Below are 72,089 nucleotides of genomic sequence, written 5' to 3' on the forward strand. Positions count from 1 at the left end.
TAGATGGGCCAGGTGTTTGTGTCGGCCACTAGGGTCGCTTAGCTTAGTCATCCAGCGACCTCGGTGCAAATTTTAGGACTAAAAATAATATTGTGAGGTGTGAGGTATTCAGAATAGACTGAAAATGAGTGGAAATTATGGTTTTTGAGGTTAATAATAATATGGGATCAAAATGACCCCCAAATTCTATGATTTAAGCTGTTTTTTAGGGTTTTTTGAAAAAAACACCCGAATCTAAAACACACCCGAATCCGACAAAAAAAATTCGGTGAGGTTTTGCCAAAACGCGGTCGAACCCAAAACACGGCCGCGGAACCGAACCCAAAACCAAAACACAAAACCCGAAAAATTTCAGGCGCTCATCACTAGTATATATAGATATACATGGTCACTGTTCAAAGTTTTTTGGAGCTTCACTGCAGGAACTGATAGCATCTTCAGAAGGCGTTAGCTCTCTGAGCCCTGCTCCTTTCCACTGGAAGGAGGTTCTGCATGTGAAGAGGGACCCGTTTGGAGCTCTTCACTTCCACTAGCCCTAGCTGTGCTCCAGCATTTAAGCGTTTGGCACTACAAATTGCTGGCAGAGGTGTGAGTGTTAGGGTTCACAGGACAGCTGCTCTCTGGAGCTGTTATACCACAGCTGGAGCAATGCTGCATCTCTATAGGATTTGTGTCAGCCGCTGCAACTCGTGGTGAGCTAAAGACATAAATTATGTGGTGAAATCAGATCAGGGGCGTTTCAACAGAGGAGCAGAGATTTTTTTATATATATATATATATATATAGGTAAGCAAAGTCGACGGCACTCCCAAGTTCCCTAAGTAAATGTAGCAATGGTTTAAATGCCGGTGCCCTCCCTGAGGTATACAGTGCACCTGTACCCTGATGTATAGAATGTGGTTGCGGGCGGCACTCTCGGCGTAAATGAAGACAGACACGTAAGTCTTTTAAGTCATCAACGTTTCAATGTCCAGAGTGACGAAAATGTCACTCTGGACATTGAAACGTTGATGACTTAAAAGACTTACGTATCTGTCTTCATTTACGCCGAGAGTGCCGCCCGCAACCACATTCTATATATATATATATATATATATATATATATATACACACACACACACACACACACACACACACACACATATATGTATATATACATACACAATTATATATATGTTATTTATGGAGAGTGCCGTACCTGCTGCTGTATAAGTGGAGACGCACTGGCTGTGCTTTCTCCGGTAAAGGCAACCCTATCCATTCATCTATTTTACTACTGCATGGGCTTTTCCTACCTGTCTTCTTTGAGGACATTTTATTGAGCATTTGCACACAGTGTTCTGGAGTATAGCTGAGCAGCACAAGGACAGAAACACGGCGTGGCATCATCAGCGCTGTGATCAGCGGCCCGGGCTCATCTCCTTCCAGTGACGTGTGGTGTAGTGGCCGGCGACTGTGATACGCTGGGAACGGGATGCAGTGTGAGCGGCCTGGCCACCAGCGCTTCTTTCTTTGTGGGATCCAGGAGCCTGAGGTGCAGTGCTTTGGAGACATCAGGACCGGGACTGTGTGCAGCTGTTCTGACAGCCTTGGGTGCGCTGTGGGGGAGACATTCGTGGCACAGCGGCTGAGCATCTCCAGCAGCTAAGTACTGTGCAGGGACTCGATCAGCACCTATTCAGGTAATTGCACTTTCAGGAGTTTGAACTTAAGGAGTGTGCCTTTTGTGGGCACTTGGGGACTAGTGACTTTGATATTCTATCATGGCAGAACCCAGTGAACCATGGAGCCATTTGAACTTTCCGGTAGGGGACATTTACTCATACTCGGAAGCGGAGGCGGAGGCCATCCTTTGCAGTAAAGGGATGCGGGACGAAGCGGAGTCTCTTGCCCCTAACATTGTATTTAGAGACTTATTGAATTTAAAGAAAAAGGAAATTGATTTTCACTTACATAGTCTTACTCTCAGTGATTACTTTAAGTCTAAGAAAATACCTAGAGGTTTTTGTGTTCGTAACTGTCCGACCATCGGCAGACAGGACGCCCAGTTCTGCCGCCGATGGATCGCTATTCTTAATAAATGTTCTCTCGATCTAATTCTCTTGGTTATAGAGCAATCAACCAAGGAATTAGAGTCGATTAGAAGCAAAATTACAACCTTTGAGAATGTTAATGCGCCTATTCTTTTAGCTGATAAAGATTGTGATTGGATGCTTAAGATTCAGCAGCAAGTAGCACAATATAAGAAAGATTTGATGGATTTTAAGAGACAGAAATTGTCAAAAGTTGAAAATGATTATGAACGTCACACTGTGTACCGCTGGCTGTCTGGGCATAGAGAGAATGGGAATAGGCGGCAGTTTAGCTGCAGACCGCGGAAATTTTTTTCAAGATTTGATACAGATTCCTCGCAGGATACGAACAGTGAGTCTGAAAAGTTTAATCAGGCTACTGTCCCTTTAGGGGCCGCTACAAAAGCAATCACAGATGTAAGAAACGTAGATACACTAGGAGAGGGGGCCAGTGTGTGACAGGCAAAAGGCGAGTAGGCAGACCACCGAATGCAAGAAAGAAATAATTTGTAATTTGTCATCCTATGAGTTGTCTGATGCAGAAATTAGTTTATTGAATAAAGGTTTGTCATTTGTTCCTACAGTTCCTTTCAACCAGTTCCAGTGAAATATTGAAAAACATGCACTTCAACGTAAAATTAAATTAAAAGAATATTTTGGTACTGATAAATTGATTGATAAATCTGACAGTATTCCACAGAAACTGCAACAGTTTTGCAAAAAGTCTGCTTTTGAACCTTTGTCCAATAACGCCAGTCTAAAAACCTTCATGCGTTTACTTGATCAGGATGTATCTAAAGGGTTGAGTAGTAATGGTAGTTTTCATCCTAATTTAACCTTGCCTGAGAGAAAAGCATTAGAATCATTATCTAATAACTCTAACCTTATTATCAGACAGGCTGATAAGGGTGGGGCTATAGTCTTGCAGGACTTTCAGGATTATAATAACGAAGTCCTACGCCAACTATCGGTCTCTGAGGTGTATGTGAAACTACAGGCCAATCCAACGGCCACGTGTAAAAAGAAACTCTTAGAATGTTTGGAATGTGCAGTAACAGTGGGTTTAATTTCTGAGGAATTAATTGAGATCTTAGTACCTAAATTTCCGTTGGTGCCAATATTCTACCTATTGCCCAAAATTCATAAGGGATTGAAATCACCACCGGGCCGACCCATTGTGTCGGCCAGGGGTTCACTGTTACAACCCTTGGCTATATTCTTAGATTCACTGTTGCAGCCTTTATTAATGGACGAAAAAAGCTTTTTGTTAGACACTACTACCTTCCTGAATAGGCTGCGATCTGTTACTACGATTCCCTTAGATGGTTGGTTGGCAACCATAGATGTAGTTAGCCTTTATACGTCCATCCCCCACGAGTTGGGTTTGGCTGCTGTCAAACGGTTTTTGATGAAGAAAAATGTATTTGAAATGAGTAAGATTGAGGTGATTGTTATGCTATTAGAACTTATCCTTACCAACAATCTCTTCCTCTATGGCAAGCAATTCTACCTACAAACCCAAGGCTGTGCGATGGGTTCTTCGGTAGCACCGACATATGCCAACATCGTGATGTTTGCCATAGAGGAAGAGGCTTTTTATAGCAATGCTGCATTTAGACTTAATGCAGTGTTGTTTAATCGCTACATAGATGATCTATTTGTTCTCTGGAGGGGTGATGTGAATGAACTCACGTCTCTCATTGAACAGTATAATTTGGGTACTGGACCCATCAAATTTACCTTCACTGTAAGCCAAACAGAAATTAGTTTTTTAGACGTTAAGATTAATTACAGTGAGGGTAAATTAATTACCTCTGTCTTCTCCAAGCCCACTGACCGTAATCAACTACTGCACGCTCAAAGCTGTCATCCGGCCTCTTTGAAAAGAGGCTTGCCCTATGCACAGATGATCCGAATACGTAGGGTTAATAGTGATGCAGCAACTGCTGACAGACAAATTGATAGTCTGATCACAAAATTGTTGGCCAGGGGTTATGCAAAGGAATTACTGATGTCAGCCAAAACTAAAGTGATGTTGTTGAACAGGGAGGATCTTCTGCGGAAAAAAACACCACTAGTAGAACATCAGACAAGGTTCCCCTGGGTGAATCAATTCAATAAACAATCTGATATAATCACTAGGGTAGCCAAAAAACACTGGCCTAATATTGAAACAGACAAACAATTACAACTGTCAGGTTCAAGATTGATGCCATGTTATTCACGTGGCAGAAATCTTGAAGATTATTTGATGAAAACTGACATCTCTAAAATTAGATCTGGTGTGAATTTGACTACAGAAACTAACTTTCTTAGTTCACATAAAAGAGTTGGCTGTATTAGATGTGCCTGTGTAACGTGTCAGTTTTTACTGGCAGGAGATTTCTTCTATCATCCACATACGGGTAAAAAAATCATGATTAAATTTCTGCTAACATGTAATTCCACCCATGTAGTTTATCAAATCTTTTGCCCTTGTGGGCTCAGTTACATTGGGAAGACTGAAAGAAAATTTAAAGAGCGTATGACAGGGCATCGATCGGCCATTAGGAATGCATTGGAAGCAGGGACAAGTGAACAGCCTGTTGCGAGGCATTTTGCGATATGTAGACATCCTCTTAATAGCATTCACTATAGGATGATTGACCAGGTCCATTTTGATATTAGGGGTGGTGACAGGGCCACGAAATTATTACAACTTGAGGCCAGATGGATCGCTAGGCTGGATGTAATACATCCTAGGGGTTTAAATGAACAGATTTCTTTTGCTTGCTTTCTAAAATAAGGATATTAGTGCAAAGTAGCAATTGAATTGCATGCACAGTATTAATGAACTGTTATAACTGTGTGTATATTTTGTTGGACACATAGTTTCCTTTTTGCAGCTAGATGTCTGTTTCATTGCAATTTTGTAATATTGTAACTTTATCACACTCTCTGTCCTGTGTAGCTTTGATGCTGTCAGAGTGCTGGCTGCTAGTTTCTCCAGCTCAGTGTGTGCTTAATAATTTTTAATTAATTTACAAGGTGTGAGACACCTGTAAGGGGGTGGGGATGGCACATGAGGGGTATAAAGGTATGTGTTGTATGCTTTTCTGTTAATAAAGCCGGACGACAGTGGCACAGACCACTGAAACGTTGCTGTTACATCTTGTGTGAGGTGTGAAACTTCATTTATTTCACTGTGAGTGCCACGTCTGTATGCTGTGAATCGTCTTGTTCACGGAGGCACCGGTGGTTTGAACTGTTATTTATGGAGAATGCCGTACCTGCTGCTGTATATATATATATATATATATATATATACATACACACACACACACACACACACACACACACATATATATGTGTGTGTGTGTGTGTGTGTGTGTGTGTGTGTGTGTGTGTGTGTGTGTGTGTGTGTGTGTGTGTGTATATATATGTAACAGTAGAAGAATTGGCGCCCAGGGGTCGTATCAACACCCAATAATTAATAGGACCCTTATAGGATTTCACAAATTTAACTGATCAAACATTAGAACATAATGATAACATATTTCTTCATAAAATGTATTATAAAAACACAATGACAGATTCAATGTCCATAATCGCACAGAAATAGTGTAGTGAGTTTCTCCCACAATTGACACAATTCAGTTGCTGCACTGAGGAGAAATGTAGGTGAATCTCTACAGTCTCCTCCTTCTCCTTATTGTAGATTCGGAGGTAGCGTCATAAATAGAGATAAACCAACGCGTTTCGTCTTGTTCCAAGACTTCATCAGGAGTAAATCTACAATCGTGGGACATTTTACTCATACAACATCTTTAGAAACTCTAATTAAAAGGAGGAACATATCAAAAAGAAATGTGCAAAACATAGCATAACAGAGCAAAGAAAAAAAGGGGAAAAAAGGGGAAGAGGAAGACATCAGAAAATACTATGATTTCTTCATAAAACATACCTCAATTGATTGGTAAGTATTGTCAAATGAATAAATAAAACAATGAAAAAAATCGTCCTTGAATGCTTGAAAAAGACCCAATACACCACTGGGACTTATGATGCGTAGTCTGTCAAGCCTAATTGGAAAATATTTAATTGAATTACATTAAATACATACGTCATTAACTTGATAATGTTACACACTTCATGATGACCAATTAATACGTCTGAGTGATATAACACGTACCTTGTAGGTCAAATACTTGAGTGTGATACTCAGATACTCAGGTATGGGAGAAATTCATATGGGTATGGAACCTGGCAAATTCATTAATTGATGTTAATTGATATTAATGTTAGTCGGTGGGACCTCACCCACAACACATATTTAAACCATACTTAGGGCTAAGGGGTAGTCTCATAATAAAAATAATCTCCATAGATATAATTAGGAGAAATGTATAAAACACCAATAAAAGGTAGATAACCATGACTTTGTCATATACCACTTTTCACGCCAAAAAATAAACATGTATACATCTATAAATCAAGTTATGATGTTAGAAGTTAGGTTGCTAATAAATAATTATTAAATAATTATAAACATTATAGTCTATGATACATTACCAAGTAATACAGAGACAAATAGATAAATGGGGCCATATTCAAAATGGTGCCATAATCAAAAATGCTATGTGTGCAATAAATATTTAAAATCCTTACCCTCCAGTGAAACAGTGGTGGTAGCCCAGTATCTGTGTTATGGAACTCTGAACCAGGATCCACACTTAAATAGGTGGAAAGTGATGACATCACTTCCCTTGTTAGTGTGGTTGGTGCAATAAAACGAAATAAAAATCTCCTAAATGGTAAACTTTATTAGTCTTATACTACTCTAAACAAAAAATCCTATTGGCTAAAAAAACAATAAATTAACAAATACCTTATAAAAATAATTATACATTGGGAATAACCCCTGATTGATATAGTGTCCCATAATGCTCTTCTATACCATATGTTACTACGTGATTGAGAGGTGTTTGATTGATGGTGTTGAACATCCAATAGAGGGAGTGCGGGTGGGATAAACACCTTCCATCCTAATGTGGAGTGAATACTATAACCTGAAAATACCATAGGGAACATAACATTAAAGCTCTGCGCAGCTACAAACGTGTTGTAGTGGTAACACAATCCCCTCACACGTGTCCGATCGTGACTGATCCACCGCTCTCGTCCCCTGCATGTCTCATAACATGTCGCTGGAACGAAACCATTTGCGTTCCAGTGCCATGATGGCTTGCGCTCCACGGGGCCGGCGGTGTATTTCCCACCACGTGACTAAACCACATGATCGTTGGACATGTGATCAGAGGTGGCCAATGGCTATTATGGACCAGGTAACGTTGGAAACCAAACGGCCTGCGCAACTGTGTAATCAGTATAGAACCTATGGGGATGCAATTACTAGTTTACAAATAATGCTCACCCTTTTTTTAAAAAAATGAACAGATTTATAAGACAATATAGAAATAAATATGTTACAAAAAACTGTTAATAAATTATATTTATATTACTTATATGGTCTGTATAATAGCGCCATCTGTATTTCACTTATGGAAATGCGGCTAGTGGTACGATACATTCCATACATGCATCTTGATGTTATAATATTATAATTGGTAATGAACTGAATTCATTATGAGGTGAACACAAACTAAAAGGGATACCTATCTATCCCAAGCGTCAACATCAAAAGGTGTATCTACCTTAAATCAATGATGTGTTATAGCCAATATTGGAACTAGACATTGGCTGTGCAGGCAGATACCTCAAAGAATAGGACACCATCAAGAAATAGTCCCCATTTGCACACAATACACACAAAGTATTAATTGTTACAGGCATCCTAAAATATGGTGGAAAAATCCCATTCCATATACAATTGCTAAAGACCAAGGCTACGAAAATTGGCATGACCCCCCCCCCCCCCCCAACCGCCTCCGCCCAAGTTTTAAAAAAGGGAGGTATAAACTAGTTACAATCTACAGACACTATGGAAATGTAACCAAAAAAGGTTTCTAACGCATGAGACATGTCAAAGAATGGCATGACCCCCCCACCTTAGTGCAAACAGGGAGGTCGGAAGCTGATAAATTCTACCAACACTATAGGAAATCCACCATATCAATGCTCTCATTTAACCCACTCGGGATGAGAGTATTTATATAGTATAAATCCAAAAGGATTCCCTTTTAGCTAAATTTAAATCCCTGTCTCCTCCTCTCTTATCCTCTAATACATGTTCTATGACAGTGAAAGTAAGGCCTTCAACATCCGAATTATGTTTCTCTAGGAAATGTCGGGGGGGGGGGGGGGGGGGGGATGGCTGTGGTTCTGAACCTTATTTTTGATGTTACGCAGGTGTTCCTGTATTCTTATTTTCAGACACCTCTTTGTCTTACCAATATAAGATAACTTGCAACCACAATCAATCTTATAAATATCATAGTTGGTATTACACGTAACAATGGTCTTCAACTTGAAGATTCTCTTGTTATCATCTCTCCAACAGAATCCTTTCCTATCCACGAACCGGCAACAGTTGCATTTGTTACAAGGAAAAAGCCCCGATCTCTTCATTAGAGGATGTTCATTTGGAGTATCGTCATTGTGGTTACCAATCTGGAGTTGACTGGGAACAAGTATACTCTTGAGGTTCTTGGACTTCCTAAAGACAATATTGGGTCTATCTGATAAATGGGGTCCCAATATTGGGTCTTTAAGGAGAAGGTGCCAATGTTGATTCATAATGCATTTTATCTTCACATTTTCTTGGTTATACTGCGTGATGAATTGTCTCTCAATTCAGTATCTTTCCTTAGTGTTTCCTTTTATTTCCAATAGACTATTTCTGTCAATTTCTGATGCTCAGACTTGGTCTTTTCGTAAATCCACCTCTCTGTAACCTCTGTCGATGAATTGTTCTACCAAAATGGACGATTGTTCCCAATCTTCCATGTTGCTACAGTTCTTTCTGATTCGTACGAATTGAGAATACGGCACCGTAGTTTTCCACCTGGAGAGGTGGCAGCTATTGGAGGGTATGAAACTGTTGGCATCGGTTTCTTTAAAGAAAGTTCTCGTGCTGAGAGTACCATCAACATCAATGCTCAAAAGGACATCCAAATAATCGATAACAGATGGATGTTGTTTATATGTAAATTTCAGACTATAGAGATTAGTTTGGATTTTAGAAATGAAACTTGCCAAGATCTCGACCTCACCATCCCAGATGAAGATCAGGTTGTCGATGTATCTCTTATAGAATTTAATGTTGGTACACCTATAGTCTCCGTCAACGTAGATGGTCTCACTCTCCCAACTGTCTATATAAATATTGGAATACGATGGGGCAAACTTGGTCCCTATCGCTGTGCCTTGTTTCTGTAGATAATGTTTTTCTTCAAACTCGAAATAGTTGTGGTTTAGAATAAACTCGATACTTTCCAATAGAAAGTCTCTCTCATCCTTACTGACATTAACATCCGTAAGTAGAATTTTGCTAACTGCTTCTCATCCCTTGGTATGGAGGATGGAGGTGCATAGGGCCTGGACATCAAACGTTACCCATCTGGATGTGGGCTGCCACTAAAACTCTTTGAGAATTCTTAGAAGACTAGTTGAATTCTTCAAATATGAAAGCTGCTTCTCAACATACGGCTGAAGTTTCAAATCCAGAAAATGCGACAAATTTGATGTTAGGGAATCAACCCCTGCCACTATCGGTCTTCCAGGGGGCAGAGTTACACCTTTATGTACTTTGGGCAGATGGTAGAACACAGGAATCCTAGGTTTTTTATTATACAAATAATCAAACTCCTCCTTGCATATAACTCCTTTACTTCTGGCACCATTCAATACAATGTGGAACTCTTCTCCAAACTTTTCTGTTGGATTTCCTTCTAACTGTTCGTAAGTTGTTGTGTCACTAATTTGACTCATGGCTTCTTTTATATATGCAGTTCTTTCCTGGATTACTACAGCTCCTCCCTTATCCACCGTTTTGATAACCATTTCATCATCTTTCTTGAGTTGTTTGATAAGTTGTCTTTCCTGTGGAGTGAGGTTGCCACAATATCTGTCGTCTTGGATTTTTAGCTTCCTGAAATCTTCTTTAATGGAGTCAAAAAAGAAATCAATGTGATTACCTCTGGACTCAACGGGATAATACCTAGATGATGGTGTCACTAAGGGTTTATTCTTAGGTTCATGGTTCAATTTAGGTATGGGATTTTTCAAACAATGTCTCTTCAAAGTTAGACTTCGTATGTATTTATTTAGATCTACAAATAAATTAAATTTGTCTACATGTTGATTGGGAGCGAATTTTAGACCTTTATTTACTACCGAAATCTGTGAGGATGATAATTCCTTTTCAGTAAGGTTGATGATGCTTGACTTAGTGGTTCTTGTAGGAAGTTGATCGCTCTTCGTTTTTTGTTGGGCGATCTTTCTTCCACCCCTTGTCCCTCTTCTCCTGGGTGCAGCTGTCTTTTCACTCCTTGGGGGGAATCCAAACGAGTATAAAGATGTTCCTGTTCTTGGAGATGCGGTAAACCTGCTCTCTTTCTTTCCACTAAAAAAGTCCTTCTAATGGGGGAACTTGGTTGTTCGTATCGGTTATGTTGTATATACCTTGACGTTTCCCTACTGGGGAATATAGGGATTGATAGGAAGGTTTTCTTCCGTATCTACATCTGGGAGACTTGTTGGAACTTTTTCTCATACCATCGTCACCCCATTGTCTTGAACGATAGATGGAAGCATATTCCCGTCTGGGGTGAAACACTTCATTGTCATAATCATCTACTTCTCTTCTCCATCCACCCTGGTCTTGATGCCGTCTCTGATCCGGTTTGATACTACCATTATTACTCCAATCATGTATTTTTCCACTGTTGTAATCAAGTTTGTCTATGTATGTATATATATATATATATATATACCAGGTGTGTTGGAAAATCCAACAGAGGGCACTCACCAGTCCATAAGAGTATAAAGGTTTATTGATACATTATAATCACCAATAGTGTGTCGACGTTTAGGTACCATCATTTAAACACAGGAGACAGCTGTGAACGCTGCGCCACGCGTCCGGAGCTACCGGAAATACGTCATCCGTATCACGCGTTACCATGGCTACAGAATTGAATCCATACGCGTCACCGGTAACCATGGTCGCGCGGTGCACATTTTAGTGATGTGCTAACCGCGCATTAAAGCGTGTCATACTAGTTATTCGTAGCCAGGGTAACCACTTACAACTAAAGATTACAAAGCCTGGAAGTGCTAAAAAGACGTATAAGTCTAGATTGCGCAGCGTTCACAGCTGTCTCCTGTGTTTAAATGATGGTACCTATTTCGGTGATATGTATTTTGATTCTTGCTTGCTCTGTGAGTCCAGGATGTTATATTATATACATAACGGGGGGTTCTTGAATCACACTGCAGGTATTCTATTTGGGTTGATTACATTGTTGATTGATATTTGATGGGCTATATAAGGGGACCCGGCAGGCAGTGTCAGTATGTGTGTAATTGGCATGCTGTTTTGATGTCTCCATTGATTGTCCTGAGAAAGGCCCTAGGGGCCGAAACGTCGACACACTATTGGTGATTATAATGTATCAATAAACCTTTATACTCTTATGGACTGGTGAGTGCCCTCTGTTGGATTTTCCAACACACCTGGTATATGTGAAACCCTTTTGGGGTTATCATGAGCAGCACCCCATGGTGACGATTTTTTGGACGTGAGTGCGGACATTTCTATGGATATATATATATATATATATATATATATATATATATATATATATATATAGGAATAATGAAGGAAAGCGCCTGGGTAAAACTAATAGAACACGAAGGTAGGAAGGATTTTCTTTTTAGAAACCTTTTATACAACACACCTCATCAATGGAATGAGTGGCAGCTATAGTACAGTGTGTGGATAAAGATAAAAAATGAAGTATATAAAAGCGCCTAATAGTGTTGGTGAAAAAGTATGTGCATTCAGGTGTAATAAGTTATAACAATAAGTAACAACTTAGCTTCGAATAATTTCAGGCTGATGACTCTTAGAGGCAGGACATGTGGAGAAAAAATGAAAGCAACATACTGTGTACTGTTTTTTTAAAATAAACCAATAATTTTTACAGCAGCTCAAGAATTAGGAATTTTTGCTCATTCCAATAATTTTCAAGAGAGCGAGTTAAAAAACAAGCAACAACAATTTTAATAAACAAAATCCTACCACAGATGCAGGTAACCAACATACAAAAGTCTATATAAAAACAATTCATATATCCGTAAATGCAGGTAGCGCACGTACAAGATTGAGAAATAAAAGCGGCTTATCTGTCCACATGAAGAGAGTCCAGAGAGTGGGCAGCAACTCTCTGTTTTACAAATGCAAGTAGCAGACGTACACGGATATAATTAAAATAGGCAGTTCATCTGTGCTTAAGTATAGGTAGCACACGTACAGGATTGAAAAATCAAAATAGCTTATCTGTCCATATGTGGGGAGTCCAAGGGGAAAGTAGACAAGGCAACCCTATCCTATGCCACTTATTTGAAGGTTCAGCTATCTTTTGCCTAAGGAAGCAGATCTGCACGTGCACTTTTGACTGAGACACTTTTTTGACACTATTTGCACTTGGTTTTTATGTGGATTACAGCACTTTAATTGCACTATGTCTAGCCCCAGGGTGGAAAGCGACAGGGGCTGCAGAGGTATGCAGGCTGACCTCCTGGAATTGTACAGTTTCATGGATGATGATGCGGACCGTCTCCTGTTTAAAGAGCGCTGGGCAGGTCATGAAAAGACCGGGTCCAGTGAAGACATCTATCATAAGCTTTTAAAACTAAAGCGCAGGGAGATTGACTACCTCTTACATGGCATATCTTTGTCTGAATACTACAGGGAGAAGTTAGTCCCGAGAGGATTTAGGGTGCGCAATGTGCCGACCATCGGCCGATTTAATCCAGACTTTTGTAAGAAATGGATCGGCATTCTCAATAAGTGTAGTATGGACTTGATGTTGCTGGTAATCGAGGAGTCGGGCAGGGAGCTCACTATAACACGTGAAAGGATAGCTGTGTTTGAAAGTGAACACTCTCAGACATTACAGGAGGATACAAGCCATGATTGGCTCACAAAGTTGAAAGCTCAATGTGAAAATTACCGTCGGGACCTGGTGAAATTCAAACGAAATAAAGTCGCTATAGTCAAGGAGGATTATGACTCGAATAAGGTCTATAGATGGCTCATGAGCAGTACGCCAGGGGAGCATAGACTATATAGCGCCAGGGCCAAAAACAGCTGGCGGAGAAGGAGAGACCAACAGCGAAATACCTCTGTCACCTCCAACAGCGACTATGAGTCTACCCATCTGGAATCTGAGGGCCCGTCTCCGGTATCTAGGGTCCCTTTGGGGCCCCCCAAGGAGACCGCATCCGGCCAGGAGAAAGAAAAAGGCCGTCGAGGGCGCCCACCCGCAGGGGCGGGCAGAACACAAGGAACCAGAGGAGCCTCCACAAAGAGAAGTTGCTGATCTACAACCTCTCCAATAGAACCCTTACTGAGGATGAATGTGGGGTTCTTGGAAAGGGTCTGTCCTTTGTCCCTACCAACCACCATAATGAGTTAAGGTGGAAGGTAGATCTGCACAAATTTGCACGCAAGCTTAGACTTAGAGAATTCTACCAGGATCATCAAGCCACATCGGATGTTCCACACATGGATCTTGTACATCAGCAATTTTTAAAAACCAGACATAAATCTACGTTTGACCCGGTCTCGGGGAATTCTTCCATTAAATCTTTTGTTCGCTTATTAGATGAGTCTATGGACAGGTTCAACCAGGTGGACCATAAGGTTAACTGTAATATGACCAGAACAGAACGTATAGCTCTCGAGAACTTGAGCAGGTACGAGGACATCATTATCCGCCCCGCCGACAAAGGCGGGGGGATAGTGGTCCTCGACACCGAGGCATATAGGTCTGAAATTTATAGCCAGTTATCCAATGAGGACACTTATGAGCTGTTACATCAGGACCCAACTCAAAGATACAAGAAGAAACTTGATGATCTGCTGGATGAGGCGCTTCTTAATGGAGTGATCACCTTGAAATTATGTAAATCTTTAAAACAGGATCATCCAGAGGTCCCTGTATTTTTTACAGTCCCCAAGATGCACAAGGACCCCCAGCATCCCCCAGGCCGGCCTATAATCTCGGCCAGAAACTCCATTTATCATCCAGTATTGGTGTTCCTGGACAGTATACTTCAGCCCCTGGTTATGAAACAAGATACTTTCATTAAGGACACGACAAGTTTCCTCAATAAATTAAACGGCATAGGCGCAGTGCCTGCTAATACTCTTCTGTGTGTAGTAGACGTTTGTAACTTGTATACTAGTATACCGCACGCAGCGGGCCTGGGCGCCATGAGGGAGTTCCTCTTAAAGGAAAATGTGGAGTCTCTGAATCATGATTTCTTTTTAAAATTGCTGGAGCTTACACTGACCAGGAATTATTCTTTATTTGATGGGCGGTTTTACCGACAAGAAACGGGGTGTGCAATGGGGAGCAACGTCTCCCCCTCGTTTGCTAATATTTTTATGTTTAGGGAGGAGAAGGAGGTTTTTTTCAACAACCAAGAATTTGCACAACATATTGCACTTTTTTCCAGATTCATAGATGATTTATTTTTTCTATGGACTGGCCCCCATCAATTATTTCTACAGAGTCTGGATGCCATTAATTCCGCCAACTCCTCCATCAAATATACGGTACAAGTTAGTACTACCTCTGTGAACTACCTCGATGTTCAAGTTTCACTAAAGGACAATATCGTCACTACTAGTCTTTTTACAAAACCTACGGACAAGAACACGTTCCTGAGAGCCAATAGCCACCACCCCAGGTCCCTTAAGAAGGGCCTGCCGCGCTCTCAAATGATTAGGGCTAGCAGGATTACTAGTGATCGCTCTAAAATAGAGGGAGTGTTGGATGGCATGATCAACAAATTTGTGGAGAGGGGGTATGATTTTAAGACACTTCAAGCACAAAAGAGGGAAGTTATGTCTATCCCTAGAAACAATTTGCTGGTTCCAAGAGAGAAAGCCCAGAAAGCAGTATTACCTTTTGTTAGTCAACACAATACTTTAAGTACGGTGTTACCCAGGGCTGTGAGGGCGCTTTGGCCCCTGATCTCCACTGATAAACAACTACACAGCTTAAAGGACACCCGGCCCCTAATGTGTTTTACCCGGGGTAGGAGCATCAAGGACCAGGTGGTCCGAACGGACATTACGGGTTTTCAATCAAAACAACCAGTTCCGGGTAGCTTTTTAAGCAGACCCCCAGGATGCTATAAATGCCTGAAGTGTACCACGTGTTCCCATATGATCATAGGAACCCGGTTCAAGCACCCGCCTGGGGAAAGGGTGTACTCCATGAAGCATGTATTGACGTGTACACTAACACATGTGATATACATCATAACATGTCCATGTAAAATGTACTATGTGGGCAAAACCAGTAGGACATTGAGAGAGAGAATGGCCTTACATAGGTCGGCCATTAAACAAGCCCTGTTGGGAAAAGGGGCGGACCAGCCAGTTGCAAAGCACTTTGTTGAGAAAGGTCATGATATGAGGGACCTTAAGCAATTTCTCATTGACCATGCCCCTAAAAGCATTAGAGGGGGAGACCGAGAGGGGAAATTGCTGCGCCTGGAAGCCAAGTGGATATTTGAATTGGACACTATTAGCCCACGTGGCTTAAATGAAATTATGCCATGGAATGTATTTTGACTATATGACCAGTATTGGTGGTTATCAATCAAGGGTCCAGGGGAATTGGTATGATCGTCCATTGTGGAGCAGTTGCGTTGGGTTATAGTGATTCATAGTAATGAGAGTTTATTTTAGTACCAGAGGGGTTAGGGTGACCTATATAGCACTGTAGAATTCTTTAAGGATGTATTATATGGGGATCGAGTGCCCTATAGATATTGATCTTTTTTGCACAGCACCATGACACTTTTTTCTTAGTACTGTGGGGTTGTGTATGAAAACCGGTATAGATATACGGGTTTTTGCACATTCAACAGTGGTCGGTATTCGGCATGGGTAGCACGCGGCACTTTTATCCGAGCACTTTACCAGTTTCTATATCTGGTCTTTATAACATTTCAGCGCTTTTTTAGCACTAGCGGGGTGTGTAGCACAACCAGGAGGTTTGGGAAGTGAAGGCATCCCCAAGAGATGAGCAGCATATGGCACGTTTAAGGTTAATACTTCAACACATTAAAAAAAAAAAAAAAAATTAAATTTTTTTAATTTTTTTTTTTTAAATCTTTCAATAATATAAAAACTTTTACATATTTTTCATGTGGTCAGGTAACACTGTATTTGCACTGGGTGCACTTTATAAGATTTTGATACTATAGATGTATCTGGTCACGACACGCTATGACGGCAAACACCCCGTTGGCACGATTGATATGGACCAGGGTGCATCTTTATATTTGACTCTGACATAGGGGAAGGGTATGTTTGACAGGGGAATATGGGCCATTGACTCACGGCTGTACTCTTTTGTGGGGGTTTGTTGCCTCCCCTACGATAGGGACTACGTGTCAGTGGGGCTATAGGTTTTCATGCATTAACCACCTCAGGGGAGAATGACAGTATTAATTAAATATACCTAGCGAGCAGGGATTATGTGTAGTGTAATCGATAAGATTCAATATCAGGTAGATGAGGACATTTAGGTACAGGCTGATGTTGTGATTGTTTTATATATTGTATGTGTATCTGGTAGTATTGCGGTGGATGGGAGCTGTAATCCATGTAGCTCACTTTGTTTACATTCCAGCGCGGACGGAACGCCGCGCCGAGCGACCTGGTTTCCATGGCAACCCGACGCGGCACCTTGGATGACGCGGTTGAAGGCGCCCGAGCCGGGACGGATACGTCGGGACCCGGACGGCGCGATGCACGGTGGCGGGCTTCTAGGGGTATTTAGGTAAGTGTATTCACTTTTGTTTGTTCAATGCACCTTGACAAAGGGGCGGCTGAGCCCCGAAACGTTGGAGCTTGTATGTTGCCATTTTGAAATATAAAGTTTTCACTTTTCAAAACTCCGAGTGCCGCGGCTTGTTTTTGGATCTGTGGTACTACTGGAACTGAGGGCACCGGAGTATACTATTGACGTAATGGGAGTGCCGGTCTAAGGACTTTGATTTTATTATATATATATATATATATATATATATATATATATATTATAATATAAAGATTCACAAACAGACTGCACATACATAACACAACACACTGTAAAACAAATACAGTGCACTGCACAGTGCACACATACATTACCCTGAAGCTGCAGAGGACACAGTGAGGAGGACATATGGAGTTGCTATGCACGAGCAGCAGCTCCCTCTCACTGACAGACGCTGTGTAGGGAGACTGCTGGCAAGAGCTCCCTGCAGCGGTGGCTGCGATCGCTAATGCGATCGCGGCTTTTCTTGAGACGGAGACACAGCTGTCTCCGTCTCTAAAAAGCAAATTCAGTCCATCGGGGGGGGGGGGGGGGGTTCTGTGCAACCATAACCCCCCCCCCCTCTGCGCGCTACCGAGGGAGGGGCCCATGCGCAGACTGCAGGTGGGCCCAATCCTCTCCATGGTGCAGCAGACTCTGGCATTATACCAGAGTCTACTGCGCATGCGCAGGTCTCTGGAAACATGGCGCCCCCCATATTCCGAAGACCAATTTCGCTACTGCACAAGCACCACAGCCATTTTGGCTGCGATTTTCGCAGTGGCCGCAGCGGCCAACGCTGGATTCCGAAAAGGTAAGTATTTAAAAATGTGGTGTGGGGTTTATAGAAACGCCAATGCATCAGATGTTAATTATGAAAAGGCCTCTCGGTATGGCACAATAGCGAAAAGAGACCTGAAAATAAAATAAAAGAAATATAAACCTGGAATTACAAGTTCTTGGCTGAGTACAGAATGAGTTTTCCCAGCTCTGCTAGAGAGGATTTGTAGCTGCCAAGAAGGTGTGATATCCGCATGTGATCCATCCACCTGTAAATGCATAGGTTACTGTATTTTGCTTTGCCTAGCAAGATAAATAGATTGCATTAGGTATTAGCATCTAAAAGGGCTCCAGTGCCACATGTGATAAAACATACCTACAGTATTTGTGCAGCACAGCCTTGTATATGTATAATGTATCAACATTAATCTTCCTTTCCATAAAGTACAGGAAAATGGCGCACATTACATGTTAATCACTTATCTTTCTCCTTCAGACATTTAAAGGTCAATTACAGCCACTGATTGACAGTAATCGCTGACAATGTATGTATTTAGGGGCAATTTATCAAATTGATTTCACTGACGTTTAGAGGCAATAGGAAATGTATTCAGGGTTATTTAACAAAAAATAATAATATATAAAAAATGATACAGCTGTGCGATACTCAGCCCCCCGGATATACGTACTTGCAGGCAGAAGTGACTAGACTTACTTCATAGTCAGCCAGTTGGGGTGCCCTCTGAGTATTTCCACGTATCACGTGCACTGCACCTGGAGCCCACTATCAGTACAACAAATATATTAAAAAAATATAAAAATAATAAAATAGTTTTAAGTATTAAAAATGCTTTATTTGTAGAGCAATACTTTTTTCTATGTACTGCATATTACATCTCCATACCTGAGATGGCAATAGCAAAAGAGAACAGACGGTGATGCACATACTGCTACTATCTTTGATAAATACTTCCTGAAGCTGTTTCAGCGGGTGTGGTATGGAAGGTAGATAGTAACTAGGTCGACAGTGTCTAGGTCGACCACTATTGGTCGACAGTAACTAGGTCGACAGGGTTTTTAGGTCGACCGGGTCTTTAGGTCGACATGGACTAGGTCGACAGGTCAAAAGGCCGACATTAGTTTTTTTATGTTTTTGGGTGTCGTTTTATTCGTAGAGTGACCGGGAACCCCAATTAGTGCGCCGTGTCCCCTCGCATGGCTCGCTTCGCACGCCATGCTTTGGGCAAGGTGCCTCGCTTCGCTTGGCACAGATTACCGTTCCAATCGTAGTCCGCGTGGATCGTTAAGTATGAAAAGGTTAAAAAAAAGAAAAAAATCATGAAAAACTCATGTCGACCTTTTGACCTGTCGACCTAGAACGTGTCGACCTAGAGACCCTGTCGACCTAGAAACCCTGTTGACCTAGTTACTGTCGACCAATAGTGTCGACCTAGTTACTGTCGACCTAGAGACCGGATCCCGTTTCAGCATAGCCAATGCACTGTCCACTGCTGGTCCCAGTGATGGTCATCGCATTCTGCAATCATTGATAAACAGGAAGAGTCCGTAAGTCCATTGAAAACTAACACCCCTGATGTATTTAGAGATCAGCTCATATTGTTATAAAGACCTTTTAAGCTTGGTACACACTGGCCTATATATCAGCCAGTGTGTACCCAGCACATGTGATGTGTGTACGGCAGCACACATGATGACCAATATATTTACAAATATATTGGTACATCGTTCTGTGTGTACGAGTACACATGCTGCACCAGCCAGTGGTGATTGACAGCACAACTGGGCGGGCACATGTAAATACCATCCCAGTTTGTGACGTCAGTCATGACAGATCGGGCAGTGTGTATGCACAGCACACTGCCTGATCCGCCTATCGATATATCTGCAGATCCATTGATCACTGCATCGTAGAATTTTGTATGCAGATTCGGATACTCAGTTACACTCAGATATACAAGTGTTGAATATCAGATTAATAAACACAGTCTCCTGATGCATCCTAGTTGCATCTAATCATATCATTTTTGTAAAAAAACAAACAACGCTTTGCAGTTGGAAATGGAGGGACCGCAGTGGATGTTGGAGATATCTGCTGCGGTCCCTCCTTGTTAAATCCTGGGGATGGTTAAAAATTGCGGGTGCCACATGAAAACTGGTGCTTTTGATGGATATCTTGCAAATATTATTTATTTTATTTAATATGCCCCTTAATGAGATAAAACATTGACTTGAAGTAGCTTATGTGTGTAAAATGTATACTAGCTCTATACAGTATTGTGACCTTTAGTGAAAGCTGGCCATGCTTAATGTGACTACCTTTAAGGGGATACTCACGGAGCGATCGTTGCTTAAAATCGAAATAATCTGACTAGATTGCTTAGATTGTAAGCAGTGATCCCTTCGTGTGTACCCCCCACAGCGACAGCGATGCGCGGCCCCGCGCATCGCTATCACCGGTGCTAGATTGGCCAATCTAGCAGGTTGCTCATCTCACCGCTGGGTGAAATGAGCGCCCCCCCCTTCCCCATCTCCCCCCGCACGCTCAGCACACATCACGCTGTGCTGAGCGGGGGGAGAGATGTGTGCTGAGCGGTTCGCTCAGCACACATCTCTCCCCAAATCGGGCCGTGAATACAGCCCTTTTGATTGGTGGACATTGTAGTAGGGCCAATGATCATACCACACTTGAATACATAGTGTGATTTTTAATCTGTGTGTTTTATCCTATATCACATCCCCTTTGCAAGCTTTCTAGTTATGGGGGTGTATATGTGTCCCAAATATTAATAAGAGATCCTTCGTACTACTGTGTTACTGCCTAAAGGTTCTGGCTAATGTTCATTTGGGAGTTTGGTATTTGATAAGTATGGTATAAAGCCACTATGTCTATGATATAAGGTTCCATCTGCTGGTAAACTGATGTACTGCAGCAGTCCAGACAGCATGTTACTTGTTAATAGGGGTCATTCCGAGTTGTTCGCTAGCTGTTTTCGTTCGCAGCGCAGCGATTAGGTAAATAAAAGCGGCAGTTCTGCGCATGCGTATGGGGCGCAATGCGCACGCGCGACGTACTTTCACAACAGCCGATGCAGTTTCACACAAGGTCTACCAACGCTTTTTAATCGCACTGCTGGCCGCAGAGTGATTGACAGGAAGTGGGTGTTTCTGGGAGGTAACTGACCATTTTCGGGGAGTGTGTGGAAAAACGCAGGCGTGTCAGATACACACGCGGACGTGCCTGGGGAAACGCAGGCGTGGCTGGCCGAACGCAGGGCGTGTTAATGACGTCAAAACAGGAACTAAACAGTCTGAAGTGATCGCTAGCTAGGAGTAAGTCTCGAGCTGCTCAGAAGCTGCACAATCTTTTTTTGTAGCTGCGCTGCGAACCTTTCGTTCGCACTTCTGCTAAGCTAAGATACACTCCCAGAGGGCGGCGGCTTAGTGTTTGCACGGCTGCTAAAAGCAGCTAGCGAGCGAACAACTCGGAATGAGGGCCAATATTCTTTGCACAATGTGATCAGATATTCTGATAAAAAATAAAATAAAAAAAATAAACACCAGTGATAACAGTGGGCTCCACTCATTCTAGTGTGTAAACATTACATTCAGCTGTGTGTAATTATTACATAAGAACAAGCAGAAGTTGCCATTGTTTTCTGTGAAGATAGCAATGGACTTGTTATAATTAGCATATAACAGTGCTCCACACGTGGCCTAAAAAACTTTTTCATCGGACCAACCAACTTCTCTTCAACTCAAACAGTTCTGGAGTCACAGAAGTAGGCGGATACTGTCTGTCTACTTCCATTGTTAAATAAAAATAGAAAATGTTAAAACACAAAGGCCTGCCCAGCTGTCACTTTAATTGTAATGCCATCCAGCCAAAATGTCCCGACCATGGGGGTCATTCCGAGTTGATCGCTAGCTGCATTAGTTCGCTGTGCAGCGATGAGGTAAAAAACGGCACTTATGCGCATGCGTAAGCGGCGCAATGCGCAAGCGCAACGTAATTTTACAACGAACTATGTCGTTTCACACAGGGTCTAGCCAGAGGCGTCACTATGGTTGGTGTCACCCGGTGTGGTAACTCATGGTGTCACCCCCCATGGACCTCCTCCCCTATCACACCATAAGGAATCCTGGCAGGGGGAGGTGATGGGGCGGCGACGCACCGTTTGAGGGGCGTGGTCCGGACAACGCAGACGTTTCTGGACCATTTGTCGGGCGGGCCGCAGCGGTTGCATGACGGCACACGCAGCAGCTGCGACCCAAAAGATGGCGGCCCGGCGACTGCCTTCACAGCTAGGCTGCAGAAGCAGAGGGCTACCCGTAAAATGAGAGCGCATCTCTGTATAGCAATGCACTCGTGTATAAGCGGGGGGGGGGGGGGCGGACATAGCATGTGGGGCGGCCTTGCCCTGTGCTGGGCGGCCCCCCCTCATGCTAGAGAAAGCAGTTGTAGTTTTGCTACTTTTAGGGGGAGATTCAAATGTTTGAAAAGTCGGTTGGGTGTCTGTTTTTTCCTGTCTATTAGATAGGAAAAACAGACTCCCAACTGACTTTTCAAACAATTGAATAGCCCCCTTAGCATACTAAACCGCAGCTCATCTGGTGAAATGTGGTGACATGTGGGGAAATGGGGTATCATGTGGGGATATGGGGTATCATGTGGTGTCTTGGTGGTGATATGGGGTATCATGTGGTGTCTTGGTGGTGACATGGGGTATCATGTGGTGTCTTGGTGGTGACATGGGGTATCATGTGGTGTCTTGGTGGTGACATGGGGTATCATGTGGTGTCTTGGTGGTGACATGGGGTATCATGTGGTGTCTTGGTGGTGACATGGGGTATCATGCGGTGTCTTGGTGGTGACATGGGGTATCATGCGGTGTTTTAGAGCTGACATGGGGTATCATGTGTTGTCTTAGAGGTGACATGGGGTATCATGTGGTGTCTTAAAGGTGACATGGGGTATCATGTGGTGTCTTAGAGGTGGCATGGGATTTACTTGGTGGTGGCACTGATTAACCAATTTCCCCTAAACAGCAACCGCAAACATATCCCTGTCCAAGAACCCATTACTGAAGCCCCCCCCCCCCGTTTCCGTGCATCCATTACCCCATCTCTCCCCAATTCATTATCAATCCCGCCTCCCAACACCCATTAGCACATTAATTCACCCACACTATCACCTCACATAAAGCTCCGCTCACACAGCACCACCCATACTACGCTCAAACAGGACCCATACTACGCTCACACAGCACCACCCATACTACGCTCAAACAGGACCCATACTACGCTCACACAGCAGCACCCATACTACGTCACACAGCACTCATACTACACTCAAACTGCACCACCCATACTACGTCACACAGCACTCATACTACACTCAAACTGCACCCATACTACGCTCACAGAGCAGCACCCATACTATGCTCAAACTGCACCCATACTACGCTCACACAGCAGCACCCATACTACGTCACACAGCAGCACCCATACTACGCTCACACAGCAGCACCCATACTACGCTCACACAGCGGCACCCATACTAAGCTCACAGCACCCATACTACACAGCACCCATACTACTCTCACACAGCACCCATACTACGCTCACACAGCACCCATACTACGCTCACACAGCAGCACCCATACTACGTCACACAGCACTCATACTACGCTCACACAGCAGCACCCATACTACGCTCACACAGCGGCACCCATACTAAGCTCACAGCACCCATACTACACAGCACCCATACTACTCTCACACAGCACCCATACTACCCTCCCACAGCACCCATACTACGCTCACACAGCACCCATACTACACGGCACCCATACCACTCTCACACAGCACGCATACTATGCTCACACAGCACCCATACTACACGGCACCCATACCACTCTCACACAGCACCCATACTACTCTCACACAGCACCCATACTACACAGCACTCATATTACGCTCACACAGCGGCCATACTACGCTCACACCGCACCCATACTACACGGCACCCAAACCACTCTCACACGGCACCCATATTACGCTCACACAGCACCCATACTGCACTCACACGGCACCCATACCACGCTCACACAGCACCCATACTACGCTCACACAGCACCCATACTACATGGCACCCATACCACTCTCACACAGCACCCATACTATGCTCACACAGCACCCATATTACTCTCACACAGCACCCATATTACGCTCACACAGCACCCATATTACGCTCACACAGCACCCATATTACGCTCACACAGCACCCATACTACGCTCACACCGCACCCATACTACACGGCACCCAAACCACTCTCACACGGCACCCATATTACGCTCACACAGCACCCATACTGCACTCACACGGCACCCATACCACGCTCACACAGCACCCATACTACATGGCACCCATACCACTCTCACACAGCACCCATACTATGCTCACACAGCACCCATATTACTCTCACACAGCACCCATATTACGCTCACACAGCACCCATATTACGCTCACACAGCACCCATATTACGCTCACACAGCACCCATACTGCACTCACACGGCACCCATACTACGCTCACACGGCACCCATACTACGCTCACACAGCACCCATACTACACGGCACCCATACCACTCTCACACAGCACCCATACTATGCTCACACAGCACCCATACTGCACTCACACGGCACCCATACCACTCTCACACAGCACCCATACTACACAGCACCCATACTACACTCACACAGCACCCATACTACACAGCACCCATACTACACTCACACAGCACCCATACTACACAGCACCCATACTACGCTCACACAGCACCCATACTACTCTCATACAGCACCCATACTATGCTCACACAGCACCCATACTACTCTCACACAGCAGCCATACTACACAGCACTCATACTAAACTCACACAGCCCCAATTAGCTCCCCCACCTAGCACTCAACCCAACAATTTGTACATCCCAATGCCCATTAACACATTCACCCCCATACAGACACACACACACATACATTTCATAAATCGATTCTGCTCATCGTGGAGAATTTACAGAAGTTACCTGGCATCATGCATCAATATCAGCAGCAGCAGCAGCAGCAGGATAGTGTGGGAGGCGGAGCTTGTGTGTGTCACTGTCTGGCTCAGTCAGGACCCGAGTGGACTCTGGAGGAGAGGGGAGGGGCGGCCAGAGCACTGCCTGCACGGCTCTGTGGCTGCTGCCTGCTGATCTCACTGACAGGTGAGAATGTCGGGCTTTAGGAGGCGGGGCCTGGGAGGAGGGGGTGTGGCCATAGCCGTGGACCATACTTTGTCTTTGTCAGTCAGGGGATGGGGGTGCGTGCGTGTAAGTGTGCGGCTCGCTTTGGTGTCACCCTATTGAAGGGTGACACCCGGGTGCGGGCCGCACCCCCCGCACCCACCTCATGACGCCACTGGGTCTAGCGAAGCTTTTCAGTCGCACTGCTGGCCGCAGAGTGATTGACATTAAGTGGGCGTCTGGGTGTCAACTGACCGTTTTCAGGTAGTGTTCGAAAAACGCAGGCGTGCCAGAAAAAACGCAGGCGTGGCTGGGCGAACGCAGGGCGTGTTTGTGACGTCAAAACAGGAACTGAACAGTCTGAAGTGATTGCAAGTGCTGAGTAGATATTGAGCTACTCTGAAACTGCACGAAAAAAAATTGCCGCCGCTCTGCGATCCTTTCGTTCGCACTTCTGCTAAGCTAAAATACACTCCCAGTGGGCGGCGGCATAGCGTTTGCACGGCTGCTAAAAACTGCAAGCGAGCGAACAACTCGGAATGACCACCCATGTGCACTGCAGGGGAGGCAGATGTAACATGTGCAGAGAGAGTTAGATTTGGGTGGGGTGTGTTTAAACTGAAATCTAAATTGCAGTGTAAAAATAAAGCAGCCAGTATTTACCCTGCACAGAAACAAAATAACCCACCCAAATCTAACTCTCTCTGCACGTTATTATTATTGTTATCCTTTATATCTGCCCCCCTGCAGTGCACATGAATTTGCCCAACTACTAACAAATTTGCTGCTGCGATCATCTCTGATCTAGGGCCGTCATTCCGAGTTGATCGCACCAAGCAACTTTTTGCTGCTGGTGCGATCAACTAATCTCCGCCTATGGGGCAGTGTATTTTAGCATAGCAGGGCTGCGATCGCTTGTGCAGCCCTGCTATGCTAAAAAAGTTTCTTGCAAAATAAGACCAGCCCTGGACATACTTACCTTGTGCGACGGGTCCAGCAACGATGGGCTCGGCTTTGACGTCAGACATCCGCCCTCCGTTCGCCTGTACGCGCCTGCATTTTTCTTACCACTCCCCGAAAACTGTCTCCAACGGTCAGTTGACGCTCCGGAACGCCTCTTGCAGTCAATCTTCTTGTGATCGCTGCTGCAACCACTTTTTCCACTGTCAGCATCGTTACCCGGCGACGGCTGTCGCCAGGCAACGACACGCGTGCACATTACGGGCCCTGTGCATGCACAGTAGTGACCCAGTCGCAGCTGTGCGAACGAAAGCACGCTGCGATCGGGTCAGAATGAGGGCCTAGGCCCCTAGTCATTTAGTAGATACCTGTTTGCTCCCATCCATTACCCAACTAGTTGGCTGCTTGAAATTATATTGTTCTAGTGTATCTTCTCTGCACCCCTGGGCTTTGGGTGTAGAGGTAATAGTGTAAATAAATGGTTAAATAATTGTTTTTTTATAGATCCCTGCAAGGCTGCCCTGGCATAATGGTTTGACTTCGGCTCTGCAGCAGAATTGAAACCCACTGTTCCCAGAATTCTATTTCTCATACGTCCTAGAGGATGCTGGGGTCCACTTCAGTACCATGGGTATAGACGGTTCCGCAGGAGCCATGGGCACTTTAAGACTTTTCAAGGGTGTGAACTGGCTCCTCCCTCTATGCCCCTCCTCCAGACCTCAGTTTTAGAAATGTGCCCAGGCAGACTGGATGCACTCCAGAGGAGCTCTACTGAGTTTCTCTGAAAAGACTTATGTTAGGTTTTTTATTTTCAGACCTCAGTTATAGGAACTGTGCCCAGGGAGACGGACATTTCGAGGAAAGGATTTACTTTTATACTAATGGTGAGATTCATACCAGCTCACACCTCAACCATGTCGCACAACATGACATTCAACATGGCACATGCCAACAGGCATGAACCATTTACAGCAACATGCTGAAAACAAATGAAACACAACTTGTGTAACTATAAAGAACAAACTGCAGGTAAAGTACGCACTGGGTCGGGTGCCCAGCAAACTGTACGGACTAGGAGAAAAGGATTTACCGGTATGTATTAAAATCCTATTTTCTCATACGTCCTAGAGGATGCTGGGGTCCACTTCAGTACCATGGGGTTATACCAAAGCTCCAGTACGGGTGGGAGAGTGCGGATGACCCTGCAGCACTGATTGACCAAACTTGAGGTCCTCATCGGCCAAAGTGTCAAACTTATAAAATTTAGCAAATGAGTTTGACCCTGACCAAGTAGCTGCTCGGCAAAGTTGTAAAGCCGAGACGCCCCGGGCAGCCGCCCAGGATGAGCCCACTTTCCTAGTAGAATGGGCCTTCACCGACTTCGGTACCGGCAAGCCTGCCGTAGAATGAGCGTGCTGAATTGTCCCTCTGATCCAGCGCGCAATAGTCTGCTTAGACACAGGACACCCAATCTTGCTGGGAGCATACAGGACAAACAGAGCCTCTGTTTTCCGTAACCGAGCTGTTCTTGTGACATAAATCTTCAAAGATCTAACCACATCTAGAGACTGTGACTCAGTGAAAGTGTCAGTAGCTACTAGCACCACAATAGGTTGGTTTATGTGGAAGGACGAAACCACCTTTGGAAGAAATTGTTGACAAGTTCTTAACTCTGCCCTATCTTAATTGTTTTTTTATAGATCCCTGCAAGGCTGCCCTGGCATAATGGTTTGACTTCGGCTCTGCAGCAGAATTGAAACCCGCTGTTCCCAGAATTCTATTTCTCATACGTCCTAGAGGATGCTGGAGTCCACTTCAGTACCATGGGTATAGACGGTTCCGCAGGAGCCATGGGCACTTTAAGCCTTTTCAAGGGTGTGAACTGGCTCCTCCCTCTATGCCCCTCCTCCAGACCTCAGTTTTAGAAATGTGCCCAGGCAGACTGGATGCACTCCAGAGGAGCTCTACTGAGTTTCTCTGAAAAGACTTATGTTAGGTTTTTTATTTTCAGGGAGAACTGCTGGCAAAAGTCTCCCTGCTTTGTGGGACTGAGGTGGCAGAAGTAGGAACCAACTTCCTAAAGAGTTTCATGGCTCTGCTTCTGGCTGACATGACACCATTAGCTCCTGAAGGGAACTGAACTCTAGCCGTGCCTAGATGCTCACTCCCACAGCACGCCGTCACCCCCCTCACAGAGCCAGAAGTCAGAAGACAGGTGAGTGTTAGAAGACAGTTCTTCAATCAAGAAAGTGACGGCTAAAGGTACCGCGCGGCTGGCGGGAGCCCAGCGCGCCATGTTGCCCACACATACACAGGCACTGCAGGGTGCAGGGCGTGGGGGGGGGGGGCACCCTGGACAGCATGAAACCTATGGAAACTGGCATAAATAAGGGGCATAAGTTGCTGAGGCACAGTCCTACCCCTGCCAGTATAAAAAATTATCTCATAAAAGCTGAGGAGAAACACGCCATTGAAGAGTGGAGCTTCCTCCTCAGTCAGCCAGCACACTGCTCAGCGCCATTTTCTCTCTTCCAGACTGCAGAGAAGAACGCTGGTCCTCCTACACTGCTGAACATGTATCAGGGTGCAAAACAGGGGGGGCCACAGTGAATTTGGTGCTATATAATTGTGTGATTAACATTATAAAAGCGCTGCATGTCAGTGGGCATTTTGTGTGCACAGACATTGTGTTACTGGCGCTGGGTTGTGAACTGGCAAATCCTATCTGTGTCCCTCTGACAGATTTTACTGTGGGTCTGTCCCCTATAAGTCCCGGAGTGTCTGTGGTGTGGTTGTGCACGTGTGTGACATGTCTGTGGTAGAGATGAGCGGGTTCGGTTCCTCGGGAACCGAACCCCCCCCCCCCCCCCAACTTCACCCATTTTACACAGTTCCGAGGCAGATTCAAATCTTCCCGCCTTGCTCGGTTAACCAGAACGCGCCTGAACGTCATCATCCCGCTGTCGGATTCTCGCGAGATTCGTATTCTATATAAGGAGCCGCGCGTCACCGCCATTTTCACTCGTGCATTGGAGATTGAACGGAGAGGACGTGGCTGCGTTCTCTCCCTGAATAGCTCCGTAATCTGTGCTCAGTGTGCTGCAAATATCTGTGCTCAGTGTGCTGCAAATAATCTGATCAGTGTGCTGCATTGTAGGGACTGGGGACCACCAGTATAAGTATATACATGATGTGGTCATTCACTGGTACCTGGTGACAGAACGTATACTGGATTCCCCCGCAATGTAACTTTATATCTGTCATCTATATACATGATGTGGTCATTCACTGGTAACTGGTGACAGAACGTATACTGGATTCCCCCACAATGTAACTTTATATCTGTCACCTATATACATGATGTGGTTATTCACTGGTACCTGGTGACAGAACGTATACTGGATTCCCCCACAATGTAACTTTATATCTGTCACCTATATACATGATGTGGTCATTCACTGGTAACTGGTGACAGAACGTATACTGGATTCCCCCACAATGTAGCTTTATATCTGTCACCTATATACATGATGTGGACATTCACTGGTACCTGGTGACAGAACGTATACTGGATTCCCCCACAATGTAACTTTATATCTGTCACCTATATACATGATGTGGTCATTCACTGGTACCTGGTGACAGAACGTATATTGGATTCCCCCACAATGTAACGTTATATCTGTCACCTATATACACGATGTGGACATTCACTGGTACCTGGTGACAGAACGTATACTGGAGTCCCCCACAATGTAACTTTATATCTGTCACCTATATACATGATGTGGTCATTCACTGGTACCTGGTGACAGAACATATACTGGATTCCCCCACAATGTAACTTTATATCTGTCATCTATATACATGATGTGGTCATTCACTGGTACCTGGTGACAGAACGTATACTGGATTCCCCCACAATGTAACTTTATATCTGTCACCTATATACATGATGTGGTCATTCACTGGCACCTGGTGACAGAACGTATACTGGATTCCCCCACAATGTAACTTTATATCTGTCAGCTATATAATAATTATAGTAGTACAGTACAGTAGGCCATTGCTGTATCTTGCAGCTCTGTGTCACTGCAAGTATCCATTCTATATCTGTGCTGCATTTTTTTTGTGAGCAGTATATATATAGTATTACAGTGCAGAATTTTGGTGACCCAACAGTATATAGTTGTGTACAGTAGGCCATTGCTGTATCTTGCAGCTCTGTGTCACTGCAAGTTTCCATCCATTGCATTTTCTTCCAGTGATTTGGACCAATAATACCATTGATTAGAACGAATAATTCCAGTGATTTTGTCATTTTCTTCCAGTGATTTAGACCAATAAAACCATTGATTAAAACGAATAATTCCATTGATTTGGACCAATAATACCATTGATTAGAACAAATAATTCCAGTGATTTTGTCATTTTCTTGCAGTGATTTGGACCAATAATACCATTGATTAGAACGAATAATTCCAGTGATTTTGTCGTTTTCTTCCAGTGATTTGGACCAATAATACCATTGATTAGAACGAATAATTTCAGTGATTTTGTCATTTTCTTCCAGTGATTTGGACCAATAATACCATTGATTAGTACAAATAATTCCAGTGATTTTGTCATTTTCTTCCAGTGATTTGGACCAATAATACCATTGATCAGAACGAATAATTCCTGTGATATTGAGGTGTTTGTGTCACTTAGCTTAGCCTTCCAGCAACCACAGTGCACCTCTTTTTCTCTTTTCTTTGCATCATGTGCTGTTTGGGGCCAATGTTTTTAAGTGCCATCCTGTCTGACACTGCAGTGCTACTCCTAGATGGGCCAGGTGTTTGTGCCGCCCTCTTGGGTCGCTTTGCTTAGTCATCCAGCGACCTCGTTGCAAATTTTAGGACTAAAAATAGTATTGTGAGGTGTGAGGTGTTCAGAATAGACTGGAAATGAGTGGAAATTGTGGTTATTGAGGTTAATAATACTATAGGATCAAAAATTACCCCCAAATTCTATGATTTAAGCTGTTTTTGAGGGTTTTTTGAAAAAAAACACCCGAATCCGACAAAAAAATTTCAGGGAGGTTTTGCCAAAACGCGTCCGAATCCAAAACACGGCTGCGGAACCAAATCCAAAACCGAAACACAAAACCCGAAAAATGTCCGGTGCACATCTCTAGTCGGTGGCAGGGAATCTCTTCCTCTGTGGAAGACATGTTAGGGACACAGAGGTGTAATATGACACCAAGAGCCTGACTGGGTGAAAGGTTACATGATAGTGTGAATCATATCAGTAAGAGGTTGGACTGAATCTCGTACAGAAAACTGAAAATAATCTGTTGAAGATGTGATTTTTAATAGTTCTGCCTTTCATCCACAGGGACCCCTCTGGATCACATACAAATTTGCACAAGTAGTACAAACTGATACCGACACGGACTCTGATTCCTGTGTCGACACTAGTGATTCCAGGGGAATAGGTACTAAGTTAGCAAAAAAGCATTCAAAACATGTTTTAGCTATAAAGGTAGTGTTAGAAGTTACGAAGCCCCCTCTTTTACCACAAGGAGAGGGTTTACTTTAGTAAAGAAGTAATGTAATTTTTCCTCCAACTCAAGAGTTGAACAGTCTCTTGGAGGGAGTCTGATTTAACCTAAAAATTTCAGATTCCCAAAAGGAATTCAGGCAGCTTACCTTTTTCAACACATTGGAATTGAAACCGCACAGGACCTGTAACCGATAGATAAATAGTTTATAAACCAACATACTAGCTGTTACTGCCAAATTAATTGCTATCAGCTCTTGGTTGGTGGTGCTCCCAGATAACTAGTCCAAATAGACTCAAAAAGCGGGTTTTTTCACAAAAGAATGCAAAAAAAGGAAAAAGGGGACTACAATGCCTTTTCTGGAGCACACTTATAAAATTATGAATTTTTTACATGATTAAAAATTAACTTTTAATTCATCTTAAAAAAATTGTAAGTATAACAATTTTTACACCAAGTTTTGTGGCATACCCTGCTATTCTGGTAATGTATATTAACACACCATATGTCATGAATTAATAATCAGCTATAGCGAAAATATCAAATAACAATCTATATTTCTCAAACGGTATCCGTAGACCTCAAATTTCTCTATGTATAAATTTAATTATAATGGTCTGATCATCCTATTCATCACCTCTTACCATCAAAACCAAAACAGAAGAAAAGAGAAACACCAATAAGCTCAAAAGTGTTTTTTGTTGGAGTTTATACGTACTCCCTTTTACTTAGCTGAGGAGTAATTTTTCTGCTTTGCTGCTCACCAATCAGTCGTGTGGGCAAGCAGTCTAGAAACAGCTGTTAGGTAAAGTTTTTGTTAGCACTGACTTGGTGTGTATAAATCACCCCGGTATCTCTAACTACATAGGCAGAAGTCCACCATTCAGTTGTGTGGACGTCCACCTAACCTGCAAATCTTAACTGCTCTGATTCTATGTAACAGCTGTTAATTAGCCTTTAAGGTAAATAGTACCAGTTGTCGCTGATAATCTAAAATACAATTGCAATAATATGAAAAAAGTTCAAATGGAAATGGCTAGCTTAATTGAGTGATTATGTCAGATAATATACACTGTAGGTCGAAAATCCTCTGTCAATATGTTAAGTCTATGGATGCATGTGTACACAATAGTACAGAGAGATTAGTGGAAATATCTAGCTAGAATTGCATATTAAGAGATAATTAGATCTTTAGTGGAGAAATTTTAGTAAATCAGAGTGTAAGGAGATAGAAAGTCTTCTGCTGTCCTGTATCTGTTGTAAAAACATCGAATCGATGAGAGAGACTATCTAAACTCCACTCTGCTTGGAAAAGTACAGAGTGGAGCTGGCTTCTGCTTTTTCTATATTGCTGCACAGGGAACCCTGATGCTCTAGTGGCAGTGCAGGGTAACCCGGCTGCAGAAATGAGAGAGCGCGTTCCTGTAGAAAAAAGAAAAAGCACATAGGACAAGAGAAATGCTGTTGTCCCTGTCTGCACTAGCTAGTTACCACCAAAATCTCTCTGTATGATGAGCGCTGGAGTGCGGTGATGTGAGGCACGATCCCCGGCGCCCGGCGCCCAGTGAGACAGACCCGGACCTGAACCGGAAGTGACGTACGTTTCGCTTTACACAGCTTGATCACAGTTGCCTGGTGATAACGTTCCTAGCAGCCTGTCTTATACTAAGCGGACGCCATTTTGGCTGTGACCCTGTCATATATTGCAGACATCGAACAGAATGGTTTAGGCACTTCTAGTGTCGGAAATTACATACTCAAAATAATGATATCCAAAGCGCCTAATCAACCCATTCTAAAGCCAAAAATAAAACAATCAACTATCCATTGAAAGAATATATTAATTATATGGGAGGAAATGACTACATGACTCTCACAACAAAGATATGTAAATAAATATGAAAAATACAATAAGTCGCTATATTATATACAGACGGAAATAGAACCTATTGTGATGATACCATATAGTTTCAATTTAAACAAGACTACAATGCAGCCTAAATGTTAAATTATAAGATAATTTAACCATGTCCCAAATTTATAAAAAAAAAGGGGGGGGGGGGGGGGAAGAGAGAGAGATAGGGTTTATATTATGATGTGTTTAACACAAAATTAATTTTTTCTTTTTATCAAAATGCAGATTGTTGAATCAATAAAGGATGGCATTAATCAATAAAGAATGGCATTAATAGCCATTCCATACGAAAAATAAATAAAGGAAAAAATAATAAAAGAAAAAATATGTGTATATATATAAAAAAATGACTATAGTTTATATGTGTATAATGTGACCAACTAGGGATCACTTTTAGAGTGATCATAACCTGTGTGTAATAAACTCTTGTGCATATGAGGCGGAAGAGAGTGCACTATATAAACCTCAGTGGTAAAATAAAAAATATGTAATTAAGAAAGAAAAAGAAAAACGGTGAACTGCACGTGATCAGCCATAGATGATTCATCTGTACCTAAATGTGTGAACAATTGTGTGAGTGTGTCTTACAAAGGAAAAGTGTGAGAGAGAAAAAAGAGAAAAAGAAACAAAAAAAAGAGAAAGAAAAAGTAATATGTAATATTGTTGCTATGAAAAGTGTTTGTTTATGTAGACTAATTTGCATAAAGAGGTGACTATGGAAGTGAAAATACATATAAAGGTGATTGTGCTCACCCTGTGATACTATATATTTACATAAACCACAATCTTAAAATTATTGATAATGTCTAGAATTATACTCTAACCCTCATATTGGGCAAAGAGATCAACTGATGATAAACTCAGGTTGTTACATCATTGTGCTATGTATATAGTATTGGCACCCTACCAGATGCCAGGATTCAACAAGTATTTCAAAAACATTCGAATTATAGTATATAGTATATTTATATAACTCTCTCCCATCACAATTATATTTAGGAGACATCCCGTTGGGGAATTATAATACCAAAGCCAAACCAAAAGTATTAGATCGTACTTCCATATAGATAATGTGATAACTCCGCCACAAGTAGATTAAGAAACTGCATTATTTAACCCCACCTTACCATTAAGCAAATACTTCTGCTTGTATCAATGCAGGTCTTGTGAATTTGTTGTACATGTCGATATATGTTAACTTAACAGATCAAAAGGGACTTGTTTAGGATAGGAATACGCTATAATTGATATATTCGTTCATACCTCCAGGTGCGACCGTATTCAGTCAGAATGTCCATTCACTTTCCTTTCTAAGCAAGGCCTTAGTAATATCCCCCCCCTCTGATACCCAAACTGACACGTTCCAGGCCAAACACCCTGAAATCCTTCAAGGAACTGTAATGATTGTGCAAGAAATGTTGGGCCACCGTTGTGATCTGCTTGTTCTTCTGCAGATCTGTCCTAACATTTCTGATAGATCCTAGATGCTCAAGAATACGTACTTTGAGCATGCGGGTGGTCATCCCTATATATCGTTTCTGACACGGACATTCTATACAATAAACAACATTAGTGCTTCTGCAATTAATATAGCTTTTAATTTTAATGATGTCATTGTATTTGTCTTTTATGGTTTTCACCATACTGATGTATTGGCAGATTTTACATTGTCCACACGGAAAACTACCTGTCGTTGTCAGTTCTTTGGGGGGTTGTGAAGTAAAATGGCTCTTAACCAAAAGATCTTTCAAGTTAGGAGCTCTCCGCCAGCTCATGTCCACCTGTGTCGTCAAACGTGTCCTCAGGCTTGATCCGAAATAACTATTGGCCAGTGTTTTTGGACAACAGATTCAATAGCTCGCCATTCAGCGCAGAAATCACCCACCCCATTTTGTTATCTGTCAGATTTATCCTGTATGAAAGCTAAATATTTATCTTATTAAAAACACGTTAAAGGTTAAAGAACACAGTACGCAATTGGCGCAAAAAGTACCGCAAGGGTACTCCCTTAACTATACCTCAAGGAATGTACTTATACTGTAAACCTCTGTGTAGTGGTAGAGTGTAAATGCAACACAGTGTAACCTTATTAACTTCAAAGCTGTTTGAGCGTCACCGACGCTCTGAGAGTACTTAACACTATAAGAAATACACAGATACCTGGGCTTAGGGTCTAACGCCTTATATATATATTATGGATGGTATGCTTGCAAAAGAATAATACAATACAATTATACACTACCAATATAACATAGAATATCTAACCAAGTTAACTACACAGGAAATACAATACAATACAATTTACGTTTAAGGGAAAATGAGGGAGAAAGAGAGAGGGAGAGAGAATGGCTAACAATAACAATAAGACAATATGGTTGCAGAGAAGCTTACACATGTGAGGAACAATCGCTGCGCAGTTAGTCAATGCTGATGAAATACTTGAGCTTACTCATACTGGCTGTCCCTATATACACAACCCTACAATACCGCATGGGACAGAAGCTAGACTCCATTTTATTAAAGCTCCCATGATTCCAAAGACTGCACCACATGGTTGAAAGGGGGAGGGGAAAATACCCGGCAGCAGCCATTTTAGATTTGCAGGTCCAAACACATGGCACTCTCTGCTACACCACAATCACATAGCAGAAGACACAAGACTCCATTTTATTCCAAAATGTCCAAGCCTCAGAACAATGCATATGTTCTGATTTTACAATTCCAAACCATCTAAATCACCTTTCACAATTTCAATCCAACTTCCTAGAACCATCTTATTCACTTTCACATTTCAAACAACTTCCTAGAACCATCTTATTCACTTTCACATTCCAAACAACTTCAGTATCTCAATAACCAGAGCATATTCATCACAAGACCAGATCACAATGTAACCACACATCTCAGCCCGCCATTGCTACCAGCACATGTTCAAACGTAACTGCATGGTGGTATTTATGATTAACAAGATATATTATAACTAACCAGCACAATCTATTTTAAATCACCATAGGCAAACAAATACCACAAATGCTATGCTACAGGTTGTCTAATGTCCCAGCTACCATCACAGATTCCCAGATCTATCACACAAACACCCAACAATCACACAACCAAGTTACAATATCCTATTTAAACCAGAAAGCAATCTGTCTATATTTCCTTATCTAGCCATGTGAATTCAATACTTAGCCTTTAGTTTGGAGGATGTCCTGGGGATGTAGCCGCCATGCTGCTGGGTGCCAGGTAGCTGTGTGAGTGAGTGAGTGAGCCCTGTGATCTCCAGTGGGTATATCATACCCTCATTTCAGCTGTGGGGGTGTGTCAACAACAAGATGTGTGTGTGTCCCTCACAGCATGTGAGCCAGCTGCATCAGTGGCCTTGGTTATGCAAAACAATGGGTGATGACCAACACATTCCTGTCTTGTGGGAAGCTATTGTTTGGCGAATACTATCTCACTGACCACTCTCAGTTGAGACAATGACATCTCAGCAATCATTCTTCTGGAGACAAATCCAGCCCCATTTCGTAAACACAGGTGTTGGCCCTCCTCATTGAGTCTCAAAGCTCAGTGTAATTAAAGGCTATTGTACTCCGTCTGCAGGAAAGATACTGATTTGGAATACAATTAATCTTCAATTACTATTCCTGTGCTTACCTATGCATATGAAGATGTGAAGCCCTCCCAACATGCAAACTATTGTTTGGGGAATCTCTAAGGTCAAAGAGCCATTTGAGACCCACTGATACCTGCTGGACTCAGGGGAATATTAACTTATAAAATACATTATTTTGATTAAATATGCCGCGTGCACACGCATGAGGTGCATATATGGCAACGTGCAGCGTGATATTTTTCTGACTTTGACAGTCCACCCTTTGGCAGTCACCAATAACTGCCACTTCCTAAAACATTTCAAAAAGAGAAAAATATATGTCATATGTAAATACATTTCTATGATTGGGTAAGGGAGGAGAGAAGAAGGTGGGAAAAAGGTATGACCTAGTGAGATAGCAGAAGTATGTATGTATGAATCCATGTTTGGGGGGTCATGTATCATCGTGCCGTACGTGTTTTAAATCAAGCTTCGAGGTATTGCGAAGTATACATTTGAATTCCTTCTTATCCCGTGGTACGGGTCTGTGGATGGGCTGTCAAACTTTACCGAGCTCTTTTCGGCTTTGGTTGTAACAAAATGGGGGAGCACATTTTAGTTGATGATACATGAATGGGGGAGATATGTGATTGCTGATATCTGTGCCTGTATTCCCTATCGACTATGTGTGTCATTACCTGAGGGTTGTAGAAATGAAGAAAAGACATAATTACGGTAAATGCGGTGGTATTCTATGTCAGGTGAATGTACATTTGTCGGTTGAAGTCTTGTTCGGTGTCTGTTGGTTGCAGTCTTCTTTGTGCTTTTGCCCATAAGGTGCGAGCAAAAGCTGTCAATGTCCATAGATTTACAAAAGTGTTGGGCTAGCGTAATTTTAAAATTTCTAGGGAAACTGGGGATCTATGGCAAAGTTCATCAAAAATCTGTGTATAAGGTTGTCAAAACTTCTTCTTTAATCCATCTGTTGTCTGTATATCGGCTCATCAAAATTCCTCGTCCAAGTGGGTCTTTTTACCTTGGAGGAAAACGGAAAAACAGGTGAAAGAAACGGACCGTATAATCGCATTTTCATCACATCATTGTTTCTACAGTTGGGTCATAAATCAAATCCGTTGAAATTACAGTTTCCTCACTCCTTAGACTCATTACCTCAGGTAGTACTTTTCCAATATAACACAATCCTTCAGAGTTTGGGGCAAGCCGCTCATACGCCTTTCTCCCGCATATGAAATATGCATCATCGGGGAGAACATATGGGACGGAATATGTCATTACCATGTTACACATTTTCCATGTGAACTCTCCTAACCCTAATTCTCCCATCTGTTTAGTACACCTATCAGTTTGTACGATCTGTGCACTGTATCCTAGTGATACCTCTCCAACTCTCGTAATCCTACTTCCTAGGGTATACCTATATCGGAAATATTTTCCACTATCGGCTATGTGGCGTATGAGCTCTGTATCTGTAGGCATTCTATCGGTTCTATATGAAAAGGTCATGGTTTGGTTACTCCATGACACTTCCCAATTTCCCGGCTTTCGGGGATTGGAGATGTTAAAACATAATAGGGACCTATCCACATGATATTGGTGGAGCTTCAAACTAGGAGGGCTAGAGATATTAAACCTCCTGTCCACCGGTCTCCCACCACTTAACTCAAGTACCTCCCCTAACGTTAAAGGAAATGGTACTAGCCCTGATTTGCTATGACCTTGAGGTACTTGAGAGCATACCCAACAATCTGTCTTATTTAACACACTACCCACTAAGGAGTGATAGTCACTCAATGGATGCCGGTCCATGTGGATATTAAAACTGGATTGGCATTTCTTAATGCACCCATCCTCAACTACATTGTCACAGAGCCTACAGATACAGTTTTCTTCAGCTAACAATCCAAAAAAAAATGTTTACAAATAACATGGCTGTTAGATTGTTTCCGGTACTCGCCTTTGTTCGGTGCTTGTGTTGCTATTGGAAATTTACACCTCCGTCTTAGTCATTGGAACCTTTCTGGTGTCAAAACTTCTTTCTCGACCTCACTGGTACTCTCACCGAAACAGACTGCTCTGGTCAACATCATGGTCAACAGGAAAAATCCATATCACAGTCTCTTGGGGCAAGTCCATCTTACAGGAGGAGAAAAGAAGAAATTTGTAATGGGGTACAGAAAATCAGTTTGAGGGGGAGAGAAACTTGTTACGATAATTAGTTCTCTCGTCTTGTTGTTCTTCTTGTTCTGCTGTCTTCTCAAAGGTGCTGTCTCTCAGTCTTCCAAACGAACATTCTGGTGATGCAATATTCCCTCCAAACCAGCGATCTTTCTGTAAGGAGCAAAAATCTTGCATCACCATTTGTCTAACTGATGGGTGACATACCATCTTTAAAACATGAAAGCATGAGTGAGAAGAGAGAGAAAACAACAACAGCAAAAAAAAAAAAAAAAAGAGAGAGAGAACAATTCATATATGTATATATATAACATAACACATCAATAAACAACAACAGGAAAAAAAAACATTTTTCAAACAAACAGTTTTCAAACATTTTAAAACATTGTCAGATCATCAGGCTGTCATATCTACATGTCTGATGGTTTCCTTGCGCAGTCCCTCCCACCAGCACCTCTATACTCCACCCTTTGTATCTGGCCACAATACATTGGTGTGGGCAAGTCATGCTGGGGTTTGGTAGACTTTTGCAAAGACCAAGTAGATATGCAATGTTTGAGTCCTACCAATAATCGTCAGAGATGGGGAGATAGAGAGAGAGAGGAAAAAAAAAAACCATTTCACAGATACATTTACAATGTTTCACCTGGTCATTCCTGTGTCTTCAGGGAATGACCTCCCAATGTATTAACCATTACCTCAGGCTTACCATCAGTCCTAATGATCACCTTTCCTGACTATATATTATGGGTGTGGCCCAAAATTCTTCCTATATGATCCCTGATTATAATTTGGTGTGTCCTAACTTTTGCTCATTTTCATGTCTAGGGGGTCTGATTTTATGTGGGCTGTTGCAGTTACTGGCATAATGCCCTTCTCTTTTACAAAGATAACAAATCATTGAGTTCCTCCATGTGCCAATGGCCTGGGGTTTTGGTTGATTTGATGCCTCCTCAAACGCTTGGATGCTCATCACCATCAACCGCTTTCCCTGTACCTACCTGATTCCTTGGATACCATGATTATGTCGTTGTCTAGGGAGTTGATATACCTTCTGTGAATCTTTGATCATACAGTTAGATCTTTCCTAGGATCTGGGTAATCAGACATGATTGATCTCAATTCTGTCCGGGACCAGGGATGGCGCATTGCACTGTCCTTGACGGGAATGGTTCCCTGATCGTCAGTCTTCCCATTGGGGACTGTGATCACCCTGACAGGACTAAACTCAATTACATCACCTTGTTTTGGTCTTACAATATGGGGTACATTTGTTTGTGCGTGATATAAAACATTGTACGTACCTGTGGACACGACCTCACCTGACCCTCCGTTAGGGGGTTTGATTATTGCCTTTACCAATTTGGTCGCGTCCACCTGGATGTCTTGTAGGCTGGCTGCTGGAAGAGATGCCGACATCGTTCTGGGCTCACTTTCTTGCTGATAATCCTGAGGGAAGTTTAACATGGGGTGCGACTTGCACAGGTTAACATTTGTGATTTTTACACTTTCATTTTTATAAACATTATTACATTTGTTACTTTCGTTCTTAATACAGTTACTAAGTGCATTTTTATCATACAACATTGTGCCATTTCTCTGCAACCATAATCCTCTCCATTGCCATGTCTCTCCTCTCAAGATGAAAGTTAGGTATGTAAGTTACATTTCTTTGCATTTCACTTTCCTGTTGCCATAACTGCAAACAATCATCATGTTTAACTCGTTTCCAGGATTTTATGAGACAGATCCTCCGCCTTAAATTATGCAACACCTCTGTGTCAAAACTACCTAACACGGGAAATGGTGCCTTATCCCCCGCAGTCATTCGTGTCCATTCATCACAAAAGGTCTCAGTGTGGGGACCATACCTCCTCCACATTACTAACCGAGCAGACCCTCGGGGTCTGCAAGCCTCTGCAGTCTGAACCCTGACTGCTGAACGTCCCTGTGTTGTGCACTTGGCTTCCATTGTGGACCTTTTTTTAACACAGAAAAACTTCCTAAAATGCACCAAACACAGAAGTCTACGGTGGAAATCCTTAAAGCTCTTCCACTGAACTCCTTCTGCTCCGAGTACAACGAATCCGCCCCTTTTAGCAGACACGTGTAACCGTTGCAGGCCCTATCTCTAGAGATTTTCCTGAGAAAATTCCCTTCCTTTTTCTTTACACAAATCACGCTTGCATGTGCTCCCTACAACACGTATGAGGGCAATTTACCTCGTATCACGTTGCGTTATTGGTCACACCTACAACCGTGCGGTCCAATCGTACCACTTATAGACACTTGTTGCCCATAAATGGTAGGATCATTGGAGTCTCCCTACTGTGCTCCAAAACAGCCAGAGCGTAATACAACGAAAACTTTATCACACTCTGTTGCACGTTTTCACTCAGACCGTGCTCATCACGTTCCACCAAAGATCACACAGATCACAAAGTCCACAAAGCGGGATTCAATACCGTTTTATCACACAGATCACAAAGTCCACAAAGCGGGATTCAATACACTCATACCGTTTTCAACCCACTATCATTCTTATAGTTTTCTGATCAGAAAAATCATTTCCCGTAATCTGATAGCTCTCCCCAGAGGCATTACAGTAAAGTAAGGTATTTAAACTAAATTTTGGAAACTGAACAAATGTGTGCTATTGTCTTGTGGCTTCTGTATCGCCTTACTATAAATGTAAGCGATATTTCACTATATAAACGCTTACCAAACACCACACAGTATCTTCTATGCTGTGTGCTTGTTTTTTTCAATTACTCCCTTAAGTATTACTCCTTACTTTTTTTTTTTTTTTAAATAGCAGCAAATTTTCTCAGCACGTTATCAATGCAAATGGCAAACAGGAAGGTGAGATATGTGAAAGTACACAGATGAAAATGCAATTCTAAATTAATCTAATAACATACATTGATGTAAGCACAGACATACAGACATTACATATATGTACTAATCACTTATTACATATATGAGACCTTATTCAGTGCTTCCAATTTGCATACGAATGTGCTTTCAAACTATCTGTGAAGGCAATCTCCTTCACTGCTGGGAGAGAAAAAAAAAAAACAACAAACCAGTCACACAAGTTCATTTGCATTTCAATGGCCCATCTCACAACTAGCAGAGAATCCTAGAATCTTGGAGGTGAGAGGGGAAAAAGAAAAAAACACAACAAAAAAACAAAACAACAACTTTCATTAAGCCCTATCTGAACTATTTATAATTGACTATGACACTGGTTAAATAAATGCATTGGTAACTCATAAATGGTGATTTTTTATTTTTATTTTATTTTTGACAATGGATGGCTGATTATTTCCTGAGTCAACTGAAAAGCAGCCGTTCAAAAAAAAAAATTTTGACCTTCCCAAAATGGCCGCTGCTCCTCCCCCTTCCACCTCCATGAGGGTCACACAAAATGGTGGACAGACCATGCGGCCTCTCCTGCCATAAAGAAAATCACCATGCTAGCTCCCAAAGTAACTTTTAAATGTACTTTTAAACCTACTTAAACAGATAAACAATCTAATCTTAATCAAACACGATATGATCCATTTGAACCTGGTTTTGCTACAATAAAAATACATTTTAGCATCTTAAATATTATGAGAAATGCCTTGTCCCTTAAAATTTCCTATCAGCGTCTTACTGATACCACGATACATTAACGTGGATGTTTTTTTTTTTTTTCAGCATTTTGCGAGATGACCATCATTAGCCGGTCAATTACAGCCGCGTTTGTAATGTACAGTGCATCATTAAGATCGTGATATCGCGGACCAGAGCCCCCATCTATGAAAGCTAAATATTTATCTTATTAAAAACACGTTAAAGGTTAAAGAACACAGTACGCAATTGGCGCAAAAAGTACCGCAAGGGTACTCCCTTAACTATACCTCAAGGAATGTACTTATACTGTAAACCTCTGTGTAGTGGTAGAGTGTAAATGCAACACAGTGTAACCTTATTAACTTCAAAGCTGTTTGAGCGTCACCGACGCTCTGAGAGTACTTAACACTATAAGAAATACACAGATACCTGGGCTTAGGGTCTAACGCCTTATTATGGATGGTATGCTTGCAAAAGAATAATACAATACAATTATACACTACCAATATAACATAGAATATCTAACCAAGTTAACTACACAGGAAATACAATACAATACAATTTACGTTTAAGGGAAAATGAGGGAGAAAGAGAGAGGGAGAGAGAATGGCTAACAATAACAATAAGACAATATGGTTGCAGAGAAGCTTACACATGTGAGGAACAATCGCTGCGCAGTTAGTCAATGCTGATGAAATACTTGAGCTTACTCATACTGGCTGTCCCTATATACACAACCCTACAATACCGCATGGGACAGAAGCTAGACTCCATTTTATCAAAGCTCCCATGATTCCAAAGACTGCACCACATGGTTGAAAGGGGGAGGGGAAAATACCCGGCAGCAGCCATTTTAGATTTGCAGGTCCAAACACATGGCACTCTCTGCTACACCACAATCACATAGCAGAAGACACAAGACTCCATTTTATTCCAAAATGTCCAAGCCTCAGAACAATGCATATGTTCTGATTTTACAATTCCAAACCATCTAAATCACCTTTCACAATTTCAATCCAACTTCCTAGAACCATCTTATTCACTTTCACATTTCAAACAACTTCCTAGAACCATCTTATTCACTTTCACATTCCAAACAACTTCAGTATCTCAATAACCAGAGCATATTCATCACAAGACCAGATCACAATGTAACCACACATCTCAGCCCGCCATTGCTACCAGCACATGTTCAAATGTAACTGCATGGTGGTATTTATGATTAACAAGATATATTATAACTAACCAGCACAATCTATTTTAAATCACCATAGGCAAACAAATACCACAAATGCTATGCTACAGGTTGTCTAATGTCCCAGCTACCATCACAGATTCCCAGATCTATCACACAAACACCCAACAATCACACAACCAAGTTACAATATCCTATTTAAACCAGAAAGCAATCTGTCTATATTTCCTTATCTAGCCATGTGAATTCAATACTTAGCCTTTAGTTTGGAGGATGTCCTGGGGATGTAGCCGCCATGCTGCTGGGTGCCAGGTAGCTGTGTGAGTGAGTGAGTGAGCCCTGTGATCTCCAGTGGGTATATCATACCCTCATTTCAGCTGTGGGGGTGTGTCAACAACAAGATGTGTGTGTGTGTCCCTCACAGCATGTGAGCCAGCTGCATCAGTGGCCTTGGTTATGCAAAACAATGGGTGATGACCAACACATTCCTGTCTTGTGGGAAGCTATTGTTTGGCGAATACTATCTCACTGACCACTCTCAGTTGAGACAATGACATCTCAGCAATCATTCTTCTGGAGACAAATCCAGCCCCATTTCGTAAACACAGGTGTTGGCTCTCCTCATTGAGTCTCAAAGCTCAGTGTAATTAAAGGCTATTGTACTCCGTCTGCAGGAAAGATACTGATTTGGAATACAATTAATCTTCAATTACTATTCCTGTGCTTACCTATGCATATGAAGATGTGAAGCCCTCCCAACATGCAAACTATTGTTTGGGGAATCTCTAAGGTCAAAGAGCCATTTGAGACCCACTGATACCTGCTGGACTCAGGGGAATATTAACTTATAAAATACATTATTTTGATTAAATATGCCGCGTGCACACGCATGAGGTGCATATATGGCAACGTGCAGCGTGATATTTTTCTGACTTTGACACCTGAAATACCAAGGAATCTCTTGTAACCATGTGCAGGGCCTGTTTGGCTCTCTTGATTATTCTGGAGCTATATCCCCGCTCTTTTAATCTATTGCTCAGCTCTTTGCTCCTTGTCTGACAGACCGTCTCGTCAGAGCAATTCCTCCTTAATCTTAAGAACTCTCCTTTAGGTATATTAAGGATCGTTGAGGGAAAGTGAAAGCTCTGACGGTGAAGGAGTGTGTTAGTTGAAGTACTCTTACGGAAGATTTCCGTCGCTAAGCGGTCATGTGTGCCCCGATAGATCCTAAGATCTAGAAAGGATATGCTGTACCTGCTCCATTCGTATGTAAATTTGAGATTCATCTTATTTGTATTCAAGACTGAGACAAATTCTGCTAGATCTCCCGGGGTTCCGTCCCAAATGACAAGTATATCGTCAATATAACGGGTCCAAAGGCAAATATGCTTATTGAAATTACCCAGTGTGTCTTGGAACACTATTTCCTTCTCCCACCAACCCAGGAAGAGGTTGGCATAAGTGGGGGCACATGCTGCCCCCATTGCTGTCCCTCTTACCTGGGTATAAAAGTGGTTGTCGAACAAAAAGTAATTCTTCCGGAGTACTACATTAAGTAGCATAAGTAGGAAATTGTGAAAATCTTCGGCTTCCCCTGTGTCAACAAAGTACCTGACCGCTTGTATTCCCTGGTTATGGTCTATACTTGAATACAATGCTTCCACATCCAGACTCACTAAGATGTGATTGTCTTCCAAGCATATATCGTTAATTTTTCTCAACACTTCAGTTGTATCCCGTGTATAAGTGTTATGCACACCAGTGCCTGCAGGAAAGTACTAGTGTCAGAACTGTTATGCACTCCAGTGTCTGCAGGAATGTACTGGTGTTTGAACTGTTATGCAAAACAAATGGACTCACAGACAAACTGGGGAATATGACATAACGTACACAGAAGGTGATAGGGTAACAAAATACACACACAGTGAACAGAGAAGCCCAGAGGCTAAGGAACTGGGTATCTCCCTTGTATTAGAACTGCTCAGATGTAAAAAGCAAGATGTTGTGTTTTAATACGTAGAGAACCCGAAATGCTGTTGCTAAGGGCAACAGCAAAACCCTAAAGGGTTACCAACGGGTGTGGCAGTAAACTCCTTGGTCAGAGATGGAATGATAGACACAAGGAGAGCCTCCACAATCCTGATTCTCACTTGCAGTGCACAGGTTTAAGCTTACTGCCACTAAACTGACCCCTGACACCTAGCACAGTGAGACAGGATTAGACAGGCTAGTGTTAGAATACAGCCGCAAACTTGCTAAGTTCACAGAGTAATAACAGAACCCCAGCAAGCTAAATGACTGACTCCAGTCTTACTGCTAGGTCTGGATTGGCAGAGTGTAATACCAAATCCCCAGGCCTATTTGCAGTAAGCAACAAACAAATACAAAGCTACACAGTACTGGCTAACTTTCATGAACTGACTAACCAACAGAGATTCAGCAGCATCTGCTTACCCTGAAAAGAGGCCTTATAAAGCAGGTGCTGTCCACGCCCCACTCAGACCTCACAGACTGTGAGCACAAAAACCAGCACCGGATCCCCTGCCGTGCACAGAGCCTATAACCACTGCACAGCAAAAGACCCGAACCGGAGTATCAGCTGCGCTCAGGTTACTCCACTAGCACTTGTCTCCCGGTTGCCATGACGACGTGGCAGCACAGGGCAGGAGACCCTAACAATAAGATGGTAACTGCAACACATAATCCCTAAAATGGAGATCTAAAAAAATACTGGCCTTCTTCAAGAGGCCTCCATTTCCTGGCACTATTGGCCTGCCTGGGGGACATGAAATACTTTTATGCACTTTAGGCAGCATATAGAAAGTTGGTGTCGTCGGGTTTGTTACCTCCAAATATTGAAATTCAGCCCTTGTGATGGTGCCTTGTTGATAGGCTCCATTAATCAGGCCCATGTAGTGGGATAGATAATCCTGTGTTGGATCAAAAAGGCTCTTCATGTAGCTGTCCCGGTCATTGAGTTGGTGATGTACTTCCCTTAGATATTGTTCCTTGGGCCAAATGACCACGTTTCCGCCTTTATCTGATGGTTTGACAATTACGATGGTGAGAGGTGATGAATAGGATGATCAGACCATTATAATTAAATTTATTCATAGAGAAATTTGAGGTCTCCGGATACTGTTTGAGAAATATAGATTGTTATTTGATATTTTCGCTATAGCTGATTATTAATTCATGACATATGGTGTGTTAATATACATTACCAGAATAGTAGGGTATGCCACAAAACTTGGTGTAAAAAAATGTTATACTTACAATTTTTTAAAGATGAATTAAAAGTAAATTTTTAATCATGTAAAAAATTCATAATTTTATAAGTGTGCCCCAGAAAAGGCATTTCCTTTTTTTGCATTCCTTTGTGAAAAAAACCCTTTTTGAGCTTACCTTTTTCCAAAAGGTGGGAGTCACCCCACATTTTAGACAGGGCCCTGTCATAAAAGAGAAAAGGTTTCTCCCTGCGCCTGGAATGGCTTCACTTAAGGAGCCGACAGGCGCAAGTGAGTGAGGTGATCTATTGATGTGGCCAATGGGACACTACTCAGGCCTACCATTGTCTGTGCGTGGGTGAGTAGTGCTATTGAGAAGTGGTCAGAAAACTTGTCATTAGACATTGACACAATAGATGGAGACGAGATACTCCTAACGTTAGGTCATATCAAAGACGCTGCTGCGTACGTACTAGAAACCATGAAATATATTGGTCTCTTGGGATCAAGAACCGCTACCATGGCAGTATCGGCTCGGAGGGCATTGTGGATTCGCCAGTGGAATGCTGATGCAGATTCCAAAAGAAATATGGAGGCTCTCCCGTATAAAGGTGAGGCCTTGTTTGGTGATGGGCTGGATGCGTTAGTCTCGGTGGCTACCGCAGGTAAGTTGACATTCTTGCTTTATGCTCCTACACCGGCGACAAAGACGCATCACTCTCACATGCAGTCCTTTCGGCCCAACAAATACAAAAAGGCCAGAGGTCCCCCCCTTTTTTGCAGGTAGAGGAAGGGGAAAAGGAAAGAAACCTGCAATGTCTCCTGGATCGCAGGAGCAGAAGTCCACCCCTGCTTCTGCCAAATCTGCAGCATGACGCTGGGGCTCCCTTGTAGGAGTCCGCTTGGGTGGGAGCACGTCTGAAACTTTTCAGTTAAATCTGGATTCAATCTGGCCTGGACCCATGGGTCTTACAAATAGTGTCCCATGGGTACAAACTAGCGTTTCAAGACTTCCCCCTATGCTGATTTTTCAAATTGACCTTGCCAGCTTCTCTTCCAGAAAGAGAGGCAGTAACAATGGCAATTCAAAAATTATGTCAGGATCAGGTCATTGTCCTGGTACCCTTGTCACAGCAAGGAGAAGGTTTTTATTAAAGCCTCTTCGTAGTTCTGAAGCCGGACGGCTCGGTCAGACCGATTTTAAACCTGAAAAATCTGAATTCCTACCTGAAAAGGTTCAAGTTCAAGATGGAATCCCTGAGGGTAGTGATTTCCAGTCTGGAGGAGGGGGACTTCATGGTGTCAGTAGACATAAAGGATGTTTACTTGCATGTTCCCATTTACCCTCCTCACCAAGCTTATCTGAGATTCGCAGTACAGGATTGCCATTACCAGTTCCAGACGTTGCCGTTCGGACTCTCCATGGCACCGAGGGTATTCACCAAGGTGATGGCGGAGATGATGGTCCTCCTTCGTCAAAAAGGAGTCAATATAATTCCTTATCTGGACGATCTCCTGATAAAAGCGAGATCCAGGGAACAGTTGGTGCAGAACATCGCACTCTCCCTGTCAATACTCCAACAACACGGTTGGATCATGAATTTTCCAAAGTCGCAGTTGGAACCGACGACAAGATTGTCCTTTTTAGGGATGATTCTGGACACAGAAGTACAGAGAGTATTTCTTCCAGTGGAAAAGGCTCTGGAAATCCAGAAAATGGTCAAACAAATATTGAAACCAACAAGCGTGTCGATCCATCACTGCATTCGGTTGTTGGGGAAAATCGTAGCGGCCTACGAGGCTATACAGTTTGGCCAATTTCATGCCAGAGTATTCCAGTGGGACCTGTTGGACAAGTGGTCCGGATCCCACCTACACATGCACCGGAATAATCCTGTCCCGCAAAGCCAGGATTTCGCTCCAGTGGTGGCTACACAGTTCTCACCTACTAGAGGGATGCAGGTTTGGGATTCACGACTGGGTCCTAATAACCACGGATGCAAGTCTCCGAGGCTGGGGAGCTGTCACACAGGGGAAAAGCTTCCAAGGAAAATGGTCAAGTCAGGAAGCCTGCCTTCACATAAACATTCTGGAATTGAGAGCCATTTACAACGGTCTTCTACAAGCGATACATCTTCTTCAAGATCGTCCCGTGCAGATCCAGTCGGACAATGTAACAGTAGTAGCGTACATAAACAGGCAAGGCGGAACGAAAAGCAGAGCGGCAATGGCGGAGGTGACAAGGATTCTCCTCTGGGCAGAAAGACATGCAAGAGCTCTGTCAGCAATTTTCATTCCGGGAGTGGACAACTGGGAAGCAGACTTCCTCAGCAGACACGATCTCCATCCGGGAGAGTGGGCCCTCCATCAAGAGGTCTTCACGGAGGTGACAAGTCAGTGGGGAATTCCTCAAATAGACATGATGGCATCTCGTCTCAACAAGAAGCTTCAGAGATATTGTTCCAGGTCGAGAGACCCTCAAGAAATAGCAGTGGATGCACTGGTGACCCAGTGGGTGTTTCGGTCGGTATATGTTTTCCCTCCACTTCCACTGATTCCAAAAGTTCTCAAAATAATAAGAAGAACAAGAGTTTGAGCAATCTTCATTGCCCCAGACTGGCCAAGGAGGGCTTGGTATCCAGATCTTTAGGAGTTGCTCATAGAAGATCGTCGGCTTTTTCCTCCTCGAGAGGACCTACTACAGCAGGGGCCGTGTGTGTATCAAGACTTACAGCGGCTACGTTTGACAGCATGGCTGTTGAGCGCCGGATCCTAGCCTGAAAGGGTATTCCCAAGGAAGTCATCCCCACTCTTATTCAGGCCAGGAAAGGAGTAACGTCTAAACATTACCACCGTATTTGGAGAAAATATGTGTCTTGGGGTGAATCCAAGAAGGCTCCTATGGAAGAGTTTGATTTGGGACGTTTTCTCCATTTTCTGCAGGCTGGTGTGGATGCGGGCCTTAGATTGGGGTCAATCAAGGTCCAGATTTCGGCCTTATCAGTTTTCTTTCAAAAACAATTGGCCTCCTTTCCAGAAGTTCAGACATTCGTGAAAGGGGTTCTGCACATCTAGCCTCCATTTGTGCCTCCAGTGGCACCATGGGACCTTAATGTGGTGTTGCAGATCCTTCAATCGGATTGGTTTGAACCTCTGCAGGAGATAGAATTGAAGTTTCTCACTTGGAAAGTGGTGATGCTTATGGCCTTGGCATCCACAATGCTGGTGTCTGAGTTGGGGGGCCTTGTCTCACAAGAGCCCTTACCTGATCTTCCATGAAGATAGGGCAGAGTTAAGAACTTGTCAACAATTTCTTCCAAAGGTGGTTTCGTCCTTCCACATAAACCAACCTATTGTGGTGCTAGTAGCTACTGACACTTTCACTGAGTCACAGTCTCTAGATGTGGTTAGATCTTTGAAGATTTATGTCACAAGAACAGCTCGGTTACGGAAAACAGAGGCTCTGTTTGTCCTGTATGCTCCCAGCAAGATTGGGTGTCCTGTGTCTAAGCAGACTATTGCGCGCTGGATCAGAGGGACAATTCAGCACGCTCATTCTACGGCAGGCTTGCCGGTACCGAAGTCGGTGAAGGCCCATTCTACTAGGAAAGTGGGCTCATCCTGGGCGGCTGCCCGGGGCGTCTCGGCTTTACAACTTTGCCGAGCAGCTACTTGGTCAGGGTCAAACTCATTTGCTAAATTTTATAAGTTTGACACTTTGGCCGATGAGGACCTCAAGTTTGGTCAATCAGTGCTGCAGGGTCATCCGCACTCTCCCACCCGTACTGGAGCTTTGGTATAACCCCATGGTACTGAAGTGGACCCCAGCATCCTCTAGGACGTATGAGAAAATAGGATTTTAATACATACCGGTAAATCCTTTTCTCCTAGTCCGTACAGTTTGCTGGGCACCCGACCCAGTGCGTACTTTACCTGCAGTTTGTTCTTTATAGTTACACAAGTTGTGTTTCATTTGTTTTCAGCATGTTGCTGTAAATGGTTCATGCCTGTTGGCATGTGCCATGTTGAATGCCATGTTGTGCGACATGGTTGAGGTGTGAGCTGGTATGAATCTCACCATTAGTATAAAAGTAAATCCTTTCCTCGAAATGTCCGTCTCCCTGGGCACAGTTCCTATAACTGAGGTCTGAAAATAAAAAACCTAACATAAGTCTTTTCAGAGAAACTCAGTAGAGCTCCTCTGGAGTGCATCCAGTCTGCCTGGGCACATTTCTAAAACTGAGGTCTGGAGGAGGGGCATAGAGGGAGGAGCCAGTTGACACCATTGAAAAGTCTTAAAGTGCCCATGGCTCCTGCGGAACCGTCTATACCCATGGTACTGAAGTGGACCCCAGCATCCTCTACAGACTAGGAGAAAAGGATTTACCGGTAGGTATTAAAATCCTCATTTCTTTCGCAAATCACCAAGTTGCAAATCTGACATAAAATCACAAGAAAACACAAACTCAATGCTTAGTAAATTTATTCCCTGGTCTCAGTCCCCTTGTCACAGAGAGTCTGAAGTCAAACTTGAAAACATGCAGGTTGCACGGTAAAAATAACCACAAGTTGAAACTGAAAAGAGTCTCAATTTCCACTTAACACTGACTCTGAATAATGCTCACAGTGATAAGATGGGGGAACAAGCATTTTTCCGAAATGTTTTGTGAACCAGTATGGCTACCTAACAGCCTACAATGGCATACCTCCCAACTGTCCAGATTTTCACGGGAAGATCCTGTTCTTTAGGGACTGTCCCGCTGTCCCACCCACGGGCCACAGTATCCCGCGGTGGGGGGGGGGGGCAGTTTGGAGGCTCCTGCTAGTCACTGCTCTGCCTAGCATGCACACAGCTTGAATTCACTAGAGACGGAGGGACGGGGGCATGCCAGCAGCTCATAGAACGCTGGACATGCCACCATAGTGATGGAAAATGGAGGCGTGGCTCGTGAATGTGACACTCCCACAAATCCACGCCCCTTTTCTATAGACCACACCCCTTTTCAGACAGGCGCTTCTGCGCATCGCCACAGTGTCCCTCTTCCATTTCTCCCAATGTTGGGAGGTATGCAATGGTGCTCACCAGAAAGCGTTAGCGAAGTGACCTGAAAGTGATAGCTTTGATCACTGATTAAATCTCATGCAATGCAAATCTGTATAATAATGGACATTGACCTGTCTCATCTCCATCATGCACAATAGCGCAGATGTAAAAAGCCTGGAGAACTGATAAACTGGAAGGTGATAATGCCCCAGTCAGTCATCTCCTAACTTTATCACTTCTAAGGCTTAATACATCTGCCCCAATAGGAGCTGGGGGTCATCCAGGGCTGTTTCTAGTCAATTTGGCTCCCAGTGCAAGCAATAAAAAAAAAGCCCTGCAGTGTGTGTGGGGGGAGGGGTCCATATTATTAGTATATAATAGATTACTCCAGTTGCAGCTGGATTAAGAATGATGTAAAAATAAACTAACTTGACAAATGGAAATACAATATTTTTGAACAAATGTAACATTTAACCACAGGATTCTCATGATTTATACGCTTATTTCTCATCTCCTCTGACTTGCTTCATTAGCCAAACGTCTCAGAAACATCTCCCAATTAATCTATGCTATTAATTATCTGCTAAAGGATGGATATTGCCTAGATGACTAATTTGATAATAAAAAATGATGTTTGTTGTATCGGCATGTACATTAAACCTAATAAAACTTGATACAGAGATAAGTGCTGGACTCCCAAGTTTTAATTCTAAAATAATTGTACTGATTTGTTTTATATGTTACCCCAAAAATGTACATGGTAAAAAGAAATGGTGAAATCTCTTAAAATCGTGTAATTCTGAGCTGTATGTTCTACTTAGTATGTATATAATTTATAAGCATTTGCAGTCAATTTTGCAATGACCATATAACATTTAGAACCCTTATACACCTACACTGCAGTGCTGTCTGGCTGAAACACAACACGAAATACACAAATTAATTTGTGTAACAGGTGTATGGAGAAGTTTGTTTTCTCCATTACAGACAGATCTGGATTTTTTTTCTCTTGATCTAACTTGAAGGTAATGTTATGCTATCTGCTACTAGGATACGGGATTAGACACAACATAAACAGACTGGCACAACAATTCTAGATAGAAAGAATTATTAATGACCGATAAAACTCGTTGCGTATGATAAGTGGTGCTCCAGCCAATCAGCTCCCAATTGTAATTTTTCAAACACATGACAGATAGGAGCTGAACTCATAACAGTTTGGAGCTGATTGGCTGGGGCACCATTTATTATAGGCAATGAGTTGTATCACTCATTGATAAGATAGGTGGCAGTTTGAAAAAAAAATGAAAAAGTTTCCATGTGCCCCTCCAATACACATTCGCAGCTTAGATCCTGCACTGTGCCAGTCTACAGTGCATGTGGCATGTTCCTGAGGATTTTGTTTTTTTGGCAGCAGCCAATCAATTTATCAGTATATTTTTGGATTGTGAGGTGGGGGGGGGAATGGAGTACCCAGAGGAAACCCACTCGACTACGGGGAGAATATACAAACTCGACACAGTTAGGGCCGTGGTGGGAACTGAACCCATGACCTCAGTGCTGTGAGTCTGTAATGCTAACCGTTGCCCACTTATTTACACACTGTACAAAGTGAGTGAATCAAAATCTGCAAAATGTGGTACATGTTATCCACACCGGTATGCCAGAGAAATGCACTATTTGTCTAAGATAACCTTGCTTTATCTGTAGATATGTGGTAATGTATGACTGGAGAGAAGGAAAGCAGGCTGACAGGGGAAGGGAAACATACTGTTTGTACAGTAGTTAATGAGGAGAGGAAGACGCACAAGAAGATTCTGCTGATCAAAATGATATGCGACATCCCTATATTGTGTGCAACTGTGGCTGTATCTGCTTCCAAAATGCCATTTTACAGTGTTTCTCAGGAAAACACTGTTGCAGAGCATTTTGTATGCAAATACAGTTGCAGTCACACACAGAATACAGGCATACTGCATATCATTTTAATCAGCGCAGAAGCTGTATGTCATGACCAGCCGGTGCTGGTATTTCAGCTCACAAACCTCCCCCCCCCCCCCCCCCCCCATTCAGGGGTGGAGAGGGGAAATGTGTAAAAAGTGACCTGCACAGCAGATGAACAGCACTTTTTGCTGTCGCATCAATTGAATATTGCTCCTGCAATCTTCTGTCATCGTCGGGTGGCGATATCAATTTAATTCCCCCAAATGTATCAACATAATCGTTTTCAGCATTTGTTTCAGCGACAAGTGCCCTGATTCATGTTTGTAAGTAAAGCATAAAAGCAAGTAACTTTGTGTCTGGAACAAACCATGTTGCCATGCAAGGGGAGCAAACAGTACCAGGAAACAGAGCAGACCAGCGAGAACAAATCACAAGGAGAACATTCAGGGATAGACTGAGGTCAAAATAAATTTTGAATAGGGAATGTCAGAGGGCACGTTTCGGCAGTCTGAAGCAGGGTGCTCCAGGTACATTCAGCTTGAGCAGCCGCGCGAGGTGCCACCCTCCATGGGCGCGCCAAATTGCCTACTACAGCTCAGGGTCCTCCATCTACTTGGCATCTGTAGCTGCCCATCTTGCCTCCTACACTCCATCGTCTGCCCACACTACTACTGAGAGTCTGAGACATTCAGTGTCTAACTGACAGTGGCCAGCCTGTGATCAAATTGGGCAACGCAGGGGGCGGGCCGGGCTTACTAGCACATGCCGACGCTGTCCCTGTCTGCGCACAGTATCAGTGAGTCATCCATCTCACTGATCACTGCAGCATCACAAGCCAGGGCCGGAGTAAGCATTGGGGGTTCCGGGTCACTTAACATGGGGATCGGGTGAAAGGAGGGTGTACAGTATATTGGATTGTGCATACCTCCCTTTCCAGAAGGGACAAAATGCTCTGCTCCTAGACTTGCTTCTTAATATATGATTGGTGTCACCTGTGTCGAACTATTTAATAATAATAATAATAATAATAATAATAAATAAATAGTATTTAAATACAGGTGATGGCAATCATAAATTAAGGAGGAAGTCGAGGTAGAGAGCATTTGACCCTCCTGGAATGGATCTTGTTGGGAGCAGTGGCGGAACTACCACCAGTACAAGCTGTGCCTTGCACTGGGGCCCACCACTGTCAAGGGGCCCAAAGCCAGCGGCATGTAATGAGTCAAACTGACTCATTACTAGAGATGAACGGGTTCGGTTCTAGAGAACCGAACCCTACCGGACTGTGCCTTCCGAGTTCGGTTCCAAGCCAGGCTCGGGTTTTCCCACCTGACTCGGAAACCCGAACGTGGCAAAACGTCATCATCCCACTGTCGGATTCTGGCGGAATCTCGATTCCATATAAGGAGCCGCGCGTCACGGCCATTTTCACTCCAGTCTCGGAGAGTGTATTGAGAGGACGTGTCCTCAGTGTTCAGTGTCTATGTGGGGGCGGGAAAGTGGGGTGGCGAGTCTTGTGCTGTGTTGCGCTGCTCAGTCCGGTCCAGTGTAGTCAGTGTATTGTGCTGCATCAGTCCAGCCAGTCACAGTGTTGGTGTCCTCTGCTGATATATATTCAGTGTAGCTGTATAAAGTGGTGCGGTGTTGTGCTGTCAAGTCCAGTGTAGTCAGTGTATTGTGCTGCATCAGTCCAGCCGGTCACAGTGTTGGTGTCCTCTGCTGCCATATATCCAGTGTAGCTGTATAAAGTGGTGCTGTGTTGTGCTGTCCAGTCCAGTGTAGTCAGTGTATTGTGCTGCATCAGTCCAGCCAGTCACATTGTTGGTGTCCTCTGCTGCCATATATCCAGTGTAGCTGTATAAAGTGGTGCTGTGTTGTGCTGTCCAGTCCAGTGTAGTCAGTGTATTGTGCTGCATTAGTCCAGCCAGTCACAGTGTTGGTGTCCTCTGCTGCCATATATCCAGTGTAGCTGTATAAAGTGGTGTTGTGTTGTGCTGCATCAGGCCAGTGGTAGTGTCCTGTCCATCAGTCATTCCAGTGACGATATATGCTGCTGCTATATGTCCACTGCTACAGTATTATAATAATAATAATAACAACAATCACAAGTCCCTTACAGTGTTGTTGTGTTGTGCCGCATCAGACCAGTGGTAGTGTCCTGTCCATCAGTCATTCCAGTGACGAGGCAGTCACAGTGGTATACGCTGCTGCTATATGTCCACTGCTGCCGTATAATAATAATAACAACAAGTCTCTTACAATGTTGCTGTGTTGTGCTGCATCAGACCAGTGGTAGTGTCCTGACCATGTCACAACTGAGGGCCTGAGCTGACGGGAGGCAGCCTCAGTTGTAGGGGCTGAGATGTACCGGAACCTGGGAGGTTGTATCAGACCCCTGGACATGTAAGTAACATGAAGAAGAACCGCCCGAAGGCGTGACCACGACAACTTGAATAAAAGTCAATGATGTTTATTTATGACAAACTTCATGCATCACAGTAGCAGTAAAAGAAACATAAAAGTCAGCAAAGAATAAATACAGTTCCTGGGAACTACAGGGTGGCAGGAGCCACAGGGCACTGGTAGTGTGAGATAGTTCTTATAATCTTCTAGATGGAAAGTCCTTACCAGGCCCGACTGTAGCAATGGAGATAACCCAGGATTGTACCAGCTGGTGTTCCAGGAAAAGCTGGGCTGCTGTAGATAAAACGGCTGCTGTGGATACTGGCTGGAACCAGACTGTTGTTGGCACGGAGTGGATACTGGCTGGAACCAGTTAAATAATAAATGAACTTGAGAGCGATGAAATATGAATAAAATGTAGAGTTTGAGAGCGGAGAAATAATAATACCGGTGGAGAGTGGTAAAGTGTAGAAAGGACACCGGCCCTTTAAGAGAAGCTGTACTCTGCTGGAAGCTGGGCTGGAAGCAGGTAATGTTGTAGCTGGAAACAGATGAATCCACAATGGATCGGAGAGTCAGGCTACACCGCAGGTGGAATGCTGGTGCGGGTCTCTATGGTGGAAGTCTTGAGACAGGAGCTGGAACCTGGAAATCAATCACAGGAAAGAGACAAACAGGAACTAGGTTTGACAACCAAAGCACTGACGCCTTCCTTGCTCAGGCACAGTGTATTTATACCTGCAGCAAGGAAGGGATTGGCTAGGCAATTATGCAGATTATCAATACTGAGAACAGATTGGTGGAAATGATCAGCTGACAGAATCCAAGATGGCTGCGCCCATGCAGACACTTGGAGGGAAGTTTGGTTTGTAATCCATGTGGTAATGAAAACAGTAATGGCGGCGCCGGCCACCGGAGACAGGAGGCGCCAAGCTGACAGGTGCACATCCAACCACGCGGACACAGCGGAGGCCGCGGCTGACGTAATCGCCACTCAGACACTCTGCATGCAGAAGCTCAGGGACGGCGGCGGAGGCCGCGGGAGACGCCATGCCAGGTGTAATATGGCGTTTACTGTGACAGCGTCTCAGAGTGACAGGAGAGGATACAGGAATGTAAACATCAGGATAACAGATGGGATCCGGTCCTGGAGCGCTGAGCCAGCCTTAGGAGGCATCTGATGGGTAAGAAATGGCGTCCAGATACCCGGATCGTGACAGCACCCCCCCCTTTAGGAGTGGCCCCAGGACACTTCTTTGGCTTTTGAGGAAACTTGGAATGGAATCTCCGGACCAAGGCAGGAGCATGGACATCAGAAGCATTGGTCCATGAACGTTCCTCAGGGCCATAACCCTTCCAGTCAATAAGATATTGTAGTTGACCGTAACGGTGACGTGAGTCCAGGATCTTGGCTACTTCATACTCAACGCTTCGTTGAGTTTGGACTTTCGGAGTTGGAGGAAGTGAGGAATGAAACCGATTCAAGATCAGCGGTTTCAACAGGGAAACATGGAATGTCCTGGGTATTTTTAAGAAGGGAGGCAACTGAAGTCTGTAAGCAACAGGATTGATGACTTGTTCAATCTTGAAAGGACCGATATAGCGAGGTGCAAACTTCATACTGGGAACTCTTAACCTCAAATTCTTCGTGGATAACCATACCCGATCACCCACCTTGAGAGCAGGAACTGCTCGACGCTTCTTATCCGCAAACTTCTTGTACCTGAACGATGCCTTGAGCAGAGCTGACCGTACGCTCTTCCAGATATTGGCAAACTGGTGCAAGGTGATATCCACTGCGGGAACAGAAGTTGCTGGAAGCGGTTGGAACTCAGGGACTTTAGGGTGGAATCCAAAGTTAGTGAAGAATGGTGTTGAAGCAGATGAAGAATGATACTGGTTGTTATGACAGAACTCGGCCCAGGGAAGTAATTGAACCCAGTCATCTTGAGAGGAGGACACATAGATGCGGAGGAAGGCCTCCAAGTCCTGATTCACCCTCTCGGTTTGACCATTGGTCTGAGAATGGTAAGCCGTGGAAAACTTTAGCTTGACTTGGAGGACTTGACATAAACTTCGCCAGAATTTGGCTGTGAATTGAACTCCTCGATCTGAGATAATTTCTTCAGGAAGACCGTGGAGTCGGAAGATCTCTTGTATGAATACTTGAGCCAACTTGGAAGCTGACGGAAGACCGGTGAGAGGAATGAAGTGTGCCATCTTGGTGAACCGGTCAACTACCACCCAGATGGTATTGAACTTGTTGCACATGGGTAAATCTGTAATAAAATCCATCGACAAATGGGTCCAAGGTCGACGGGGAACAGATAGTGGAACCAGTTGCCCCGCAGGCGACTGGCGGGATACCTTATGTTGAGCACACTTTGGGCAAGATGCAATAAACTCCAAGACGTCCTTTTTCAGAGTTGGCCACCAATAGGACCTAGAGATAAACTCCAGGGTTTTTTGGATACCTGTATGTCCGGCAAAACGGGAAGCATGGGCCCAATGCATGAGCTTCTTCCTTAGCATCGGTTTCACAAAACTTTTCCCTGATGGGGGCGTAGAGTCCATCCCTACCGTGCAGAATGCCAACGGATTTATAATAGGATGCTTGTCTGAAGACTCTGACTCATTTTCTTGCTCCCATGAGCGGGAAAGGGCATCGGCCTTGCGATTCTGAGAGCCCGGACAGAACTGGAGTTTAAAGTCGAACCTGGAAAAGAAAAGTGCCCATCTGGCCTGACGAGGGTTGAGACATTGTGCGCCTTTCAGATATAAAAGGTTCTTGTGGTCTGTAAGTATGGTGATTGAATGAGAAGCTCCCTCCAACAGATACCTCCACTCTTCTAGAGCGAGCTTGATGGCTAGCAACTCCTGGTCGCCAATGGCATAGTTGCGCTCAGCTGGGGAGAACTTCCGGGAGAAGAAACTGCAAGGGTGTAAATGGCCATCTTTAGCCCTCTGAGATAACACCGCTCCTACTCCAACGGAGGAGGCATCCACCTCTAAGATGAAAGGAGAGTCGATGTCAGGCTGTTTCAGAACAGGCGCAGAGATGAACCTTTGTTTTAAAAGATGAAATGCTTGCATGGCTTCTTCAGACCACTTGGACGGGTTAGCACCCTTCTTAGTGAAAGCAGTAATAGGCGCCACAATGGTGGAAAAGTCTCGTATAAACTTTCGGTAATAGTTGGCGAACCCTAAGAACCTCTGGACCCCTTTGAGGGTTAAGGGTACCGGCCAATTTTGGATTGCTTGTAGTTTCTCAGGATCCATCTCTAGTCCGGAACCGGACACAATGTACCCTAGAAACGGAATGGACTTGACTTCAAAGACGCATTTCTCTAATTTGCAATAGAGATGATTGACACGGAGACGGGACAGAACCTCTTTAACCCAAAAACGATGTTCCTCTAAATCGTTGGCAAAAATGAGGATATCGTCTAGATAGACCACGACATGACGGTATAGAATGTCTCTGAAGATCTCATTGACAAAATGCTGGAAGACAGCTGGAGCATTGCTCAATCCGAAGGGCATGACGAGGTACTCATAATGTCCGTCACGGGTGTTAAAGGCGGTCTTCCACTCGTCACCCTCACGGATCCGGATGAGATTGTATGCACCTCTCAAGTCCAGCTTTGTAAAGATGGTAGCTCCGCTAACTCTGTCAAAGAGCTCAGTAATCAGGGGTAAAGGATAACGGTTCTTGATGGTAATGTCGTTCAAACCTCTGTAGTCGATGCACGGCCGCAGACCACCATCTTTCTTTTTTACAAAAAAGAAGCCTGCGCCGGCTGGGGAAGAAGAAGGTCGAATGAACCCCTTTGCTAGGTTCTCTTTAATGTATTCCTCCATAGAATGCGTCTCAGGCAGAGACAACGGATAAGTTCGTCCTCGAGGTGGAACCTTCCCTGGAACGAGATCAATCGGGCAGTCCCATTCTCTATGAGGAGGAAGGATATCAGCAGAAGCTTTACTGAACACATCCGTGAAATCTTGATATGGAGGAGGTGGAACATCAGACGACCTGGGGGAGGAAGAACAGACAGGCAATACTTTAAACAAACATGTCTCAGCACAGGAGGAACCCCATGCCAGGATTTGCGTAGTCGTCCAATCAATTGTAGGATTGTGAAGACGGAGCCATGGAAGGCCCAGGACCACAGGATGTGTGGCTCTTGGAATCACTAAAAAAGAAATAAGTTCGGAATGAAGAACTCCCACTCTCAGACGAACTGGTAGAGTCCTTAAAGAAATAACTGCATCAAAAATTTTGCTGCCATCCACGGCAGTTAAAGAAATGGACGAAGGAAGTCTCTCGGTGGGTAGGGACCACCGTTTAACATAGGCTTCGGTAATAAAGTTCCCAGCTGCTCCGGAATCAAGGAGGGCAATGACGTTCCGATAACGTTGAGCAACTTGAAGCGAGACTGGGAGATTACAATCTTGAGGAGATGGAGAGGAGATCATTACTCCTAGCCGGCCCTCTCCTTGGCGAGCTAGGATTTGGAGTTTCCCGGACGTTTGGGACAGGCATTAATGGTGTGAGACGGAGCTGCACAATAAAGACAGAGAGACTCGGAGAGACGTCTTCGGCGCTCAGCAGGAGTTAAACGGGAACGGCCAATTTGCATGGGCTCATCTTTAGTTGGTGACAGTTGGCGAGGAGGAGGAGCAGAAGATTTTGGAGCAGATGATCTTCCACGCTCAGTTGCTCTCTCTCTGAAATGTAAATCAACTTTCGTGCAGAGTGAGATTAGCTCATCTAACTTAGAGGGTAAGTCTCTGGTAGCTAACTCATCTTTAATACGCTCAGATAAGCCATGCCAGAATGCAGCATACAGGGCCTTGTCGTTCCATGCTAGTTCGGATGCCAGGATCTGGAACTGTATCAGATATTGTCCTACAGTACGTGACCCCTGGCGTAAACGGAGAATCTCGGATGAAGCTGAGGTTACCCGGCCTGGCTCGTCGAAGATGCGCCTGAATGTTGACACGAATGCAGTGTAAGAAGATAGCAGGGTGTCGGACCTCTCCCATAACGGTGATGCCCAATCAAGGGCTGAGCCACTGAGAAGAGAAATAATGTAGGCAATTTTTGTACGGTCACTGGGAAAATTGCCAGGTTGTAGCTCAAACTGAATCTCACACTGGTTGAGAAATCCCCTGCAGAATCTTGGAGATCCGTCAAATTTTGCTGGCGTTGGAAGATGAAGACGTGGAGCAGAAATGGGTAAGGTGGGTGGGGTTATAGCTGGAGTCACTGTGGTTGACGCACCAGACGCGCCTGATCCACGGAGAGTTGTCTGAATCCCATCCAGCCGAGTAGAGAGATCCTGGAGACAGCGGATGATGTGGCCCTGTGCAGCCTCCTGATGTTCTAGTCGGGCTGCCAGTTCTTGCATCGGCCTGGCCGCTTGATCCTGGTCTCCGGCTGGATTCATTAGGTCAGTGCTTACTGTCACAACTGAGGGCCTGAGCTGACGGGAGGCAGCCTCAGTTGTAGGGGCTGAGATGTACCGGAACCTGGGAGGTTGTATCAGACCCCTGGACATGTAAGTAACATGAAGAAGAACCGCCCGAAGGCGTGACCACGACAACTTGAATAAAAGTCAATGATGTTTATTTATGACAAACTCCATGCATCACAGTAGCAGTAAAAGAAACATAAAAGTCAGCAAAGAATAAATACAGTTCCTGGGAACTACAGGGTGGCAGGAGCCACAGGGCACTGGTAGTGTGAGATAGTTCTTATAATCTTCTAGATGGAAAGTCCTTACCAGGCCCGACTGTAGCAATGGAGATAACCCAGGATTGTACCAGCTGGTGTTCCAGGAAAAGCTGGGCTGCTGTAGATAAAACGGCTGCTGTGGATACTGGCTGGAACCAGACTGTTGTTGGCACGGAGTGGATACTGGCTGGAACCAGTTAAATAATAAATGAACTTGAGAGCGATGAAATATGAATAAAATGTAGAGTTTGAGAGCGGAGAAATAATAATACCGGTGGAGAGTTGTAAAGTGTAGAAAGGACACCGGCCCTTTAAGAGAAGCTGTACTCTGCTGGAAGCTGGGCTGGAAGCAGGTAATGTTGTAGCTGGAAACAGATGAATCCACAATGGATCGGAGAGTCAGGCTACACCGCAGGTGGAATGCTGGTGCGGGTCTCTATGGTGGAAGTCTTGAGACAGGAGCTGGAACCTGGAAGACAATCACAGGAAAGAGACAAACAGGAACTAGGTTTGACAACCAAAGCACTGACGCCTTCCTTGCTCAGGCACAGTGTATTTATACCTGCAGCAAGGAAGGGATTGGCTAGGCAATTATGCAGATTATCAATACTGAGAACAGATTGGTGGAAATGATCAGCTGACAGAATCCAAGATGGCTGCGCCCATGCAGACACTTGGAGGGAAGTTTGGTTTGTAATCCATGTGGTAATGAAAACAGTAATGGCGGCGCCGGCCACCGGAGACAGGAGGCGCCAAGCTGACAGGTGCACATCCAACCACGCGGACACAGCGGAGGCCGCGGCTGACGTAATCGCCACTCAGACACTCTGCATGCAGAAGCTCAGGGACGGCGGCGGAGGCCGCGGGAGACGCCATGCCAGGTGTAATATGGCGTTTACTGTGACAGCGTCTCAGAGTGACAGGAGAGGATACAGGAATGTAAACATCAGGATAACAGATGGGATCCAGTCCTGGAGCGCTGAGCCAGCCTTAGGAGGCATCTGATGGGTAAGAAATGGCGTCCAGATACCCGGATCGTGACAGACCATCAGTCATTCCAATCATTCCTGTGCCGCATATTGTCTTATATAACTCCCGAAAAATATTGGAGAACAAAAATTTGGAGGATAAAATAGTGAAAGATCAAGAACCACTTCCTCCTAGTGCTGAAGCTGCTGCCACTAGCCATGACATAGATGATGAAATGACATCAACATCGTCTGCCAAGGCCGATGCCCAATGTGATAGTAGAGGGCATGTAAAATCCAAAAAGCCAAAGTTCAGTAAAAAGACCCAAAAAAATAAATTTAAATGGTCTGAGGAGAAAAACGTAAACTTGCCAATATGCCATTTATAATACGGAGTGGCAAGGAACGGCTGAGGCCCTGGTCTATGTTCATGACTAGTGGTTCAGCTTCACATATGATAGAAGCCCTCATATCTGAGGCCTTCACACTTATGTTGGTGTTAGATGTGCACCTGGTATCCGCCATTAGTGCAGTGGGATTTAGACAATTGATGTAGGTATTGTGTCCCCGGTACCTAATCCCATCTAGATTCCACTTCACTAGGCAGGCGATAGCGAGATTTTGCCATTTAATTCCAGTGATTTTGACGTATAATTACAGTGATTTTGCCAATTAATTCCAGTGATTAGGACGTATAATTATTAATTACAGTGATCTTGCCAATTAATTCCAGTGATTTGGACGTATAATTCCGGTGATTTGGATGTATAATTCCAGTTGGAATTGTTTGTGTCGCTTGGCTTAGTCATACAGCTACCTCATTGCACCTCTTCGACATCTTTGCATGAGGTGCTGTTTGGGGCCTAGTTTTTGAAAAGTGCCATCCTGTGTGACACTGCCATATGAGTCCAGGGGTACTGCTGTATTAGTCCTGGGGTACTGCCGTATAAGTCCACCAATTGCAGAATTTTTTTAAAAGTTACTAGAGCGTGCTAGAGATGCTGTCAGTGGATCGAACAATTGCAGTCCACACTCGACATTCATACACTGCGTGACACTACTAGTTGGGCCAGGTGGATGTGTCGCTTAGCTTAGTCATACAGCAACCTCGGTGCACCTTTTTTTCTTCTTTGCATCATGTGCTGTTAGGGGCCTTTTTTTTATATCTGCCCTCCTGTCTGCCACTGCAGTGCCACGCCTAGATGGGCCAATTGTTTGTGTCGCTTGGCTTAGTCATACAACTACCTCATTGCAATTATCTTTCTTCTTTGCATGATGTGCTGTTTGGGGCCTTTTTTTATATCTGCCCTCTTGTCTGACACTGCAGTGTCACGTCTAGATGGGCCAATTGTTTGTGTCGCTTGGCTTAGTCATACAACTACCTCATTGCAATTCTTTTTCTTCTTTGCATGATGTGCTGTTTGGGGCCTTTTTTTTTAATATCTGCCCTCCTGTCTGACACTGCAGTGCCACGCCTAGATGGGCCAGGTGTTTGTGCCGCACACTTCTGTCGCTTAGCTTAGTCATACAGCCACTTTGGTGCAACTTTTAGGCCTAAAAACAATATTGTGATGTGTGAAGTGTTCAGAATAGACTGGAAATGAATGGAAATTATTGTTATTGAGGTTAATAATACCGTAGGCGCAAAATTACCCCCAAATTCTGTGATTTTATCTTTTTTTTTTTTTTTAAATCATCCAGATCCAAAACCAAAACACGAAAGGGTGGTTTTGGCAAAACCAAACCAAAACCAAAACACGAAAGTGGAATTAGAACCAAAACCAAAACAAAAAACACGAAAAGTGCCAGCCGCACATCTCTACTCATTACATGCCGCTGTGTGCTGCGGGCAACCGCCGCCCGCCGAGAAGAGGAGCGCAGCTGCCACGGGAGGAAGGAGGAGGAGGAAGGTGGAGGGGGGAGCCGCAGCATCGCTGTGTAATTGGTGGAGGCGCTGCTGCAGCTGTCCTCACCATAGGCTGTCCTCCGCTATTGTGAATGCTGGGAAGCGCATCCCAGCATTCACAGCGGCGGAGGACAGCCTATGGTGAAGGAGAGGGACAGCTGCAGCAGCTCCTCAACCAGTTACACTGCGCTGCTGCAGCTCCCTCCTCCCCCTCCCTCCTCCTCCTTCTCCCCTGCCCAGGATCTGCCAGAAGCTGCTGCACCGAGGAGCCTAACTGCCAGTGGAGAAAGTAAGTATAATCTATTCTTTCTTTCTATTCTGTCTGTCTGCCTTAATGTGTAAAAAGGGGGACGCTGTCTGCCATAATGTGTAAAAAGGGGGATGCTGTCTGCCGTAATGTGTAAAAAAGGGACGCTGTCTGCCATAATGTGGAAAAAAGGGGATGCTGTCTGCCAAAATGTGGAAAAAAGGGGACGCTGTCTGCCATTATGTGTAAAAAGGGGACACTGTCTGCCGTTATGTTTAAAAAGGGAATGCTGTCTGCCGTAATGTGTAAAAAAGGGACGCTGTCTGCCGTAATGTGTAAAAAGGGGACGCTGTCTACCGTAATGTGTAAAAAGGGGGACGATGTCTGCCGTAATGTGTAAAAAGGGGATGCTGTCTGCCGTAATGTGTAAAAAGGGGACGCTGTCTGCAGTAATGTGTAAAAGGTGGATGCTGTCTGCCATAATGTGTAAAAAGGGGAATCTGTCCGCCGTAATGTGTAAAAGGGGCTCTACCTGGTGTAGTGGTGCTACTGTGCGGCGTAATTTGAATAATGGAGACTACTGTGCATCATTATATGAATTGGTATTATTTTGTGGCCACACCCCTTCCCCACAAAGCTACACCCCTATAATTTTTGGACGCGCCTACGGCGTGCACTGCCCCTGTTTTACATGGGGGGAGCTCCGATGCCGCTTCTTGCACACAGCGCTAAAATGTCTAGTTACAGCACTGGGGGTCATTCCGAGTTGTTCGCTTGCAAGTGGATTTTAGCAGATTTGCTCATGCTAAGCCGCCGCATACTGGTAGTGAATCTTAGCATCTTAAAATTGCGAACGATGTATTCGCAATATTGCGATTACACACCTCGTAGCAGTTTCTGAGTAGCTCCAGACTTACTCGGCATCTGCGATCATTTCACTGCTTGTCGTTCCTGGTTTGACGTCACAAACACACCCAGCGTTCGCCCAGACACTCCCCCGTTTCTCCGGCCACTCCTGCGTTTTTTCCGGAAACGGTAGCGTTTTTTCCCACAGGCCCATAATACGGCCTGTTTCCGCCCAGTAACACCCATTTCCTGTCAATCACATTACGATCGCCAGAACGATGAAAATGCCGTGAGTAAAATTCCTAAGTGCATAGCAAATTTACTTGGCGCAGTCGCAGTGCGGACATTGCGCATGTGCATTAAGCGGAAAATCGCTGCGATGCGAAGATTTTTACCGAGCGAACAACTCGGAATGACCCCCACTGTTGCCAAAGCATTTTGTCGCACCTGAGCCCACCGCTCGCTAGTTCCGCCACTGGTTGGGAAGAATGGATTGTTTATATTAAATTTAAACCAATGGTGTATATTAGATTGAAACTAAGGGAGGAATGTTATACGGTTTGAGAATCAGGAAGTGAGATATTTTGTTATAGTTCTCATGTTTTTTTCTAAAGTGGCAATCATTTACATGGCAAAACCAGGTTGATTTTGCCATGTAAAGGATTGCCACTTTAGAAAAACAGGAAAAATCTTGCAAAATCTCTTCCTGATTCTCACACCCTATTACATTCCCACCTATTAATTAAATAAACCATGGGTACTGTTTAATCAACTATTTTATAAAGTTTTCTTGTAGTGGAACAAAGACAAATTAAACAACCTTAAAATACACATAGAAGACTAAAATCTATACTTTATCTTATCACATGCAAGAATAGCAGCAGCCTCTGTACTACTTACACACTGGGACAGGACTCAGGAGGACTGTGTATGTATCTGTCTCTGAAACCTGATACACTTATGTCTCTACCTGCACTGCATACTGTTCTGTTTGCATTCTGGCTGCCTGGTTCTGCTGCTGCACAAGAGGGAGAACTAGTGATGTCAGTGTGCACCAGCCAGTGGGCCCCCTGACATGCGGGGAGGTACAGTATCTCCTGCCCCCCTTTATGGCTATGCCTGGTGGTCTCAGTCTCTATTATTCACGATTGACATATGATGGATGGGATTGACTTTTTGTCACTAGCTGCACTGCACATACTGTAGTTGTGCTCTCTCTGGCAGCACTGGCTGGGACATTTTATATTTAAGTCTCTGTGTACCTATCACATGCTGGCTGTACAGTATAGCAGAAAAAGATGGACATTAAAATTAGAGATGTGCACCGTACATTTTTTGGGTTTTGTGTTTTGGTTTTGGATTCGGTTCCGCGGCCGTGTTTTGGATTTGGACGCGTTTTGGCAAAACCTCCCTGAAAATTTTTTGTCGGATTCGGGTGTGTTTTGGATTCGGGTGTTTTTTTTCAAAAACCCCTCAAAAACATCTTAAATCATAGAATTTGGGGGTAATTTTGATCCTATAGTATTATTAACCTCAATAACAACAATTTCCACTCATTTCCAGTCTATTCTGGACACCTCACAATACTATTTTTAGTCCTAAAATTTGCACCGAGGTCGCTGGATGACTAAGTAAATTGACCCAAGAGGGCGGCACAAACACCTGGCCCATCTAGGAGTGGCACTGCAATGTCAGACAGGATGGCACTTAAAAAAATTGGCCCCAAACAGCACATGATGCAAAGAAAAGAGAAAAAGAGGTGCACTGTGGTCGCTGGACGGCTAAGCTAAGCGACACAAACACCTCAATATCACAGGAATTATTCGTTCTAATCAATGGTATTATTGGTCCAAATCACTGGAAGAAAATGACAAAATCACTGGAATTATTCGTTCTAATCAATGGTATTATTGGTCCAAATCACTGGAAGAAAATGACAAAATCACTGGAATTATTTGTTCTAATCAATGGTATTATTGGTCCAAATCACTGGAAGAAAATGACAAAATCACTGGAATTATTCGTAAACATTTGTAGAAAGTCGCTGCTTTCTGATTACAGAAATGCTCAAATATTCCTGCGAATCCACAATCCCTTCCCAGAGGAAAAAGAAACTGAGAAACCGTTGTTTGAGAACATTTGTTCTCTTTCCCTTGCAAAGGAACAAACCACTTTCCAAGAAGACTGACGTTTTTGGGATTATGGAGACATAATGTTTTTGAATATAAATCCTAAAGCAGGTGGTGTATTAGAGCAAAAGAGTGCAAGAGACCAGCCATGTAGTTTCTGAAATATTATGACAAAATGTTACTGTATTTCATAAGCACTCATTCCTAACTCTGCTAAGTACTGTTTGGTATACTGTATCTGGCTTTCATGAGGTAGTTGTCCATTATTTCAGCTTCCATTGACCTTTTTGAAAGCGGTAGAAGTTATCGATTCTTTTTTTTTATTTTCCCCTATTTTTAATTTTCTCCTGCATAGCCCAGTAAAATGGTGCAATGTTAAGTATTGACTTGTGCCTTCTCGGGGTCCACTTCTTCACCAAATCCAGCCAAATCTCATCCTAACCCTCTGTTCCACGTTCTCTATGTACCCCATCTGTGTCACCCATGTCTGTCTACCCCTCCCCTTTAGATTGTAAGCTCTCACAAGCAGGGCCATCTTCCCTCATGTGCTTATCCTTTGTCTTACTTTAATAATCTTCAACTGTACCACATCCAGCAGTCTTCTGCCACCTGATACTTATTCCAGTGTCATCTGCTGATGTAACTATGTTTATTTACCCTGTACTTGTCCTATACTGTTATCAACTGTAAGTTGCTGTTTTCCTGTTTGATTATTTATGTTCTCTGTAATTGGGCGCAGCGGGACCCTTGTGGCGCCATATAAATAAAGGATAATAATAAGAATAATATAGGGTGTATAATCCCCAGGTGTATCTCACACATCGCTCAGTACAGTATACAGGGTGTATAATCCCCAGGTGTATCTCACACATCGCTCAGTACAGATTACAGGATGTATAATCACCAGGTGTATAACACACATCGCACAGTACAGTAATAGGGTGTATATTCCCCAGGTGTATCTCACACATCGCTCAGTACAGTATACAGGGTGTATAATCCCCAGGTGTATCTCACACATCGCTCAGTACAGATTACAGGATGTATAATCACCAGGAGTATAACACACATTGCACAGTACAGTATATAGGGTGTATAATCACCAGGTGTATCACAAACGTTGCACAGTAAAGTATACAGGGTGTATAATCCCCAGGTGTATCTCACACATCGCTCAGTACAGATTACAGGATGTATAATCACCAGGTTTATAACACACGTCGCACAGTACAGAATACATACTGGTCACAACAATGCAGCAGATATTGAGCACTGATCAGGATACTAGAAGTGACACAGAGCTGCAAGATACAGCAATGGCCTACTGTACTGTACTATATATGTATACTGCTGGTCACCAAAATGCTGCACTGTCCTACTATATACTGCTCACAATAATGCAGCACAGATATGGAATGGATACTTGCAGTGACACAGAGCTGCAAGATACAGCAATGGCCTACTGTACTGTACAACTATATACTGTTGGTCACCAAAATGCTGCACTGTACTACTATATATACTGCTCACAAAAATGCAGCACAGATATGGAATGGATACTTGCAGTGACACAGAGCTGCAAGATACAGCAATGGCCTACTGTACTGTACAACTATATACTGTTGGTCACCAAAATGCTGCACTGTACTACTATATATACTGCTCACAAAAATGCAGCACAGATATGGAATGGATACTTGCAGTGACACAGAGCTGCAAGATACAGCAATGGCCTACTGTACTGTGCAACTATATACTGTTGGTCAATAAAATGAAGCACACTGAGCACAGATATTTGCAGCACACTGAGCACAGATATGGAGCTTTTCAGGTAGAGAACGTAGATATTTGCAGCACACTGAGCACAGATATTTGCAGCACACTGAGCACAGATATGGAGCTTTTCAGGCAGAGAACGTAGCCACGTCCTCTCCGTTCAATCTCCAATGCACAAGTGAAAATGGCGGCGACGCGCGGCTCTTTATATAGAATACGAATCTCGCGAGAATCCGACAGCGGGATGATGACGTTTGGGCGCGTTCGGGTTAACCAAGCAAGGCGTGAAGATCCGCGGCTGCCTCGGAACCGTGTAAATAGGTGAAGTTCGGGGGGGTTCAGATCTCGGAGAACCGAACCCGCTCATCTCTAATTAAAATACAATTAGTCTTGTCTGCATTGTGTTATATATTGATTAAATAGTGTGGAAATCCATGGCTAGAATTTAATTATTAATATATGTATTTGTTTCTGTTATACTTTGTAGTAGACTTTGAATAATGTGTGTGTGTGTGTGTGTGTGTGTGTGTGTGTGTGTGTGTGTGTGTGTGTGTGTGTGTGTGTGTGTGTGTGTGTGTGTGTGTTGTGTTTATGTTCAGGGCATCTAGTATTGTAGGCACTACTATGTGGTGTAATATGAATGAAGGCACTGTGTGGCATAATTTGAATTGTTCGGATGCACTGTTTGACAGAGATATATAAAAAGAGGATGTTAACCATCACTGCTTGTTAGTAGCTATATATTTTGGTAACGGAATAAGCAGAGCCATAATTAGACCTTTTGGTGCCCTGCACCAGAATGATAAGTGGCGCCCCCCCTTCCCCGCCCCGCATTTTCCAAATAGGGACATAAGGCGCATGCATCGTGGGAAAGGGGCATGACAAGATTGATCCCAGATAAAGCCCGTGCTATGATTCCCCTTTCTACACACATATATATATATATATATATATATATATATATACACACTGCTCAAAAAAATAATGGGAACACTAAAATAACACATCCTAGATCTGAATGAATGAAATATTCTTATTAAATACTTCGTTCTTTACATAGTTGAATGTGCTGACAACAAAATCACACAAAAATTATCAATGGAAATCAAATTTATTAACCCATGGAGGTATGGATTTGGAGTCACACTCAAAATTAAAGTGGAAAAACACACTACAGGCTGGTCCAACTTTGATGTAATGTCCTTAAAACAAATCAAAATGAGGCTCAGTAGTGTGTGTGGCCTCCACGTGCCTGTATGACCTCCCTACAATGCCTGGGCATGCTCCTGATGAGGTGGCGGATGGTCTCCCAGACCTGGACTAAAGCATCCGCCAACTCCTGGACAGTCTGTGGTGCAACGTGGCGTTGGTGGATGGAGCGAGATATGATGTCCCAGATGTGCTCAATTGGATTCAGGTCTGGGGAACGGGCGGGCCAGTCCATAGCATCAATACCTTCATCTTGCAGGAACTGCTGACACACTCCAGCCACATGAGGTCTAGCACTGTTTTGCATTAGGAGGAACCCAGGGCCAACCGCACCAGCATATGGTCTCACAAGGGGTCTGAGGATCTCATCTCGGTACCTAATGGCAGTCAGGCTACCTCTGGCGAGCACATGGAGGGCTGT

General features: G+C 43.7%; 1 long non-coding RNA gene across 1 annotated transcript; it reads right to left on the bottom strand.

Annotated features, from left to right (window-relative positions):
* Window positions 1-5,585: 5,585 nt before the first annotated feature.
* Window positions 5,586-25,215, bottom strand: LOC135057644 (uncharacterized). The gene is made up of 5 exons (XR_010244255.1): window positions 25,008-25,215; window positions 18,615-18,683; window positions 6,244-6,314; window positions 6,016-6,133; window positions 5,586-5,843 (listed from the first exon to the last, which is right to left on the bottom strand). It is a non-coding gene; the product is annotated as an uncharacterized LOC135057644 (long non-coding RNA).
* Between the last annotated feature and the right edge of the window lie 46,874 nt (window positions 25,216-72,089).

The sequence above is a fragment of the Pseudophryne corroboree genome, chromosome 3 (genome assembly GCF_028390025.1).
Source record: "Pseudophryne corroboree isolate aPseCor3 chromosome 3, aPseCor3.hap2, whole genome shotgun sequence".
NCBI classification, from domain to species: Eukaryota; Metazoa; Chordata; class Amphibia; order Anura; family Myobatrachidae; genus Pseudophryne; species Pseudophryne corroboree.